The 71,369-nt window shown below is 45.6% G+C and overlaps 2 protein-coding genes across 5 annotated transcripts in view; both read left to right on the top strand.

Annotated features, from left to right (window-relative positions):
• The first annotated feature begins 18,693 nt into the window (after window positions 1-18,693).
• Window positions 18,694-40,293, top strand: PPP1CC (protein phosphatase 1 catalytic subunit gamma). The gene is made up of 8 exons (XM_032239469.1): window positions 18,694-19,015; window positions 29,462-29,593; window positions 30,568-30,798; window positions 35,592-35,696; window positions 37,426-37,649; window positions 37,849-37,983; window positions 38,947-39,007; window positions 39,906-40,293. The coding sequence occupies exons 1-8, from the start codon at window positions 18,961-18,963 to the stop codon at window positions 39,974-39,976; spliced, it is 1,014 nt and encodes a 337-aa protein (XP_032095360.1). The 5' UTR covers window positions 18,694-18,960; the 3' UTR covers window positions 39,977-40,293.
• Window positions 40,294-68,545: 28,252 nt separating this feature from the next.
• The window catches only part of HVCN1 (hydrogen voltage gated channel 1), a 39,981-nt gene continuing 37,157 nt past the window's right edge, over window positions 68,546-71,369 (top strand). For all 4 annotated transcript variants that reach the window (XM_032239458.1, XM_032239437.1, XM_032239431.1 and 1 more), the window contains exons 1-2: window positions 68,546-68,616; window positions 69,016-69,099. The gene's annotated coding sequence lies outside the window, so the exon portion shown is untranslated. The remainder of the gene's footprint in view (window positions 68,617-69,015; window positions 69,100-71,369) is intronic.

The following is a 71,369-nucleotide window of genomic DNA, read 5'->3' as shown; positions in this document are numbered from 1 at the left end:
CTGGGCAAAAGCCTGAAACTCCATCTCAAAAAAAAAAAAAAAAACAACTTATTAGCATCAGTCTGGGCAAAGCAGCTCACCCCTGTAATCCCAACACTTCAAGAGGTTGAGGTGAGCAGATCACTTAAGATCAGGAGTTTGAGACCAGCCTGGCCAAAATGGTGAAACCCCGTCTCTTTTAAAAATACAAAAATTAGCTGGGTGTGGTGGCTCACGCCTGTAATCTCAGCACTCTGGGAGGCCGAGGCAGGCAGATCACAAGGTCAGGAGATCGAGATCATCCTGGATAACATGGTGAAACCTTGTCTCTACCAAAAAAACAAAAATCAGCCGGGCGTGGTGGCATGCGCCTATAGTCCCATAGTCCCAGCTACTCAGAAGGCTGAGACAGGAGAATCACCTGAACCTGGGAGGTAGAGGGTGCAGTGAGCCATGATCACATCATTGCACTCCAGCCTGGGCGACAGAGCGAGACTCTGTCTCAATAAATAAATAAATAAATAAATAAATAAATCGATTGATTGATTGTTTTAATTAAATTAAATAAAAATTCAAATAGCATAGAAGATAATAAGGGGAGCAGAGGCACCTATTCCCACCCAGCCATACTCCCCATTGTTGTCATTTTCTGTATATCCTGCCAGAAATTTTCTTTTTTAAAAAATTTGTTTTTATTGCTACAGAGACAGGGTCTTGCTATGTTGCCCAGGCTGGTTTTGAAAACCTGGGCTCAGCGGGGCGCAGTGGCTCATACCTGTAACCCCAGCACTTTGGGAGGCCGAGGTAGGCAGATCACAAGGTCAAGAAATCAAGATCATCCTGGCCAACATAGTGAAACCCTGTCTCTACTAAAAATACAAAAATTAACCAGGCATGGTGGTGCATGCCTGTAATCCCAGCTACTTGGGAGGCTGAGGCAGGAGAATCACTTGAACCCGGGAGGCAGAAATTGCGGTGAGCCGAGATTGTGCCACCGCACTCCAGCCTGGTGACAGATCGAGACTCCGTCTCAAAAAAAAGAAAGAAAGAAAAAGAAAACCTAGGCTCAAGTACTCCACCTGCCTCGGCCTCCCAAAGCGCTGGGACTGCAGGTGCTGGCCACTGTGCCCAACCCCCTGCCAGAAATTTTCACTGTCTAGACAAGGATATATAACCACCTCATACTTTTTTATTTTACACAGACAGGCTTATGACTTACATACTGCTCTGCAATGTGGCTTTTTGCACTGAACAATAAATAAATCGTTGTATATTTTCAAAGCCTGTCATACATCTTGCACCTCAAACTCCATCTCAGTGCCTGCTTCTGGAGAACTCAACTGGCAACAGGTTATTTTGAAGCCAATCCCAGACACCATGTCATTCATCCATAAATATTTGAACAGCTTTCACGAAACTATCAGGACTTTGTTTTTATCTTTCAACATAACCACAAAACAAATAAATAAACAACAAGAAAAAAATAGAATAAGAGTATGAAAGGAGAGAGATGATTATTCTTTTAATTTTTATTTCCCTCAGTGACGTTGCCATGTTGATTTTGGACTTTGGAAAATTGAATCAATAAAGAGCCCTTTGTTCTCCTCTCCCACTCCCACTGTCAAAATAATCAAGATTTTTTTTTCCAGCCCGAAATCTCCCTCAGGTGCTCTCTCTTCCTTAGTCTATAAAGCAGCAAAGCCAAAAAGAGACTGTCCCCAGCCCTGATGGCTGCAGTGATGGACACGATAGGGCCAGACAGAGGCCTGCTCTGCCCCTTGGGATGCCCCACAAATGGCCTTTCTTCCTCCCAGAAACAGGTATCAACTCCTGGTCCCCGCCAGGCCTGTGATGTGAGGTGAATAGCAAGGTTCCCATGCATACCTACCCAGAGCATAGTGCTGTGTTAAGCACTCCCCGGCATCACTTCACAGAATTCTTCCCCCAGCTATTAGCCCCATTTTACAACTATAACATTAATAGCTTCAATTTATTCATTTATTGTTTTGGGTCTTTGGGGTTGTTTTTTGGAGACGGAGTCTTGCTCTGTCACCCAGGCTGGAGTGCAATGGCACCATCTCAGCTCACTGCAACCTCTGCCTCCCAGGTTCAAGCGATTCTCCTGCCTCAGCCTCCCGAGTAGCTGGGACTACAGGAGTAAGCCACCATACTGGCTAATGTTTGTATTTTTAGTATAGACAGTGTTTCACCATGTTGGCCAGGGTCAGGGAAACCGTCTCTGCCAGGCTGGTCTCAAACTCCTGACCTCATGATCCACTTGTCTTGGCCTCCCAAAGTGCTGGGATTACAGGTGTGAGCCACCGCGCCCGACCCATTCATTTATGGTTATTCAGCTTTTTTTGTTGTTTCAGAAACAGAGTTTTACTCTTTCACCCAGATTGGAGAGCAGCGGCATGATCGTTCACTGCACGCTTAATTCTGGGTTCAAGCAGTCCGCCTGCTTCAGCTTCCTGAGTAGCTGGGACTTCAGTGCACCCACCCCACCTGGCTAATTTTAAATTTTTTGGTAGAGACAGGATCTCCATACGTTGCTAGGCTGGTCTCAAGCTCCTAGCCTGAAGCCATCCTTCCACCTTGGCCTCCCTAAGTGCTGGGATTTACAGGTATGAGCCACCATGCCTGGCCTATTCAAGAATGTATTTTTTTCTTTGAGCTGGAGTTTCGCTCTGTCACCCAGGCTGGAGTTCAGTGGCACAATCTTGGCTCACTGCAAACTCCACCTTCCGGGTTCAAGCAGTTCTCCTGCCTCAGCCTCCTGAGTAACTGAGATTATAGGCGCCTGCCACCATGCTTGGCTAATTTTTTTTGTATTTTTTGTAGAGACAGGGTTTCACCATGTTGGCCAGGCCAAAGTGCTGGGACTACGGGCATGAGCCACTGTGCCCAGACCAAACATTTTTAAATTAGCCAGGTGCAGTGTCGTGTGTCTGTAGCCCCAGCTACTCAGGAGGCCAAGGCTGCAGAATCAACTGAGCCTGGGAGACTGAGGTTACAGTGAGCCCCGATCATGCCACGGCACTCCAGCCTGGGTGACAGAACAAGACCCTGTTTAAAAAAAAAAAAAAAAAGAGAGAGAGAGAGAGAGAGAGAGAAAGTGTGATGGAAGGGTTGGGGGTGCTAGGGGGCATTTTATTCCGGTGGTCAGGGAAACCCTCTCTGCCAGGGTGACAGTTGAACAGAGATCTGAACGGAATGAAGGAATAAATAGCTGGGGAAGGACATTTCTGTGGAAGGAATGGCTCTAGGATGGGGGTTTGCCTGGGATGTTTCAGGCACAGCCAAGTCTAGTGTGGCTCAAGGCAGGAGCAAGGGGAAGGTGAAAGAGTTTGAGGCTGGAGATAAGTCAGAGGTTCTCCTGGCTCCTGGGAGCCGGATGCTGCTGCCTGAAATTGGTAAGTTCGAAACTGATTGTGAAGGGAGTATTAACACCATGAAAACTGGCAAAAGCTATAAATCAGGGCTGCTGCTGCTGCTGCTTCTCCTTCTTCTTCTTCTTCTTGAATTGCTGACTTTTGTAGGTCACAATCAGGAGTTTGGATTTTATTCCAAGTTTAACATGAAGCCATTGGAGCTTTGGAGCAGGGGGCAACATCCTATTTCTATTTCTCAGAGATCGTTCTGGACTGTGCCTGGAGAAGATACAGTCGGCAGGCAAGAGAAGAAATAGTTTAGTCCTCCCAGCAAGAGGTGACAGTGGCTTGGGCTTAAAGGGGTTGGATTTAGGCCAGGCGTGGTGTCTCACGCTTATAATTCCAGCACTTTGGGAGGCTGAGGCGGGTGGATCACCAGAGGTCAGGAGTTCAAGGCTAGCCTGACCAACATGGAGAAACTCAGTCTCTACTAAAAATACAAAATTAGCTGGGTCGTGGTTGCACATGCCTGTAATCCCAGCTACTCAGGAGGCTGAGGCAGGAGAATTACTTGAACCCGGGAGGTGGAGGTTGCAGTGAGCCAAGATCACGCCACTGCACTCCATCCTGAGCAGCAAGAGCAAAACTCTGTCTCAAAAAAAAAATTAGCCGGGCGTGGTAGTGGACGTCTATAATCCTAGCTACTCAGGAGGCTGAGGCAGGATAATTGCTTGAACCCAGGAGGTGGACATGGCAGTAAGCCAAGATTGCGCCATTGCACTCCAGCCTGGGCGACAAAGCGAGACTCTGTCTCAAAGAAAAAAAAAGGAGGAGGGTGTTGGATTTGGAATGTGTTTGGATTTACTGCTGGATGGGGAGTATGAAGCGCAAGCAAGAGAGAGGCATGGAGCGATGCACAGAGCTTTACGGTGTTCTGCTCATCTATTCTGCATAACAAAACACCTGGATGTTTAGTGGCTTAAAACCAGACCAGATTTCAAAGGGAATGCTTCCAGTTTTTGCCCATTCAGTATGATATTGGCTGTTGGTTTGTCGTAAATAGCTTTTATTATTTTGAGATACGTTCCGTCAATACCTAGCTTATTGAGGGTTTTTAGCATAAAGGGCTGTTGAATTTTGTCAAAGGCCTTCTCTGCATCGATTGAGATAATCATGTGTTTTTTGTCTTTGGTTCTATTTATGTGGTGAATTACGTTTATAGACTTGCGTATGTTGAACCAGCCTTGCATCCCCGGGATGAAGCCTACTTGATCATGCGGATAAGCTTTTTGATGTGCTGTTGCAATCGGCTTGCCGGTATTTTATTGAAGATTTTTGCATCTATGTTCATCATGGACTTCATGACCAAAACACCAAAAGCATTGGCAACAAAAGCCAAATTAGACAAATGGGACCTAATCAAACTCCACAGCTTCTGCACGGCAAAAGAAACAGTCATTAGAGTGAATTGGCAACCAACAGAATGGGAAAAAATTTTTGCAGTTTACCCATGTGACAAAGGGCTGATATCCAGAATTTACAAAGAACTAAAACAGATTTACAAGGAAAAAACAAGCCCATTCAAAAGTGGGCGAAGGATATGAACAGACACTTTACAAAAGAAGACATACATGAGGCCAACAAACATATGAAAAAATGCTCATCATCACTGGTCATCAGAGAAATGCAAATCAAAACTACATTGAGATACCATCTCACACCAGTTAGAATGGCAATCATTAAAAAATCTAGAGACAACAGATGCTGGAGAGGATGTGGAGAAATAGGAACACTTTTACACTGTTGGTGGGAGTGTAAATTAGTTCAACCACTGTGGAAGACAGTGTGGCGATTCCTCAAGGACCTAGAAATAGAAATTCCATTTGACCCAGCAATCCCATTACTGGGTATATATCCAAAGGATTATAAAACTTTCTACTATAAGGACACGTGCACACGAATGTTCATTGCAGCACTGTTTATAATAGCAAAGACGTGGAACCAACCCAAATGCCCATCGATGATAGACTGGACAGGGAAAATGTGGCACATGTACACCATGGAATATTATGCAGCCATCAAAAACGATGAGTTTGTGTCCTTTGTAGGGACATGGATGAACCTGGAAACCATCATTCTCAGCAAACTGACAGAAGAGCAGAAGATCAAACACCGCATGTTCTCACTCATAGGCAGGTGTTGAACAATGAGAACACATGGACACAGGGAGGGGAGCACTACACACTGGGGTCAGTTGGGGAGAAATAGGGGAGGAACAGTGGGGGGTGGGGAGTTGGGGAGAGAAAGCATGGGGAGAAATGCCAAATATGGGTGATGGGAAGGAAGGCAGCAAATCACGCTGCCATGTGTGTACCTATGCAACAATCTTGCATGTCCTTCACATGTACCCCAAAACCTAAAATGCAATAAAATAAATTTTTAAAAAAAGAGAAAAAAACATACCAGTTATTTATTGAGCTCACATATCTGTAATTTGAGCAGGACTCTGTGGAGAAAGCTCATCTGTCCTACTTGGCATCCCCTGGGGGGTTTGAAGGGTGCTCGAGTTATCTGAAAATTCTTCATTCGTATGTGCAACAGTGGTGGATGCTGGCTGTTAACTGGGACCTCACCTCGGGCTGTGGCCAGACACCTACGCAGACACTCTTCATGTGACCTTGGTCTTCTCCCAGCACAGCAGCAGGATTCCAGGAGCAAGTGTCCCAAGAAAACGAGAAAGCTGGATGGAAGCTATATTACCTGATTCCACATCCTAAAGCAAAATCAAAAAAAAAAAAAAAAAAAGAAGCTATAGTACCTTCTGAGACCAAGTCTCTAAAGCTACATAGTATCTCTTCCACTGTAGCCTCCACCCCGTGGTAAGGGGAGAGGCCATAGATTCAGTCTCTTGCTAGGGGAGGGGTAATGTTCTAGAAGAACACGTGGGACTGGAAATATTGTCATGGCTAATTTTAGAAAATATGGAAAATACAATCCCCATATGATGTGTCTGGTCCTAGGCGAAGCACCTCCTTACCTCATTCCAGTCCATCCCGTACTGTCTTTACAGATGACATAACGGAAGTTTGAAGGTTGCCCAAAGCTGCCCAGCCACTAAGGGAACAAAATTAGAGTTTGATTCCAATACTGATTCCATGTAACTGGCACGAACCTGGCTGAGGCAAATCAGCCAAACAAGACTTGTAAGTGACAGAGAATGGCCTTCCAAGATCAACCCAGACGGTGGGCAGCCAGACACGAGAGCTGCCTGCTCTGGGCCCACTCGCAGCCTTCCCGCCTCTCTAGTTGGCCTCAGTTTCCCAACTGGCTCTCAAGCCATGATTTTATTCTAATTTCAAGGCTGTAAGAACATGAGGCCATACCTGTAATCCCAGCAGTCTGGGAGGCTGGGGTGGGACGATCACCTGAGCTCAGGAGTTCTAGACCAGCCTGGGAAACAGAGTGAGAACCCTTCCCTACAAAAAACTTTTCACACTTACAGGGTATAGTACATGCCTGGGGTCCCAGCTATTTAGGAGGCTGAGGTGGGAGGATCACTTCAGCCTGGGAGGTTGGGGCTGCAGTGAACCAAGATCACACCACTACATTACAGCCTGGGCAATACAGAGAGACCCTGCCTTTAACAAGAAGAAGGGCTGGTGCAGTAGCTCACGCCTACAATCCCAGCACTTTGGTAGGCCAAGTTGCGGGATCATGAGGTCAAAGTCCAAGACCAGCCTGGCCAACACGATGAAGCCCCGTATCTACTAAAAATACAAAAATTAGCCGGGGGTAGTGGGAGGCGCCTATAATCCCAGCTACTTGGGAGGCTGAGTTCAGTCGCTTGAACCCGGGAGGCAGAGGTTGCAGTGAGCTGAGATCGTGCCACTGCACTCCAGCCTAGGCAACAGAGTGAAACTCTGTCCCGAAAAAAAAAAAAAAAAAAGAGAAGATAATGATGATGACAATGAGGTTTGAACATACATAAGCAGAAACGACAATTTGCCCTGAACAGGCCCTGGTAGCCTGTTCTTGGCTCTGAAGGGCCCTAAAATCTGGATGGACCTTCCTTGCAGGGTTGGGGGCAGGCCAGTGTGTGGACAGATGGAAGGGATGGTGGAAAGCACTTATTCCAGAAACCATCAATGTGGGGCTCAGATGCCCAGCAAGGGAACCCGGAAGGCTGGATGTTCCAGGCCACACAAATCTGAAATCTAAAGACAGCTTTCGAAGTTGAGCCAACAGCCCATTTATTTTGATCAATATTTCCTAGGAGAAAAGGCCGGGTCAGTGCAGAAACCTACATGGTCTCTGGGGACCACTGGTTTCCCTGCCCAGTGGCCAACCATCAGCTTCCGCTGTGAACAGCATTCAGTAGTTTTGTGCTGGCAAGGAAGCCTTGACTTGAGGACTGGACACCAGGAAAGTTGCCAGAATAATGTGGTGGGTGGGGGGTTGTAACAGGATGTATTTATTTTGTTTGTTTGTTTTTTGTGTTTTCCTTTCCCTCTGCTTTTGTGTAGTTAGGACTCTAAGTGTTTCTTTTCTTTTTGGAAGCCATCTCAAATACATATTTACTCTTTGATAAACTATCTCAGGCATTAAAATGATACATGATACAAACACCGGAAATAACCCAAATGCCTGCCAACAGGTGAATGGATGGACATACATATATATATATATTTTGAGATAGGGTCTCAGTTGCCCATGCTAGAATGCAGTGGCACGATCACAGCTCACTGCAGCCTTCACCTCCTGGGCTCAAGGCCTCCTGCCTCAGCCTCCTGAGTGGTTAGGACTACAGGTGTGGGCCACCATTTTAGCCAACTTCTTTTTTGTGTGTGTAGAGACAGGGTTTCACTATGTTGCCCAGGCTCCAAACAGGTATTTGTTTTGTTTTGTTTTGATTCTCCTGCCTCAGCCTCCTGAGCAGCTGGGATTACAGGCGCCCACCCCCACACCCGGCTAATTTTTGTCTTTTTAGTAGAGATAGGGTTTTACCATGTTGGCCAGGCTGGTCTCAAACTCCTGACCTCAAGTGATCTGCCCACCTCAGCCTCTCAAAGTGCTGGGATTACAGGCATGAGCCACCAGGCCTGGCCCATATTATTTTTATAAAAATAGAGATGGGATCTCACTATGGTGACCAGGCTGGTCTCAAACTCCTGGCCTCAAGCCATTCTCCCGTCTCGGCCTCCCAAAGTGCTGGGAATACAAGCATGAGCCACCATGCCCAGCCTAAAAAAAATTTTTTTTAAAGAGAATCTAGCTTTGTCGCCCAGGCTGGAGTGCAGTGGCTGGGATCTTGGCTCACTGCAACCTGCTCCCAGGTTCCAGAGATTCTCCTGTCTCGGCCTCCTGAGTAGCTGGGATTACAGATGTGTGCCAGCTACTTTTTTGTATGTTTAGTAGAGACAGGATTTCACCATATTGGCCAGACTGGTAACAAACTCCTGACCCTAAATGATCTGGCCTCCCAAAGTGCTGGGGTTACAGGCTTGAGCCACCGCTCCCCGCCTAAAATATCTTTCTTAAAGTACATTGCGGCCCCCAAAAGTTTGAAAAACCCTGCCCTAACTATGTGATATTGTTTTGCCATTTTAAGCTTTTATGTAGGTAGCATCACCCAGCCCAAATGCTTCCCCCAGCTGGCTTTTGCTCCGTTGATATTAGCTTCGAGATGGATCCGTGTTGATACACGCAGCTCGGTTTCTTTCCTTTTCCTCACTGCCTAAACATGCTGCAAGTTCTTTCTCCATCATCCTATGATTGGATTTTTTCCTTTTGCCAAATGGGACATTTAAAAAATAGCTATCTGTCACGATTACCACTCTTCTTACTTGGAAGGGCATTTTAATACAAATAAAGTCAGAATGTCCTGCTCTCAGAATCAAAGCTGGGCTTTTAAACGAAATAAATCTGGCTTTATGAAAATTCATTCCACCTGCCCCTGAGGGTTAAGGCTGTTGGTTTTCTTCCCTGTTGGCTGTTAGTTTGTTTATTAGATGTTGTAACCTAGTGAAAACATCATCACCTACACAACAATCTTAGGCTGCCTGGTTGCTACCGCTAGGGGAGGAAAGGGGAAATGAACCTGATGGATTAGGGATTCGAAGAGAGTCAGCCAGGCGTGGTGGCTCACGCCTGTAATCCCAGCACTTTGGGAGGCCAAGGCGGGTGGATCACTTGAGGCCAGGACTTTGAGACCAGCCTGATCAACATGGCGAAACCCTGACTCTACTAAAAATACAAAAAATAGCCGGGTGTGGTGGGTTCCTGTAATCCCAACTACTCAGGAGACTGGGGCAGGAGAATCGCTTGAACCCGGGTGGCAGAGGTTGCAGTGAGCCAAGATCGCACCAGTGCACTCCAGCCTGGGCGACAGACCAAGAGTCCGTCTCAAAAAAAAAAAAAAGAGTCTCAGCCATAATACTTCATTTCCTTTCTTACCTAAAAAAAAAAAAAAACTAAGTCAAACATGGCCAAATGTTAACATTTGGAATCTCTGGAGTGTGAACAGAGGTATCTATATGCAAGTACTTTGCTCTAAGCTTTAAATAGTTCATTACATTTTTTTCCATTACCAATCTATACTTTGCTCCGAGTTCTAAATAGTTCATTAAATTTTTTTTCTTTTTCTTTTTCTTTTTTTTTCTTTTTGAGATAGAATCTTGCTCTGTTGCCCAGGCTGGAGTATAGTGGCGCCATCTCGGCTCACTGCAACCTCTGCCTCCCGGGTTCAAGTGATTCTCCTGCCTCAGCCTTCTGAGTAGCTGGGACTACGGGTGCCTGCCACCACACCTGGCTAATTTTTTTGTATTTTTAGTGCAGATGGGGTTTCACCATGTTGGCCAGGCTGGTCTTGAACTCCTGACCCCAGGTGATCCACCCACCTCAACCTCCCAAAGTGCTGGGATTGCAGGCACCCAGCCGATACATGTTTTTTAAGGAATGGGGTCTCACTACATTGTCCAGGCTGGTCTCAAACTCCTGGGCTCAAAGCAATCCTCTCACCTTGGCCGCCCCAAGTGCTGGGATTACAGGTGTGAGCCACCACACTGGCCAGGAGACATCTTTTATTGTCATGACTGGAGAAGAGGGCATGCTACTGATACCCAGTGAGTAGAAATCAGGGTTGCTGCTAACACCATGTAGTGCACAGGACAGCCCCCGCACAGCAGAGAAGGATCTGGCCCAAAACATCAATAGTGCTCAGGTCAGCAATCCCTGCTCTAAAGCGAGCCTCCCTTCGCCAGACTTCATTCCAAATGGCAGTGTGATCCACCCTCCAGATGCTGGGGCAGCTTGTTTCTTTCCCAACCACAGAGTGAGTCATTTTGTGACGCTAAGAAACATTTAGCAAGGCGATAATCATCCTAGTTTCTCTGTTGGATAAGTCCAGATGAAAGTATATTTGGGGCCTTCCCAAAGAAAGGCACGCCCATTGACAATGAAGCCTCTGTGAAGGCCAAGGCTGATTCAAGAGGTTTTAAACAGCACACCTAAATCCCCCTCCTCCAAGAAGGCTCCTGGGAGTATCCCAAAGAGTCTGCTCCCCCTGATCCCCAAGAACACAGCTTCTATGTTTGGAGGAAGAAGTATGACGTCAGATTCCTTGGGTTCAAATCTTCACTCTGGCCCTCCTTACCTGGGTTATAAATTTATTTCCCCTGGTGAAACCTAACTCCTAAAATAGTGTGAAGATTAAAATGAGCATGCAGGCAGGTCACAGTGGCTCACACCTGTAATATCAGCATTTTGGGAGGCTGAGATTGGAGGATCACTTGAACCCAAAAATTCAGCATCAGCCTGGGCAACATAGTGGGACTCTGTCTCTACAAAAATAAAATAAATTCGGCCAGGCACAGTGGCTCACACCTATAATCCCAGCATTTTGGGAGGCCAAGGCAGGTGGATCACCTGAGGTCAGGAGTTCAAAACCAGCTTTCCCAACATGAAGAAACCCTGTCTCTGCTAAAAATACAAAAAAATTAGCCAGGCATGGTGGTGCATGCCTGTCATCCCAGCTACCCCTGCTCAGGAGGCTGAGGCAGGAGAATCGCTTAACCTGGGAGGCAGAGGGTGCAGTGAGCCGAGATCATGCCACTGCATTCCAGCCTGGGTGACTAAGTGAGACTTCATTTAAAAATAAAATAAAATAAGCATGCATGAAAGGCCATGAGCATAGAGACTGGCACACAGAAAACGCTCAATAAATGCCAGCTAGTATCATTGTCATTGCCATTACTATTCCTCTTAGCACCCTAAGTACTTTGGAAGGTACATTGTCACAACCACATTCTGAGATAGGTAATAATGTCCCCATTTTGCAGGTAAGAAAACTGAGACTCAGCAGTAAAGCCATATTTTGTTTTTGTTTTTGTTTTTGTTTTAATACACAATTTCACTCTGTCACTCAAGCTGGAGTGCAGTGGCACGATCTTGGCTCACTGCAATCTCCGTTTCCTGGGTTCAAGCGATTCTCCTGCCTCAGCCCTGGAGTAGCTGGGATTATAGGTGCCCAACACAATGCCTGGCTAATTTTTGTATTATTAGTAGAGATGAGGTTTTGCCACATTGGCCAGACTGGTCTCAACTCTTGACCTCAAGTGATCCACTCACTTCACCCTCCCAAAGTACTGGGATTACAGGCGTGAGCCACCCTGCCTAGCTACTGCCACATTTTTCAACAGCCTGCTCTCTAGTCTCATAGTTTCCTCTCCTGCCCACCTACAGTCCTTTCTCCTCACAGAAACTAAAGAGATCTTTAAAAAATGCAATCAGAGCTAAGCATGGGGGTGTGTACCTGTAGTCGCAGTTACTTGGGAGGTAGAGGCAGGAGGATCACTTGAGCCCAAGGGTTCATGTCCAGCCTGGACACCATAGTAAGACCTGATGTTGACCGGGCGCAGTGGCTTAAGCCTGTAATCCCAGCACTTTGTGAGGTCGAGGCAGGCAGATCACCTGAGGTCGGGAGTTCAAGACTAGCCTCACCAACATGGAGAAAACCCGTCTCTACTAAAAATACAAAATTAGCTGGGCATGGTGGTGCATGCCTGTAATCCCAGCTACTCAGGAGGCTGAGGCAGGAGAATTACTTGAACCCCAGAGGCGGAGGTTGCAGTGAACCAAGATCATGCCATTGCACCCTAGCCTGGGCGACAAGAGTGAAACTCCGTCTCAAAAAAAAACACACACACACACGCACACACACACACACCTGATCTCCTAAAACACACACACACACACACACACACACACACACACACAATCAGACCTTATTTAGCAGAAGATGCTCTCTTGGTAATTATGTGTGATGTGATATTTTGTGATCATTTCTTTTTTGTGGAAGGGACAGGGTCTCACTCTGTCACCCAAGCTGGAATGCAATAGTGCAATCACAGCTCACTGCAGCCTCAGCCTCCGGGGCTCAAGCAATTCTTCTGCCTCAGCCTCCCAAGTAGCTGAGACTTACAGGCACACACCACTGAGTCCGGCTAATTTTTTGTATTTTCTGAGAGACGGGGTTTTGCCATGTTGCCCAGGCTGGGCTCAAACTGGGATCAAGCGATTCACCCATCTCAGCTTCCCAAAGTGTTGGAATTACAGGCATGAGCCACCACACCCAGCCTGATCCACCATTTCTTTACGATTTAGGTGTTAGGAAATAATTACAAGCAATGCCTTGGCTGTTGATGTTAACATTTAGGGAAACCTAAAGGCATATGCGAACTCTTTGTACCGTCTTTGCTACATTTCAGTAAACCTAAAACTATTACAAAATAAAAGGCTTATTTTAAAAAAAACATGAGGCCAGTTGTGGTGGCTCACGCCTATAATCCCAGTTCTTTGGGATACAGAAGCGGGTGGATCACCTGAGACCAGGAGTTCTAGACCAGCCTGGCCAATAAGGTGAAACCCATCTCTACTAAAAATACAAAAAATTAGCTGGGTGTGGTGATGCACTCCTGTAATCCAAGCTACTAGGGAGGCTGAGGCAGGAGAATCACTTGAACCCGGGAGGCAGAGGTTGTAGTGAGCTGAGATCATGTCACTGCATTCTAGCCTGGGCAACAGAGCGAGACTCTGTCTGAAAAATTTAAAAAATATGTGAAATCAGTCTGGGCACAGTGGCTCATGCCTGTAATCCCAGCACCTTGGGAGGAGGAGATGGGCAGATCACTTCAGCCCAGGATCTCAAGACCAGCCTGGGCAACATAGCAAGACCCCTTTCTCCACAAAAAATTTAAAAATTTGCTGGGTGTGGTGGTGTGCACCTGTAGTCTCAGTTACTTGGAAGGCTGAGGTGAGAGAATAACTTGAGCCTGGGAGGTCAAGGTTGCAGTGAGCCATGATGGCACCACTGTACTCCAGCCTGGGCAATAGAGCAAGACCTTGTCTCTAAAAAAAAAAAAAAAAAAGTGAAATTAGATCATGTTAATCCTCTAACTAAAACTCTGCAGTGACTTCCCATTAAGCTTAGAATAAAATCTGAGTGTCTTCTTTTGGTGTATAAGACCCTGAGTCCACCAGGAGCAGTGGCTCATGCCTGTAATCCCAGTACTTTGGGAGGCCGAGGTGGACAGATCACCTGAGGTCAGGAGTTTGAGATTAGCCTGGCCAACATGATGAAACCCTGTCTCTACTAAAAATACAAAAATTACGCAGGGTGTGGTGGTGGGCACCAGTAATCTCAGCCTCTTGGGAGGCTGAGGCAGAAGAATAGCTTGAACTGGTGAGGCAGAGGCTGAAGTGAGCCAGGATGGTTCCATTGCACTCCAGCCCGGGCAACAAGAGCAAAACTCTGTCTCAAAAAATAAAAAGATCCTGAGTGATCTTCTCTAACACCTACCTTCTTCTTCTTCTTCTTCTTTCTTTTTTTTTTTTTTTGAGACAGAGTCTCTCTCTCTCTGTCTCTCTCGCCCAGGCTGGAATGCAGGGTGCAACCTCGGCTCACTGCAGTCTCTACCTCCTGAGTTCAAGTGATTCTTCTGCCACAGCCTCTCAAGTAGGTTGGGATTACAATTGCTTGCCATCACTCCAGACTAATTTTCTTATTTTCGGTAGACATGGGGTTTCACCGTGTTGACCAGGATAGTCTTGAACTCTTGGCCTCAATTGATCTGCCTGCCTCAGCCTCCCAAAGTGCTAGGATTACAGGCGTGAGCCACCACACCCAGCCTTCCTTCCAACCCCCACTTCTTCTTTTTTTTTTTTTTGACAGAATCTCGCTCTGTCCCAGGGTAAAGTGCAGTGGCGTGATATCAACTTATTACAACGTCTGCTTCCCAGGTTCAACCGATTCTCCTGCCTGATCCTCCCAAGTAGCTGGGACTACAGGCACGCACCACCACGCCCAGCTAATTTTTGTATTTTTAGTAGAGACAGGGTTTCACCATGTTGGCCCTGACGGTCTCGATCTCCTGACTTCTTGATCCATCTGCCTCAGCCTCCCAAAGTGCTAGGATTACAGGCGTGAGCCACCCCTGGCCTCCAACCCCCACTTGACACTCTTCCCACCCTTAATACTGCACTCCAGCCACTCTGGCCTTTTTCCCATTCCTCTAAAACTGGAAGATCGTTCCTGCCCCCGGGCCTTTGTAATTGCTGGTCCCTGTTGGGAATGTTCTTCCCCTATGCTATCCTTCCCACGACTTTCTCTTTTCCATCCTTCAGATCTTGACTCAGACGTCAAATCCTCAGAGTCCTCCTATGTGGTTACATGACCCTTTCTAATTTTCTCACAAAATCGCCACTCTTTGAAATTGTCCTCCTTAAATAATTTCTCTGTTCTCGTCTGTGTCTTTCTCTAGACTGGGAGCTCCATGAGGACAGGGACTAAGTCTAGCTGATTCACAGCTGTGTCCCCAGCTTCTCACACAGTGCCTGACACCCAGTAGCATCTTGACAAACATTTGCCCAGAAGAATACCAGTGTCTGCTGATAACACCGCAGGACACTGGGATAAAACCGTGGACACTGTCAAAGAGCATTCACCCACACTTTGTACCCATGGTTCCCTACTTTGTATAAAACCCCCAGAATATCCAGGGAGGTCTAGATTTGCAGGCAAACCTCATCATCAACACTTCTTTATTTTATTTTTATTTTTGTTTTTTTTTTAGATGGAGTCTACTCTGTTGTCCTGGCTGGAGTGCAGTGACATGATCTCGGCTCACTGCAACCTCTGCCTCCCGGGCTTGAGCAATTCTCATGCCTCAGCTGCTGGAGTAGCTGGAATTACAGGTGCTCGTCACCATGCCCAGCTAATTTTTGTATTTTTAGTAGAGATGGTGTTTCACTATACTGTCAAGGCTGGTCTCGAACTCCTGACCTCAAATGATCCACCTACCTCAGCCTCCCAAAGTGTGTAAACTTGATGACTGATCCTTCTTTCAATCATCTAACCACAATCCTAATGCTCATTAAATTGCAAGGAAGGACAGAAGAATTCATCACCAGCCTTCTAGAACAGAGTTCCAAATTGCTGGCCTAGCGCCAAATGTAACCCACAGATATGCTTTGTCTGCCTCACACTGTTTTAGAAGAATTTGAGTTCATGACCAACTTTTTAAAATTGGAACATTTCACATAAAAAGCCATATGTTCAAGTTTTACCAAAAACTCAGAAGGTCTGGCCACAAGTGGCCCCAGGGGACTGGAGCTGAGAAATGACCTCCCCCTTGGATGAAACGTGGGCTTAGTTAGCCACAGTCCCTACTCAGCACTGAATTATTTCGTATTATCAGCCTGGTCCCTTTAGGCACTAGGATCCCCCCTCAAAGCCTAAGTATCCTCAGAGACATTATTGGGTTTCTAATATTTTTGTCCACAGCCACTCTCTCCTAATCATCAGCTCCCCATTAACTTCAGCAGCCCCCTATGAAAGCTCTGTGGAGCCCAGAAAGACAATTTGAAAAGTGCACTTCAACCCACTCTCTTCATTTTACAGACAGGCAAACTTAGGCCTAGAGACAGGAAGAGACATTCCATTTATTAGGCTGTAGCCTTTCCGGCAAGATGCTTATATCAACTGATCCTTAGGAAAGTCACTGGTGCTGATAATGGCAGAAAAAGGCAAACAGGCAATCAGTTCTTTCCTCCACGCGTTTGGTGGTTCCTGGGAGCTGTTCAGGCCCACCCTGGTGAGTTATGCCATGCTCAGGCTCGGGGCCAGCTAATCGCTTAGGCATGTGCCAGCAGAGCTGAACTCTGGAGGGGAGTTGCCCAGTAGAAAACAGCCCGGGGACAGAGGCTCTCCCCATGTCCCAGCCCAGTCTGAAGTCCTCCTCCAGCCCTGATGATGTTGCAAAAGGTTAACACACCTGCCATTTTGCATGTGGAAAATTATGCCACTCCTATTGTGGGCAGGGGCACATTTCAATCATTCCACTGGGTGCCACGTTGATATGTGCCAGGGATGTGAACGCTGCTGGGGGTTAACTGCGGGGTTTTACTGAATATGAACGAGAGCTGTGGTTTCGGGCCGTCCTGAGTTCCAGCCCTGGCTCTGTAACTTCCTGGCTGTGTGACCTTCAGCAACTACCCTAGCCTCTCTGTGCCTCACTTTCTTCATGTGTAAGATGGGGGTGATAGGTATAGGACATAATTCCTAGGATTGTCTTAGGGATTCAATGAGATCATTTTTTGGCACATACTAAGAAAATGAACACAGTAGCATTTTGTTGTTGTTGATTTTTCTCCACTGCACGTATCAGAAGCTGATATTTTTATTTGCATCTTTGTTTATCATCCGTCTGACTTACTAAATGACCCTCCATAGAGAAAAGCCTTGTCTGTCTTGATTGCCCCTGCTTCCCTGGCTTAGAACAATGTCTGGCACGGAGTGGGTACTCCATAAATATTTGTCTGCTGAATGAATTGCTGTCTTTCATATTTCTACTCCAAATTCCATTCCGATGATCCACACTGCCCTGGAGTAGCCCAAGGTCTTGTGGACTCCAGCAAGAGCCACCCTGACCTCCACAGCCAGATGTTCACAGCAGCGCTGGGCACCAACTCCGAATGTCACCAACTGGGCTCAGTGCCTTGGCCTGACAAACGGCACTTATGTGATTTCTGGTGGACAGAGCTGTAGCAGGGGAAAGTGAGTTGGTTCCTGAGGAAAGTGGATCGAGAAGCTGAGCTCTGAAAACTCAAGGACCCTGCACCACCAGCCAGGGAGCCCAAGTGAGGGGACACGGAGCCCGCTCCCTGAGGACATTGCTTTGGAAGAGGATGCCTGGGTGGTGCAATTACCTAGAGGCATACGGAGTTGGGGATTCATGCATCTTGCATGCCTTGGGAAACAAAATGAATTTCTTGGAGAGGGCTTTGCAAAATGTAAAGCGCTGCTGGAAGCAACGTACAAGGAAAGGTCAGGAAAGAGAAGCGATCTGTTTGCTGAGTGTGGGCTGTACTTTCAAACCCAGCCAAAGTCGACGCGCAGCCCCTGGAGGTGGCACAGTTTGGGGGCCCCTTGGATAGGAGTGCCCTCGGGGAGGCTGGGAAGCCAGAGAGGAATGGGCTAAAGTTTCTTCGGGTGTCTGCAGAATCCAGGACCGCCCGCACAGCCTGCCTCTTTTCTTCCCGCCCCCGGCCTGCACGCGTGGAATCTGCAAATTCCCCTTTTATCTGCTGCACGCTCTCTTTCAACTTCGCCCTGGCTAGAATCAGGATAACTGTCCCGATGATTATATAACTTTCCGAGTTCAGGAAAGATAATCCAAGGGATAGAGATGATGAAATTTTCTTTGAGGACTCATTTTTTACCCCCAAAGTAAAGTTACAGAAGTGCACCAAAAAAAAAAAATGCAAATACACATATACCCACCACTCACAATGAATAACTGTTACATTTTGACTTATCTGGAAGAGGGTTTTTTTTAATTTTAGTTACCAACTAAGCCTTTCTCGTCTCCCAATCCCAGTATATCTGAATCCAAAATAAGTCAACCTTCTTTTCTTTATTATTCTCCTTTTCCACCCTCACCCCAGATTTATCTTAAAGGGTAAATTCCAGGACCCACAAGATCCCGCGGAGAGCTCCCACCCGGCCAGGTCTGCACACATCTTGCCTCGATGTACAGGATCCGGCGATGGCCGCAACCCGCGGTGTGCACAGCTGCATTTTCTTTCCCAGCCCAAACTCCCGCGTGCAACTTTGCAACTCACTCTTGGGCCGGGGTTGGGGGGGACCTATTTGCTCGATCCGTTTAGCGGAAGGATCCCTTGCACGGATGCAGTTGCGCTCAACCATCACCGCTCCGCTCCGCGCCCGGCCCCGCCCACTCCCGCGCCCGGGCCCCGCCCACTCCCGCGCGCCCTATGGCCCATAAAGAAGTCCCGGCCGGGCCGCTGCACTCCCCACGCGCATCCGTGCGCCGCCCGAGGCTGTCTAAGGAGTCGGCGGCCATTTTGTTCTTCTCGTGGTTCCAGTGGGGAGAGAAGGAGGAAGCAGGGAGCGGGGCGGTTGGGGGGGGGACCCGCCGCGGCTGCTGCCACCGCCGCCACCACCGCCTTTGCTCGTGGCGTGGGAAAGGAGGTGTGAGTCCCGGGCGCGAGCCGGCGGCGGCGCCGCTGAGGGAGGGTCGGCGGTGGGAGGGCGATGGCGGATTTAGATAAACTCAACATCGACAGCATCATCCAACGGCTGCTGGAAGGTAAGGGGGCGACGGGCGGCTGCGGGGGGAGGCGGACCCGAGGGCGGCAGGCGGCCCCGGGGGCTCGAGGGAAGGGAGTTGGGAGGCCGGTTGGGCTTGCAGCACCGCGGGGAGTGAGCCACTCGAGTTGGCCCGCTGGCCCGGGGCTGCAGCCGCAGGGAGGCCGGCCTGAGATCCCCAACTTGCCGCCAGCCATGGACCGCCCAGGTCTCCGCTCATTCATTGCAGGAGGATGCAGGCTTCCTCCCGGCCTTGGAATTTGAAAACTCCGCTCCCCACCCCCATGTTTCCCGCCCCTACCCGTTTGCCCCTGCACACTGGACGGGTCTTTGGAGCGATGGTTGGGGGCCCCAGTCCAGCCTCCTGGACGGCGTGTGCGGTACTATGCGAGATGGACTTTGCGGTGCTCATCCTTTCGGAGAGCAGTTTGAAGAGGGTATGAGTTGAACCGGGTTTGGGGGCTCTTTTCCTGCTTGCTTTTATATTTTTCGTAGTTCTAGGGTCTTGAGGGGTCCATTTCTTGTAACTTGGTAAGGAACGTTCATGTCTCGAGAGGCGTGAGAACCTGTCTTCGCCTGACCCCCAAATCCTTTTAAGTTGTTCTGATCTTGGATAGATACCGCGCTCTTTTCCTGAACGTGCATCTGAACAGGAAGCCAACGAGGCTGACGGTATCGTTATCTTTCCAATGTGCCAGGCTCTGTGTTAAGAGCCTTTGCGTCCATGAAATTATTACTGTAATATACCTGACGCTTCTAAAGCGTTTGCTGTGTATCAGGCATTCTTTGAGCACTTAACCCGGATTTCGTTTAATTGTCCCAATCACTTTGCGATATTTGCGATTTTTTGTTGTTTTACAGAAGAAACTGAGATGAAGTCACTTAACCAAGGTCACACAGTTAGTGGCAGTCGGGTTTCAAACCCAGATAGCCGGGAGCTAGAACTCGCCACAGACAACACTGTCACCTTATGTAGGAAAGAAGGAGGTGGCCAGTGGTAAAGTAAAGGTTAATAGAAAGCTTTGCATTTCGGCTCACCTAAGACTTATGAAGTGCCTGGCAATTGATTCATGTTGATGTGGGAGAGGGGCGAGGTTCAGCTTTTAAAGACGGAAGCTGAAATGAGCTGCTTTCAGATTCAAGGGCATGTTAACGGAGGCTAAGATCTTATCCAAGGCTTTGTAAGAATTCAGTCAAATCCCCTAACTTGGACGCTTTCATAATGGGAACTTGGCAGTTTTAACCGCTTTTTGCCTTCATACGGTCCTAAAATATTGTTGGACTGTAAATGCTGTGAGTGGTGGAGTCGAGGGCATGAACAGTTGGACAGCTCTGGTGTTAGAATTTGCAGATCTTTTAAAGTTAGCTATTAAAATGAAACTCCTGAAAATATCTCGTCCTGTACTTTTCTTAATCTGTGCATTCTTTCCTTTTATCCTGTCTTTAAAAAAAAAACACTGAATGTCATTAAGGACCCTTGAAATGCTCTTGAAATGTTATTGCAGGGTTTTGTAGGTGAAAACCTTGTTATTCCTTTAATGCCAGGTATTTATATAAGAACCATACTTTTTCATACTAGTTAATATAGGTCTTTAATATTTTTTGAGGCAGCAGTTGGTCAGAAGCTGATTAAAATAGTTTGCAGTAAGAAAGGAACTTTTTATTAAAAGTTATTTTCTTTCTAAATTTTAAAATTCTGCTTATCTCTGCAGGGATATGTGTGGCTAGAGTGGGCTTTATTTCTCTGAGGAAACAGGAAAAGTTGGAATTTGCATGGATTAAAAACATTAAAAATTTTAAGATCATCTAAGGCTTGCTAACCTATATTCTGATTTGCCCATAATTGCCTCTGTATTCATAAACAGCTTTTTTCATTTTAATCTTTAAAATTCTAATAAGTAGTTTGGTAAGTAATGATACATCTAAAATCATTGTTTCTTAATAGTTCCTCTTGTTATGTGGCACTTGAAAACCAGGTTTTCTTATATATATATATATATTTTTTTTTTTTTTTTTTGCTGAAATTGATAAAGCAGTGCGTTGTAATGCCTCGGGAATAGGCTAGCTGCAAAATATACTTAAATTTGTTTCTCGTGGGTGTTAAATTGGCAGAGAAGCAGTTGAAGATGATCCATTCAGGGTATGTAGATGTCTAAGTTAAATGATATTGGTAATAAATCATGTGCTTTACAATTTTTTATTTAAAAAATTAAATTTAATGATTTAAAATAGAAATGAGAGTCTCACTGTGTTGCCCAGGCTGTTCTTAGACTACTGGTTTCAAGCGATCCTCCCACCTTGGCCTCCCCAAGTGCTGGGGTTATAGGTATGAGCCAACGTGCCAGGCCTGAATTTTGTGCTTTTTGTAATGCCTCCAAAACCTTTTTTTTTTTTTTTCCTAAATACTTTAAGATGTAAATATATCGGAAAGTAGAGGGAATATGACTTTTGTGACCTTGGTAGACTTTTTTGCATGTTCAGCATTGATCTTTTAAGCTTGAGAGCAGCATAAGCTGGTTGAGAAGTAGCTCAGTAATAGTACTGAAAAGCTAACTAAAAAGTGAAGTCTTAAGAGAAACAGCATGTTGGTTTAAATCTTAGTCTATAACCTTTGCAGTTCTTTTCTTTGAACTTTGAGTAGTTTTTCTGTAAGGAGGCATCACTTCTGCAACCCACCATGGATGCTTTTATCCAAGCTCTGCCTTGCTGATGAGAAAATCCTAAGGTTGTTGACTCCTTAGTATAACTGATGTTAGTTATTTAAATAACTACACAGTAAAACAGGGCATTTTGAGAGAAAATAAGCCAGCTGTTGATTTGGTCTGATGTATTGAAGAAAAGTGAGATTTGGGGCAGTTTTACTTTGTAAATGACCTCCTTCAAGGAGCCGTGGTGGCTAGCATTTTTCTTGCATAGCAGGTGGTTGTAACTTTACTTCACATCTTGGTTTGCAAGAAGCGTCTTTGTTTTGAAGGCCATTGTCAAACTTCGAGACCATGTCAGGTTCTGCAGAATTGCCTGACTTGCTTTAGTGATTTAAATATGACCTCTGCTCTGGCTCACAGAAAATGTTTACAGATTTAATCCTCTGATAGATAAGGGCTGTTCTGAAGGTAGTGAGTGTTCAGATATTCTGAAAAGATTGTTTAAATAACCGATGTGTTCAACTTTTTTGGTGCAGTATAAAACGTTCATATTCTGATGTTTAAAAAAGGCAGCCGTCGCTGGTCCTAAAGATAATAAAGGACAAACATAATGGTTTAAAAAGGGGGAGATTTCTTAACATACTAACCAAAAAAAAACAGAAGTCATCCTTCCTAATGAATATCTGTAATTAAGTCTCGCTCTGTCACCCAGGCTGGAGTGCAGTGGCACTATATCGTCTCACTGCAACCTCCGCCTCCTGGGTTCAAGTGATTTTCCTGCCTCAGCCTCCCGAGTAGCTGGGACTACAGGCACGTGCCACCACACTCAACTAAGTTTCTGTATTTTTAGTAGAGAGGAAGTTTCACCATGTTGGTCTGGCTGGTCTTGAACTCCTGACCTCAAATGATCCGCCTGCCTCCGCCTCCCAAAGTGCTGAGATTACAGGCATGAGCCACCATGCCCAGCCTGTAACTATTTTTTTTTTTTTTTTTTTTTTTTTCACAGAGCAGGTAACTTTTACACTCAAATCCAAGTTGTCAGCTTCCAATTCCCTCATTGATAAGAACTGTAATGTGAGCCCTTGCCCTTCCTTTCCCATCAGCGTGTCGGTTGAATGCCCCTTTCCTCTCCACCTAGGCAAGGCAGGAAAGCTCTGTTGGAGACATGATCTGCAGCTTACAGGGGTCCTTTTTTTAAACCACAGCATTGAAAAAGGATTACTCTCCTTGTGCCCACAGTGCCCTCTTGCCTGTCAGTAGCAGGAGGTAGCAGTGAAATCCGACAGAATTGTGTGTGATGTTGTGCTTGGGGGGGCGGGGGGGGGGCGCGGAAATGTGACACGCAGGAGTAGAGCCCTGGACGCTCCTCCTCAGAACCGGGCAAATGGACATGCAATTGTAGCCTAGCAGTGGTCAGCTGTAGAAACTAGGGAGGTGATTTAATGTCTTTGAAAGCACAGTCCTGTTATAACCTATAACCTGTTGTGCAGAATCGAGGTGCCAGTCAGCCCACTTGACTAGGTAAGTATTCCTGATCACGAAACAGGGGAATGATTGATATTATGTGGACTTAACGGTTTAATTTAATTTACAATTGAGGCCATTAGTTGACCTTAGAGATTGGAATATGAAGGAGATAATATTCTGGGTGTCAGTCGCTTTGTAGATAAAGAAACTGAAGAGTCGTTCAAGACTAGGAAGGAAAGATTTCATTTCTATGGAGCTTATGGAATTCTAGGACAGAGTTTGACCTCTGTACCCAGAGCGTCAAGAACAGTGATATATTCGTGGATCTTGGTGATTTGCCTGAAATCTCTAGCTTCTCCACTTCATGGGGATTTACTGCCATCATTGTCACCAACATTAAAGCTTATAAAAAATGAAAACTTAAAATATAGGTTCAGATGTAGTGTCTGCTCAGTGGTATTTTACCAAAATGTGTTCTTAGACCGTGGAAAATGAAAGTTTTCAACGGATTGGCTTTACTCTAGGTGTAGAAAACTCAAGATGCTTTATTGAGAACAGTTGACAGTGTTTTGCAGCTACATCCTATCTGCCTTGAAAAAAAATGGTGTCACTTTTATTAATTTTTTGACTAGAGACTGGGTCTCACTTTGTCACCCAGGCTGGAGACCTAAACTCCTGGGTTCAAGCGATCCTTCCTCCTCATCTTCCTGACTAGCTGAATCTACAGGCACACACCACCATACCTGGCTAATTGTTTTTCTTTTTCTTAGAGAGACAGGGGTCTCACTATGTTGCCCAGGCTGGTCTTGAACTCCTGGCCACAAGCAGTCCTCCCACCTCATCCTTACAAAGTGCCAGGATTACAGGTGTGAGCCATAGCGCCCTGCTTTGGTGCCACTTTTAAATGGCTGAGGTATAACCCCATCCATTAGGAAAGTCAGGATGGGAGACGGCAGGGTGTAGAAACAATTGTGTTGATCAGATGTGGAAGTCTTCCTGCTAGTGACTTTGCAGAGAAACCAAAGGATTTTTTTTTTTTTTTTTTTTTTCTGTCTTGCTCTGTTGCCCAGGCTGGAGTACAGTGGCAGGATCTCAGCTCACTGCAGCCCTGCCTCCCAGGTTCAAGCAATTCTCCTGCCTCAGCCTCAGTTGTTGAGTAGCTGGGACTACAGGCATGGGCCACCATGCCCTGCTAATTTTTGTTTTTTACCAGAGATGAGGTTTTGCCATGTTGGCCAGACTGGCCTCGAACTCCTGACCTCAGGTGATATGCCCACCTCGGCCTCCCAAAGTGCTGGGATTACAGAGGTGAGCTACCGTGCCCGACCCAAAGGATTCTTGGTAATATTTGGATGGTTTATATTTTTTGCAGAAAAGAACTCAGTTGTTTATGGGAATGCTTAATGTTGGAAATATTTACTGTTTTTTGTTTTGGTTTGAGTCTTATTTTCCTAAATCTGTCAAATATCATGAGGCTATTAATTCACTGAATGAATATGATGTGGCATGTTGTTAAAATTATCACCTACTTTAACAGGATTATTTTAAAACAGCAAAATCTTTGTTGGCTTATTTTTATACCACTTGTGCCTTTCTTAGGTTCTGAAACTTCATTAGAATTCAGCTAGGGCTTTTTTAGTGTATGCTATTTCTTCAATATGATTTTCTTTAAACAATTAAGGGACCTTGATGTGGCAAGGAGAATAGTTTTTTATTTATCATAAATAATCTCAAACTTGTCTTAAATTTCTTTCCATACTTTCCATCTTTGCTTTGCTTTTTGCCAGTAACTAACTTCAAAAAAAGTTAGTGTTGCTTATGGGAAAGAGGTGGTATTGTAAATAATTACCAATGTTATTTTATTTATTTGTTTTTTTGAGACAGGGTCTCACTCTTTCACCCATGCTGGAGTGAAGTGGCACAATCTAGGCTTAATGCAGCCTCTACCTCCCAGGCTGAAGTGATCCTTCTACCTTAGCCTACTCAGCAGCTGGGACTACAGACACATACCACCATGTCCAGCTAATTTTTGTAATTTTGGTAGAGACTGGATTTCACCATGTTGCCGAGGCTGATCTCCCACTCCTGAGCTTAACTCCTGATCCCCCATCTGGGCCTCCCAAAGTGCTGGGATTATAGGCCTGAGCCACCACACCTGGCTGTTATTTTTTTATGATTCAAATTTTTACCAATTTGTTTTCAATACAAATGTGTGGAAGTTTTTATGATATGCTCATGTCAGTGATTTCCCAGATACATAGATCAGATACATTTCTGCAGAGCAACCTTCACTCTTAATAGTAATAAGACATTCTCTTGAATCTCCCTTTCTAGCCAGATAAAGAAATGTTAATACTTATACTGAAAAGTCACAACCTTAGGTCTGAGTTTGTGTGTTTTTGTGTGTGGTTTTTGTTTTTGCTTTTGTTTTCTTTTTTGAGACGGAGTTTCTCTCTTGTTGCCCAGGCTGTAGTGCAGTGGCACAATCTCAGCTCAGTGCAACCTCCACCTCCCTGGTTGAAGTAATTGTCGTGCCTCAACCTCCTGAGTAGCCGGGATTACAGGCGCATGCTACTATGCCTGGCTAGTTTTTGTATTTTTAGTAGAGATGGGGTTTCACCCGGTTTATATGGCAGCTTTTAAGAACTCTCCAGTGTTCACTTGGACTGCCAAACCTCATTTTGAAATCTCTGTTAGACAATTCAACATGAAATTTAAGAGTAATTCCAGATTTTCATACTTTGAAAAATACTCCAGTAAAGCCTGGTAAGCAAGTGGCACTATTTATTGTTTTGTAATTTTATAGCGCAGAAACAGGCTTTTTGCCAATCAGAAGTATATAGTCTGGAATGTATGCTTAATTCTAATGCTACCAGTCAACAGTACTTAAAGATTTATCCAGACTTCGGTCATGTGACAGATTTTGAGCACCTGCCGCGTGCTGGCCATGGCTCGTGTATGCTGCAGAGCAGGACTACTGCTGTGGGTTTACATTCTACCCATGGGTCCAGATGAGTGGGCAGAAGCCAACTGGCAAGTAGAATACAAATAAAATCATGAGGTGTGGTCGGTAGTGACCCGATGTTGAGAGAGCCTTCCAAAAAGCATGCAGCAGGCTTGTGAGGGGAAAGGAGATGAATGAAGCATTTTCTCCAGGGTGAAGTGTGGTGTCTGAGCCCAGGCCTGAAGGCTGAGCAGCTGTATGATAACTGATGGAAGAGGGTTTTGGTAGTTTCTATATTCATGTATATTTTTCCTTCTGCTGATTGTAGGGAACTTAAGCTTTCAGACCATGTTTGTTGATGTTTCTCATAAGCACTGTTCTTTAAATATAAATCTTGGCCAGGTACAGTGGCTCACGCCTATAATCCCAACACTTTGGGAGGCCGAGGTGGGCAGATCACCTGAGGTCGGGAGTTTGAGACCAGTCCGACCAACATGGAGAAACCCCGTCTCTACTAAAAATACAAAATTAGCGGGGCATGGTGGCACATGCCTGTAATCCCAGCTACTTGGGAGGCTGAGGCAGTAGAATCACTTGAACTCGGGAGGCAGAGGTTACAGTGAACCGAGATCATGCCATTGTACTCCAGCTTGGGCAACAAGAGTGAAACTCTGTCTCAAAATAATCTTCATTTTTTCTGGAAAAGCTGCATCTAATCTTAACATTAAGAGTAATTTTTAAGGCCAGGTGTGGTGGCTCATGCCTGTAATCCCAGCACTTTGGGAGGCCAAAGCAGGAGGATCACTTGAGCCTTGGAGTTTGAGACTGCAGTGAGCTATGATTATGCCACTGCACTCCAGCCTAGGCACCAGTGTGAGCCCCTCTCTCAAAAAAGAAGAATTTTTAAATTGTTGGTAGTCTTGCTTTTGCTTTTCACTAATCTCTGAATGCTCCCACCCAAAGGACAAACAGAGAAACAGGATAAAGGAGTTAAATATAAACTATGTCTATTAGAGAGGTGGTAGTGGGGAGCTTCCAAACCCAAAAACATGTTAGCAACATTGATTTCATCTGATGGCATTGACTAAATACAATAGCATTCATAAACAAAACCTGCTATCATATATTATGAGCCAAAATTATCACAGAAATATTCTCCTGGAAGACTTAGAGTCAGCTATTCATTCATAAGTGTGGGACTGTGCTGAAAAAAATTCACTTGAAACCGGAAGCTTCTAGGATTTCCTTCCTAGCCAAAAATAAAGCTTCCTGATGGGCAGTCTGCCCAAGTTTATGGTTAACTTGTGGTTAAATCACTAATGATTGGCATTTTCTAGCCAATGAAGCAGGAATCCCATCTTTCATCAGGAGTAATTTCTTGAATTCTAACTCTGCATGGGTGTCTAGACAGAAAAAGAAAATCACTTATGGAAAAAACATTTTTTGTTGCTCAGTAACTGTTGTATTAAATATGTGTCTGTTCGATATCTCTCCTCGAAAACTATCAGTAATGCTTTTGTGGGTTCTTTTTTTTTTGAGACAGAGTTTCACTCTTGTTGCCCAGGGTGGAGTAGTGCAATGGCACAATCTCTGCTCTGCTCACCGCGACCTCCGCCTCCCAGGTTTAAGTGATCCTCCTGCCTCAGCCTCTCAAGCAGCTGGGATTACTGGCGACCGCCACCACGCCCAGCTAATTTTGTATTTTTATAGACACAGGGTTTCTCTGTGTCGATCAGGCTGGTCTCAGACTCCCCCGACCTCAAGTGATCTGCCCATCCCAGCCTCCCAAAGTGCTGGGATTACAGGCGTGATTCACCATGCCTGGCATTACACTGCTTTTATTGCTTCTTGTATAACATTCTTATCAGAATGAGACTTTGTCAGTTACGTATTTTGGGTCCGAAAGTGAAGTGATTTTCCCAAAGCAATAGAACCAATCCAGAAATGTGGGGCTCCTGGCTTGCTCCCAGTCCACCTTGAATCTAATGTTTACTTCATTGTGCGCTTGAAAAATTTTTGTTCTTTCTCTCTTACTATCATTTCTTGCAACTTTCCATTGAAAAAATAATACTCCTCCACTATGTTCCATATCTGCTCAAAAATTAATTCAGGCTGAAGATGATTTTATCTAAGGCAATATTTTGGAAACTTGGCATAACCCTTTTAATGGAAAATGATTCTCCACAATTCTCAACAAATGTGTCAGGTTTTTCACTTGAGTAATATTTACTACTCTCTAATATAGTTACTTAGATATTTACAGAACAAAGCTAGAGACAAACCAGTTAAGCTTGTTGCTGTTATTCACCTATTAAGTTAAATGAGTTTATGGTTTTAATATAAAGCCTCCAAAACCAAGAAATTTAAATTAGCAACATGGATTTAATCTCATGGATTCTCTGGTTTTCTAAAACTGAATCACTTGATCCTGGATTTAATGATGGAAAGATGAAGGCTTAAGTTCTGTATTTAGTCTGATCCTATGTTTTCACTTCCATTTTATTCACAGAATGCCTGATTGTATAAATCTTTTGTACAAAACAAGTACCAAAACTTGGATTCCAGTTGAGGATAATCAGGCCCCATACTTACCTAGACTCTGCCAGCAAATCATTTTGCTAGATCGTTTCACGAAGGGGCCACTTTATAACTGTAAAATTAGGGTACATTTAGAAGTTCAGTGCTACTTAATCTGTGTCTAGTTACAACTGGAATCAAAACATAAAATTTCTTCTTTCCCACAGCTACCTACCTGCTGACAAGTGAGCTCTGTTGCAGTTTTTACTTTGATAGAACCCTAAGTGCACTGGTGATGTGGATGCCCCATGCTATGCAATGATTTCTTTCTCCCATTATTATCTGTTGAAATTATTAGGAAATGTGCTTTTTTTTTACAGGATAGCACATAACTGACATCCTTTGCTCTATTACAGACATGAGTATAAAAACAAATGTAAGCCTAGAAATCGCATGGCAAATAAGTACAACGAGTTAACATTTTCTTAATGAAATGAAAACAACACTAACATTTTTTTCACAGGTAAATTAAATCAGAGATCCTCAGGAGGAGATACCCATGGTCCTCTGAAAAACACTGATTGGGGAGCATTCTAAGTATATTTCCAGTCCTGTTTCTAACAGCACTTGCATGGACAGGATGGCCCCCTTTTTGAAATACTATAAAAGAAGTCTTACTTGATATTGATGATGCAATTAAATCTTGTCTAAGATTTTAAGATTCTAATTAGGCATTAAAACCATGGTTATTATAAGTGTCCTGAAAATGAAGCCACTCAGAAAGCTAGTTAAACCATGTTTTTGCCCCTTTATCTAAATGTTATATTTTGTATTTTGGCTTAATTGGACTAATTTGGGTTTTCCTCCTCTGCAGTGAGAGGGTCCAAGCCTGGTAAGAATGTCCAGCTTCAGGAGAATGAAATCAGAGGACTGTGCTTAAAGTCTCGTGAGATCTTTCTCAGTCAGCCTATCCTACTAGAACTTGAAGCACCACTCAAAATATGTGGTAAGTTTGGGGCACACAAGTTATCTTTGGTTACATGATTGATTGAATCAGAGATATGTTGATGACCTTGTATTAGCTAGCAGAATCATTTTCCTGTTTGTGAATAGCCTGGAACTACTTAAAATTGAGTTGAATAGTAGCTTTAGAATAAATACTTCTAATGGTGTTATTTTTAAAAAAAAAACATTTCACTGAAGGAATGACCATTGCAGAAGAAAAAAAGGAAACTAAGAATGGAGAGCTAAGGAAAAGTCTGAACTACATGGATGTATAGGAATATGTTTAAGCTTAAAGCAACGCTGGTTATAGCTAAAAATAGAACTTCTTTGATGCTGATTTTGGGGTTCTGTTTTCTATATAATAGCAGATAATCTGTGTCTTAATGTAAAAACTAAACTTTATTCATTTGAGTAATATATTCTTATAGTATATTTGACTGCATCGATAAAACTTTGTGTGCATGTTTTAAAGTAAAATGTTCTTTGGCATTGTCTTGCGGGGAGAAATTGAAAGCTAAATGCGATGGTGGGTGGGAGGTAGGGGTAGTGTGTATGTATGTATGTGCTTTTGTTCAATTGGGGCCAAGGCTCACTAGAAGTATAGCAGTTCTGCTGACACAGTACCCAGAGACTGAGCTGTCAGAGATCTGATATTGATCAGTCAGCCCGAAAGGAAAACCATGTTACTTGGCAAGAAGGCATGCCTAGACATTATAATCCTAATAAATTCTTAATTAGTTGAATTTTGTGTGAGGTTCTGGACATACACGTATACTCAAAAATTTTATTAAGCTTGGTTGAACTAAATGTGATGCAAGATTGGAAATTACTTAGTGTTGGCTGTCAAATTAAACTCTCATTACTAGAGGTCAATGCCACTGCACAATTAATATTTAAAGAATATCTTTCCAAAGCTTTGTTAGTGGATTGAGCTGTAAGTATGGGAACACTGTGTAACAAAGTTCTTGCTTCTAGGTGACATCCATGGGCAATACTATGATTTGCTGCGACTTTTTGAGTACGGTGGTTTCCCACCAGAAAGCAACTACCTGTTTCTTGGGGACTATGTGGACAGGGGAAAGCAGTCATTGGAGACAATCTGCCTCTTACTGGCCTACAAAATCAAATATCCTGAGAATTTTTTTCTTCTCAGAGGGAACCATGAATGTGCCAGCATCAACAGAATTTATGGATTTTATGATGAATGTAAGTACTTTTCTATATTTAAGGAAGAGTTGTTGAAATTAAGATACTTTATCATAAACAGTTATCACGTACTTCTGTTAGGAATTGTGAGAGTTTAAATGCGGTGGTGTCATCTCTCATGTTTTCTGTTTCCTTAACTTGTTATTAGCTTAGCTTTTTTTGGGAGGGACGGGGAAAACAGAGTCTCTGTTGCCCAGGGTGGAGTGCAGTAGTACCATACCTCACTACAACCTCTGCTTCCTGGGCTCAAGTGATCCTCCTGCCTTAGCCTCCAAGTAGCTAGGACTACAGACATGCACCACCACACCCGGCTAATTTTTGTATTTTTTTGTAGAGACGGTTTCACCTTGTTGCCTAAGCTGATCTCCAGCTCCTGGACTCAAGGAATCCGCCTGCCTAGGCCACCCACTGGGATTACTGGTGTGAGCTTCGGCGCCCAGCCAGTTTTTTCTCTCTTGGGTAGAAAAGTAACACTGCTGCTATAATAAATAATGTCTTGGATTCTTTTATGATGTGATGATCAGATTAGGAAGTAATGCTTTATGGTAGTGGTTTCTTTAAGATAATTATTGTATTCACAGATAACTTAATTCTGAGGAGAAATCTGAGAACCATTCCAAATGGTTATGTCCGAAAAGGTTTGGAATCTTCACCTCCACCTCCTTTTGTGCTCATCATTTCTGCCAGGAGGGTTTCAGGTTTGGAGTGAAAGAGTAGTTAAGGAGCTTCAGATACTTGGCATTTGCTAATATTATTATAGGGAGATCAGCAAAGGGTTGTCCCTGTGGTCCTCCCCTAGACCACATTGTGACTTACAGTCTCGAGATGTGGTGTTTTTCCATCTCAATTTCACATAGATGAGTTGAGCTAGCACATTTGTTAAAAGTGCATCCCAGAAATATACTCACAGACTGAGCCCTTCTGCTACCATAACGCTTTCCCACAATTGGATGTTTGCTTGGTCTGTGACCTTGTGATCCAGCTGGTAAGATGGGGTGGGTGGAATCATCAGGGACAAAGATTCTGTGGGTTGTGGACTGACTGAAACCATTGAACTTGTACGGGAAAGATATTTGAAATTAACAGTGATTCTGTATCAAAGAAGCACCGGTAAGCCAGTTACTGCTCCTTAGGTAGTGAAATAAGAGACGGGTGTGGTGGGGTTTTTTGGTTGGTTGTTTTTGAGACAGAGCCTTAGACTGGAGTGCAGAGGTAGGATCATAGTTTACTGCGACCTGTAATTTCTGGGCTCAAGTAGTCCTTCTTCCTTAGCCATGAGCCACCACACCCAACCAGCATGTTTTGGATACTTCTTCCAAGTGTTACTCTTGAGTTAAGAAAGGGTTCCTTTTACATAGCTGTTAGCCCAGCAAATACTTTACATGTTTACCGTGATGAAGTTCACATCCAGATGACCTCATTTTTGTGATGTATATCCTAATGTAATGACACTGACTGCATCAGTTTCAGTTTCTCCTTAATGCAGAGGCCTTTAAAAATGACGTAGAAGATCAGTGTTGGACCAGTTTCAACTCCTGTTTGGTCATCAACACCATTTATAGACCTTGTTTACCTGTGGGCATAAAAGTGCCCTTGACATAGGTGGCTTTTGGTTGAAGGCTTGCAGACATTTAATATATGTATAATATATATTTTATTAAAATGAAAAGTTTTATTCAAATGTTGATTTACATGGGACAATTTTAGAAAAAACACTGCCTGTTCTTTACCATTTCTTTTTTTTTTTTTTTTTTTTTTTAAGTTTGCAAATGTGACAGAAAAGCTGAGGTATATGTTGTTGGGTAAAACGTGGGTGTTTGTTGATCTGTTTCTGTTACCAGAGCTGTCCGATGTACAATAATGGGAAACCACATTATAAGTTCTGGCTCAGAATCCTAGGATTTGGAAACTAGGCGATTACCTAGGCTAAACCTTTCAGGAGCCAGATGTTCCTAGAGGTCTGAGGTCGCCTTAGTCAGGAAATGAAGAGAGAAGAGAAAGAGGCAGCCCTGTGCTTAAAATGCTGAGAGGTGTTTTACAGGAGGAAACAAACTGATTGTTGATGGAGAGGCCAGCAGGACTTGGCAAGGGAAGCTTGTGCATGTGGCATAACTAAAGAATCAAAGGCCAGGCGTGGTAGCTCATGCCTATAATCTCAGCGTTTTTGGGAGGCCTGGGTGGGTGGATCCCTTGAGGTCAGGAGTTCAAGACCAGCCTGGCCAACATGGTGAAAACCCATCTCTACTAAAAATACAGTAATTAAGTGTGGTAGTACATGCCTATAGTCCCAGCTACTCAGGAGATTAAGGCTGGAGAATCCCAGGAACCCAGGAGACAAAGGTTGCAGTGAGGCAAGATTGCACTGCTTCACTCCACCTACTGGGGTGATGAGTGAGACCCTGCCTCAAAAAAAAAAATCAAGAAGTGAAGCTGACCTTGGGGAAAACGGAAGTCACTATCACTGAGGGACAGTGCAGCCCTGTTTTTATAATACAGGTTAAGTATTCCTTGCCTAGAATGCTTGGGACTAGAAGTGTTTCAGGTTTCAGATTTTTTTTTTTAATATTTGTGTTATAATTTGTTTGTTTTTGGTTTTGTTTTTTTTTTGTTTGTTTGTTTTGAGACGGAGTTTCACTCATGTTACCCAGGCTGGAGTGCAATGGCGCGATCTCGACTCACCGCAACCTCCGCCTCCTGGGCTCAGGCAATTCTCCTGCCTTAGCCTCCTGAGCAGCTGGGATTACAGGCACACGCCACCATGCCCAGCTGATTTTTTGTATTTTTAGTAGAGACGGGGTTTCACCATGTTGACCAGGATGGTCTCGATCTCTTGACCTCGTGATCCAGCTGCCTCGGCCTCCCAAAGTGCTGGGATTACAGGCTTGAGCCACCGCACCCGGCTGATATTTGTGTTATAATTACTGATTAAACATCCCTAATCCAAAAATTGGAAATCCAGAATGCTCCAATGAGCATTTCCTTTGAATATCATGTGAGTGCTCAGAAAGTTTCAGATTTTGGAGCATCTTGGATTAAGTAGTAGTATTGCTATTGGAAATTGGAGGTGGTGATTTTGCAGATGGCCCTTCAGCCTTTTGTAGGGAGGAGTTTGTTAAGCTTTCAGAACCGCCCCGTCCTCCCCCGCCCCAATTGAAGGAATTAGTAGCCTCTAAAGAAATGCACAATAGGGTGAACCATGGTCAGAGTTAGACCTAGTTATTGAGAAACCAGAAATCATCAGGAGAAAAGATAAACAGTCTTCTCTGCAGAGGGAGAAGGCAAACATTTGTTGAATTTGCATTACATTTCAAGCCCTGTGCTAAACTCCCTATGCTGATTGATTTGCATTACAAGGTGAGGTGTGATTCAGGAGGTCAGTTGCTTTGGCTGGCTCTAACTCTCAAAGGAGAGATACAGGTTTAACCTTTAGATATCCCTGTAGTCCCCAGGATAGCACAGGAAAAGAGACTAAGGACAAACACTTGTTTTTTTGTTTCTGTTTTTGAGATGGAGTTTGGCTTTTGTTGCCCAGGCTGAAGTGCAGTGGCGCAATCTTGGCTCACCGCACCCTCTGCCTCCCAGGCAGGTTCAAGTGTTTCTCTTGCCTCAGCCTCCCAAGTAGCTGGGACTATAGGCACGCACCACGACACTCAGCTAATTTTTGTGTTTTTAGTAGAGACGGGGTTTCTCCATATTGGTCAGGCTGGTCTCGAACTCCTGACCTCAGGTAATTCACCTGCTTCGGCCTCCCCAAGTTCTGGGATTACAGACGTGAGTTCTGGGATTACAGACGTGAGCCACCATGCCCAACCAAACTCTTGATTTTTAAAGATGGTGCTTCGTGTAGTAAGGTACAGGAGACAGAGACATCTGGACAATTGGACAATCCTCAACCAATCCAGGGAAATTTGTTCTTGTAAGGTATGTGAGTAGATTTTAAACTCAGAACATAGGTTTCCTGTCGAAACGGTACATAGAGGCATGTTTCTATCAGAGCCACTCTGACTCCAGAATGTATGGATACCTGTGCTGGTGAGGGAACATGATCAGCCTGTGACATCAGGCCTGTGGGAGCATGTGGAGTCTGTATGGTGTTGGAAACAGATGTCCTGTAGTGCCTGTGAGAAGCATCCGCTGCCCTGTGATCATTGTGCCTCCTGCTAGAGCACTGAGGCGGGTACATAGAGGGTGGGTGTTAACTCAGAGGTTTCCTCAGAAGGAGGGTGGTAATGCCACATGTGTAAGTTCCTGATTGCCTTCAGAAGTAGGGAACTACCTGTGGTGAGATTGGACAAAGCAGATTGGATTTCACACAGAATTTATGCCACCAGATAATTCTTGGGATTTGATGGTAATCCTTAATCATTATCAAATCCAGAATTCTGGTTTCTGTGAAATTTTAAAAGATTTCATGTGAAAATGTAAGTCATTGCTTTTAGATCAAATGTTTCTCTCATAAACATCTTCCCTCCAGGAGAGTCTTTATTTTTATTATTATTATTTTTTTTCTTTTTACTTTAAACTGATGGGGTCTCGGTATGTTGCCCAAGCTGGTTTTGAACTCCTGGGCTCAAGCAATCCTCCTACCTCAGCCTCCCACAGTGCTGGGATTACAGGCATGAGCCACCACGCCCAGCTCTTATTTTAAAAGAGTCTTAAAATAAGACTTTTATTAAGATTCTTAATAAAAACATAGTTTTGTTTGCTTAAAAGGTACCCAGAATCTTGCTTTGAGGGAAATTATCCTGAGAGAATGAGCCTACAGAACAGTAAAACTCTCTTTTTAATCACAGGTAAAAGAAGATACAACATTAAACTATGGAAAACTTTCACAGACTGTTTTAACTGTTTACCGATAGCAGCCATCGTGGATGAGAAGATATTCTGCTGTCATGGAGGTAGGTGGGCCGATTTTTGTTCCAAATAGGTTTTGATCCCTTCCAAAGGGTGAACATTTTGACGTTTGTGAGTTATCATTGGGATGACTTCCTCTGACAGAACTCTCTTTTGTTGATATGTTGCATTGCAGTTTCACTCTGACACAGCCAAGTTCATTTGGATAAAAATCTTAAGTAACCAATTGATTATAGGGAGTTCCAGACTCTGTAAATTAGGTTTGAAAATAGAGCAGAAAGTTTTTATTTTTATTTTATTTTTTTAGAGATGAGGTCTCACCATGTTGCTCAGGCTGCTCACAAACTCCTGGGCTCAAGCATTCCTCCTGCCTCGGCCTCCCAAAATGCCGGGATTATAGGCCTGAGCCACCATGCCCAGCTTAGAAAAGTGCTTTTGAGACGGAGTCTTGCTCTGTTGCCAGGCCGGAGTGCAGTGGCACAATCTCGGCTTCCTGCAACCCTCTGCCTCCCAAGTTCAAGTGATTCTCCTGCCTCAGCCTCCCGAGTAGCTAGGATTACAGGCGCACACCACCACGCCTGGCTGATTTTTGTATTTTTAGTAGAGATGGAGTTTCACTGTATTGGCCAAAATGGTCTCGATCTCTTGACCTCATGATCTGCTTGCCTCGGCCTCCCAAAGTGCTGGGATTGCAGGCGTGAGCCACCACGCCCAGCCAAGAAAAGTATTTTTAACTCTAAAATGAACAACATGTAACTTGCCAATGCCAGAGATCCTCTAGAACACTGAAGATGTGAATAGATTTTCCCTTGATCTGTTTTTTATCCTCTCAGAACTTTTTCTGACTTGGATTTTAAAGCTATTTTGGTCAGGCATGGTGGCTCACACCTGTAATCCCAGCACTTTGAGATGCCAGGGTGGGAGGATTGCTTGATGCCATGAATATGAATATGAGAACAGCCTGTAACATATCGAGACCCCCGTGTCTAGAAAAAGTTTTAAAAATTAGCCAGGTGTAATGGTGCACACCTGTAGTTGTAGCTGTTTGGGAGGCTGAGGCGGGAGGATCACTTGAGCCCTGGGGTTTAAGGCTGCAGTGAGTCATGATCATACTGCTGCACTGCCGCCTAGGTAACAGAGCAAGATTCTATCTCTAAAAATATATACATGTATGTTTTATAAGCCATTTTGTTTTGCTCACTGGTTGTGCTTTCTTTAATGTGATTAAAGTAGTAATTCTAAAGAGATCTCTGTGCTCTATACTCACACAGGTTTTGGTAGAGTTGGATACATGGTTTTTATCTCACATGATATGCATCCCATATTGTAACTCGAGACAATGTGTTCCTGTAGATTTAATGGTCTGTGAACTGTGCAGGTTGCCTAGAGAACTACCTCACACCCGAGCATCCTTCTCAGCTCAGTCATTACAAGCTATCAGTCATAACATCGCTCATTATTGTCATCAACTGGGGAAGCACACAGAGGAGTTCTTTAAGTCACTGGATTTTACAGTGCTCTGTCTATTGGGGTAACTCTCCATGTACTGTTTAAACCTACTACGCCCCATGCGTTAGTGCATATAATTCCAGTGTGTATCCAGTTGTCCTTTTTCTGTGTGTTTTTTTTTTCTTTTAACCAAAACTAAAACATCATAGATTTCAGTTTTTGTGTCAGGATTGTTGAATTTCTCCTTAGACAAATAGAACTTTTGAGGGGTAATACCCATTTAAAAGTTCTGCTTGCTTCATTTTTCTTGTTTTCATTGAATAGGTTTATCACCAGATCTTCAATCTATGGAGCAGATTCGGCGAATTATGCGACCAACTGATGTACCAGATCAAGGTCTTCTTTGTGATCTTTTGTGGTCTGACCCCGATAAAGATGTCTTAGGCTGGGGTGAAAATGACAGAGGAGTGTCCTTCACATTTGGTGCAGAAGTGGTTGCAAAATTTCTCCATAAGCATGATTTGGATCTTATATGTAGAGCCCATCAGGTATTGATTTTGAATTTTACATGTACACTTAAGAGCATGTGTGTGAGCACAGATTCTCCTTGTTGATTTTGGTGGGTAGGTATTGCTTATTTATACAAAGTGTCTCTGGAACACAAGACAGGCTCAATGGGAAACTGAAACATGGTTTTACTCACCTAATATTTGCACCTGTTTATACTGAAAAAATTTTCTCTTCAAGGTGGTTGAAGATGGTTATGAATTTTTTGCAAAGAGGCAGTTGGTCACTCTGTTTTCTGCACCCAATTATTGTGGAGAGTTTGACAATGCAGGTGCCATGATGAGTGTGGACGAAACACTAATGTGTTCTTTTCAGGTAGAGCATACTTTCAACATTATTTCCTTTTAATATGTTTGAATTTTGCTGATTGAAAAACATAATTACATTTTTGCCTAATGTTCATTTATGCTGAGTAGGCTGAATTTTTATTTTCCCTTAACCAGTCTGTGTCCTAGTTGAATAATGTGTGGATCCCTTGTAAAAGAAAAAATTTATTGTGACGTCTTTTCCCCAGTGTTGAATTATAATTTTTTGCATTGCATATTGGCTCCTTATGCTTATAGCTCTTTTACTGTAAATCTAAAGCCATAATGGCGATGTAATGTTCAGCTAAAATTAAATCACCACTTGCATGTGAAAAGTACTAAATGCCTCATGCTATGTGTTTACCTAGTTCTGCCCCCTCTAGTCTAACTTCCGCAAAACTTCTGTGGATGCACCATGACATCATTTAGCCTCCACTTGACACAAAAGCATTATTTAGAATCTGCTTCAGTCTTTTTCTCATTTGCTTATTATGGTAAACTTGTACAACTTCATACTGGCCTAATCATAAACATGACTACAGCCACCAAATGCTGTGGCAGTCATCAGTTAAATGAATTAAAACAGTTTTTACCAATTATCAGAGAGAACTTGCAGCTTCCAAAATTCCAGAGGTTGTGCAAAGACTCCTACAGGTTGGAGAAACACTTTTTGTAAAGGCCTTTCTCTCCTATATCAGGAGTGGCTAAAGATACTACCAGGTGTAGACTTCAGAAAATTGTTTTAGTCAGACAAAATAATTTGTCCGTATCATAGATTTTATCTGTTCATCATAGCATTGATTACTAAATGTTTACATGTCACCTTAGCTTGTGTTAATATGCTGGGAGGGCTTTCACAGTTGTTGGGCAATTGTAAACACCATCTGAACAAAAGATTTGAATGAGATTTAAGGACTCTTAAGATTTGGAGTTGAGTATATTTCCTAAAATGAGCTCTTTTGAATCTCTCCAGATTTTAAAGCCTGCAGAGAAAAAGAAGCCAAATGCCACGAGACCTGTAACACCTCCAAGGGGTATGATCACAAAACAAGCAAAGAAATAGATGTCATTTTGACACTGCCTAGTTGGGACTTGTAACATAGAGTATATAACCGTCATTTTTAAGACTGTAATGTGTACTGGTCAGCTTGCTCAGATAGATCTGTGTTTGTGGGGGCCCTTCCTTCCGTTTTTGATTTAGTGAATGGCATTTGCTGGTTATAACAGCAAATGAAAGACTTCACTCCAAAAAGTGTTTTGTTTTTTAATTCTCTATTCCTTTTGCAAACAATTTTAATGATGGTGTTAAAGCTGTACACCCCAGGACAGTTTATCCTTTCTAAGGGGTAAGTGTACAATTGATCTTTTTTTAATTCAGTACAACCCATAATCATGTAAATGGTCATTTTCTTTAGGACATAAAGAGAGCCCTAGGGTGCTCTGAATCTGTACATGTTCTTGTCATAAAATGCATACTGTTGATACGAACCACTGTGAACATTTTTTATTTTAGAATTTTGTTTCAAAGGGACTGCTTTTTCCTCTCATTGTCTTGTTGTGTACAAACTAGTTTTTATAGCTATCAACATTAGGAGTAACTTTCAACCTTGCCAGCATCACTGGTATAATGTATATTTAATTAAAGCACACATTTCCCCTACCGTATACTTAAAATGACGATTAAAGCCATTCTTTTAAATATTTGTGACTCTTTCCTAAAGCCAAAGTTTCCGTTGAATTACGTACTGACACACCCCTAAGTACAAGGTGGTATGGTTGTGTACACATGCTACCTTCTTAGGGATTCAAAAACACGTTTTTGATTTTGAATAGCAATTAGTGATATAGTGCTGTTTAAGCTACTAATGATTAAAGGTAATAACATTTTGTACAATTTCCATATAGTCTATTCATTAAGTAATCTTTTTACAGTTACATCAGGCCTGAACCCGTCCATTCAGAAAGCTTCAAATTATAGAAACAATACTGTTCTATACGAGTGACCGATTATGCTTTCTTTGGCCTACATTCTTTATTCTGCGGTGAAGTTGAGGCTTATAAGTTAAAACAAAGGATCTAACCAGTTTATACAGAACTCACAGTATCTATCTATGACTTTTTTAAACCAAGATCTGTTAAAAAAGAAATCTGTTTGAACAGATGACCGTGTACAATGCCATGTGGTGAAATGAATTCAGACTTATTAAATGATGAACTTGTTAAATCCTCTCAGTGTCTGTTTATCAGCACAATGCACACAGGAGAACTGTTGATGGCATATTGAATAGATTTTCCCAAATAAATTGCTCTGGAAACCACACAGTTGCATTTTGGTTTTGTCTTCCTTCAAATAGTCTGTTTTCCAAAGATGGATTATAATACAAATACTAATACTCTTTGAGTTTGTAACCTGGAGATACCTATTTGTGTAATAGAGTGATGAGGTGGAATGATCCTCTACTATTTGGGGAGATGAGGCTTAATCTGTATCCATAGTTTTCTCATTGGGTTCACTTGAACTTAGTAGTGAATTTAGATGCAGCTGGCTTTATTATTCTGAGTCAGCCACCTACATTTTCATGCAGAGTTCTTTGATCTCTTTCCGCTTCCCTGATTTATATGGAACAGATTATCATGTCATATTTTGTCACAAGTATATCAGCTGTATCTTAATTTCTCAAAGGTACGCTAAAAATGAGTGAAGAGCATGTCATTTGAAAAGTGTTCTTTTTCTTTTCTTTTCTTTTTGAGACAGAGTTTCACGCTTGTTGTCCAGTCAGGAGGGCAATGGCATGACCTCAGCTCACTGCAACCTCCGCCTCCTGGTTTCAAGCGATTCTCCTGTCTCAGCCTCCCAAGTAGCTGGGATTACAGGAGCCTGCCACCATGCCCGGCTAATTTTTGTATTTTTAGTAGAGATGGGGTTTCATCACATTGATCAGGCTGGTCTCAAACTCCTGACCTCAGATGAGCCACCGCACCTGGCCAAAACGTGTTTTTTTGTTTTTTTCTGTTACAAAGTGGTCTCCCTGAGGACGTTGGCAAAGGACCTTCTAGAGAAGAACTGTTTGAAGGACACAAGAGCACAGGGCGCAGACTCCCCTCTACTAACAAGCTTCATTCCTGAGGCATCTGACCCGTGCCCTGCTCCCATCAAAGAGGGAAGGGGGACCTCATGACCTTCCTGCTCCACATTGACAATATCCATACTTGTGCTGTTTCACTTTTACATAATATTCTCTCAGACTCCTTTGATTATAGGAAGAAAGAAGTGTGCAATAATTGTGTCAAAGGCAAGTTCTGCACATCTTTATGTCCTGAACGTTAATGAATTCACACTTCTAGGATTTCAAAATGCTATAAAATTATAAAATTGTGCTGATTTTACTTGGATTATATCATTATTGGAGTGTGGTATCTGGCTCAAAATTTTCTTAAGGAGCATAGGTCATGTAGAAGACAAGATTAGTCTTTGGTTTTAGGACATGCGGTCTTTAGGAGAGACTCAATTTGAAATTAACATATGACAGCAGAACTTGAGGTGTGTGCCTGGATAACCTGGTGGCCATACTCCGCCCATTTCCTCGCCCCTCCCACCTGATTTGAGTGAGTGACCTGAATGCTGAAGCCACTGTGTTCCAAGCTATGAAACATCCATAGCAGTAGCTGCTTCACATTATGAAACTTGAGTGAAGTGATGTGGTGTCCTTAGAATGCTCAGCTCAGTGGTATTTGCTAAATGTTTGCTTTTTGTTGCCTCATCGATCCCTGTTGTGTCGTGTCTTTGCAAATCTCGGTTGGCTGAGTTTGAAGTGTCAGTGAGTATTTGCCAAGTATAATGAGTACTTGCCTTTGGTTTGTAGCCCTCTTACGACCTAATACTAAGCCATGGATAACTAAGTATGTCTGAGCATTTACTGTATAAGGGAACACCATCATAGATACTATCACCATATACAAAAGAAATAACTAGGAAACAGGAAATTGTTATAATTATTAGTGATACCCTACTAATTTTTTTTTTTTTTTTTGTAAACTTGGTCACAAGATGACAGCACCATTACAAAACCATACAGAAAGGCAGGTGATAGGCATCCTTAGTCGCTCAATCATCCATGTAATACCCACCCATTGAAATTGCTGATCTGGTACACATCTAGCTGCAGTGGACAGCACAGATGCTCACGTATAAGCCTCGTTCTTAAAGTACCTTGATTTAAGGCCAGAGTTCTCAAGTAACATACACATAAATGGGATATGCAACACAGGGCCTGGGAGCACTCAAATTGCTGAGTGCTGAGCCATGAAGAAGGCACAGGATTGAAACTGCTGGAAAGGAAGATCAATTACCACATTTCTCAATGCGAGACCGTGATGAGAGTTTAAAAGGGAATTCAGTTTGCTGGGAGGTGAAGATACAAGCTACCAAGTTAAGGCATCATGATACCAAGAAACACAAACTATTGCAAGGAAGTGCTGCATGAAAAACCTTAACGTTTATTTTGGCAGTTTGCAGACTCACCATGTGAATTGAGACACTCATGGAGACAAGGGCCTCAATCCAAGTATTGCGTGAAATTAGCAGTAAAGGGTACAAAGCTGAGGATCTGCATAAGAAAAGGAATGTCTTCCTCATGTTTGGGTCTATAGAAGACATTAAAAAGAACTTCCAGAAAGTTCGTATAGGTTTGAAGTGCTGTGTCTCCATTTTCCCATCTTGAGGAAAAGACACAAAACAACCTCATGTATCAGCTGGCTTGAATCTGCTGGGGTGGTTTTGATGAATAAGAACTTTTTCAGTCCTGCAAGTCAGATGTATACAGCAGCCTAGACTAGAAGAACATGGCACCCTCTGCCCCAGGCTTTGGTTTCCTTTTCACCCACAGAATAGGGATTATGTGGATTAGCCAACCAAAATGACCTACAGCTTTCCTTACTCATAAGCATTCAGGAAACATTAGCCCTAGTATAAGACCAATGAGCAGTCCTAAGATTTAAACCAATGTCAACATAAAGGAACTTATTAGAAAAACTTGGTCCAGGCACAGGCAGAAGTCACTTTTCATTCATCCTCGCTGACGTGTGAGCTTCATAAGAGTGGAAATGGGTTAAGCACAGTGGCTCAAGCCTGTAATCCCAGCATTTTGGGAGGCAAAGGTGGGTGGATCACAAGGTCAGGGGTTCAAGACCAGCCTGGCCAACATGGTGAAACCCCATCTCTACTAAAAAACACAAAAAACAATTAGCTGGGCATGGTGGCATGTGCCTGTAGTCCCAGCTACCCAGGAGGCTGAGGCAGGAGAATTGCTTGAACCCGGGAGGCGGAGGTTGCAGTGAGCTGAGGTTGCGCCACTGCACTCCAGCCTGGCGCCTGGCAACAGAGCAAGACTCTGTCTCAAAAAAAAGAAAAAAAAAATTAGCTGGGTGTGGTGGTGGGCGCCTGTAATCTCAGCTACTAGGGAGGCTGAGGCAGGAGAATCACTTGAACCTGGGAGGCAGAGGTTGCAGTGAACTGAGATTGTGCCATTGCACTCCAGCCTGGGCAACAGTGCAACGCTCCATCGCAAAGAAAAAAAAAAAAAAAGTGGAAATGACAGACTATCAACACCTTCAGCCTAAGTCTCAAATAGAATAAGTACTTGCATGAGTGGATCCCTGAATTAGTGCGTGGTTCATAGCCGTGTGATCACAGAAATGACTACCATCCCATCTGATCAGCACAGCAGCTTCTGTAGCTCCAATGGGCTTGTCAGCTGTATTACAAGTATTCCAATAATTTCAAACACAGGTAAGTATTTGAGTTGCGAGAATTACATAGACATTTTGTTAGTTATTTGAAAGATAAATATGTTAGAGTATTAAAGCACTTCAGTTAATTATGTAAACAATTTTGTAATCAAAAAGTTAAAACTAGGCCGGACATGGTGGCTCATGCCTGTAATCTCAGCATGATTGGGAGGCCGAGGTGGGTGGATCACTTGAGGTCACAAGTTTGAGACCAGCCTGGCCAACATTTAGAAACCCCGTCTCTACTGAAAATACAAAAACTAGCCAGATGTGGTGGTGCATGCCTGTAATCCCAGCTACTCAGGAGGCTGAGTCAGGAGAATCACTTGAACCCAGGAGGTGGAGGTTTCAGTGAGCCAAGATTGCGCCACTGCACTTCAGACTGAGCAACAAAGCGAGACTCTATCTCAAAAAAAAAAAAAAAAAAAAAAAAAAAAAAAAAAAGTTAAAACTAAGAAAGTTTAAAGTAATAAAATAGGGAAATAGAATGTTGGCTACTTAAGTTCAAGAACTTTATACTCTTGAATAAAAGCTTGTAAGAATTTTAAAATATAAGGCATGCAAAATACTGGGAATCAGTATGGCAAGCCTTTTAAGTGCATCTGAAAATATTCAGGAAACATCCTGAGGCACTGCCCAAAGCTTGAGATTGAGAGGTTGTATGAAGTCACAGGCCTCAACCAGATTTTTTAAAGTCTAGAAATTGAGGAAGACATAAGTCCTTACCTTGCTATTGGGATGGAACATTCAATCTGGTGGTAGGGCCAGCCAGAAAGCAAGTTGCTCTTCCACCAACCTCAGATAAAAGTGAGCATTTATTTAGTATTGCAAACTAGGATAGCACAGGAGCAATAAAGCAACTGGTAGTGCTAAGAAGGTGGCATACCAGCCCAGCATCAAACGGGAGAAGTCTGATGATTGAAATAATTAAATGGCATCAATTAAGATTCTTTCCAGTCTGGGCAACATAGTGACATCCTGTCTCTATTAAAAATATAATAACACAAAAAATTAACTGGCCATGGTGGCCACACCTATGGTCCCAGCTACTTGGGAGGCTAAGGTGGGAGGATCGCTTGAGCCTGGGATTGTAATGACCCGAGATCATGCCACTGCACTCCATCCTGGGTGACAGAGTGAGACCTTGTCTCAATAATTTTTGATAGAATTTCAAATTCTTGTGTTCCAAACAATCAGTTCCCTCATAGCAATATTTAGCTATGACCACCAAATACTGATTATAATACTCATTCAGCCAAAATGCATATTTGGTGAAACTTGAAACAATTCTAAATTGCCAATTAAAAATGTGTATTCCTTTTTTCTTCTAGCCACCCAATTAGCACAGTATCAAATACCATGTCTCCCAGAAAGGACCAGCCTACACACCAGTTGTTCAGGGCTGGGAACAAGAGAACAGTAAACTAGTCATTATATTCTTGGACAGACTGGCTGCGTGGCCTTTCCCTGGCAAGTTAGGTAGGTGTGGCCGAGGGAGCAGGTGGGATAAAGGGCGTTCTTGCTGAGTTTGGCCGAAGTGTTTACCATCTGATGGGGCTTTGCTCATTCACCAACTCCATGAGCCTCTCAAGGAGCCCAGTTCCATACCTCTTAAGTTACCATAATGACATGACTTCCCAAGTTTTGTTTTTGTTTTTGTTTTGAGACAGAGTCTCGCTCTGTCACCCAGGCTGGAGTACAGTAGCACAATCTCGGCTCACTGCAACCTTCTCCTCCCAGGCTCAAGCAATTCTCCCACCTCAGCCTCCCAAGTAGGTGGAATTACAGGTGCATGCCACACACACAGCTAATTTTTGTATTTTTAACAGAGATGAGGTTTCACTATGTTGGCCAGGCTGGTCTCAAACTTCTGACCTCAAGTGATTCACCCACCTCAGTCTCCCAAAGTGCTGGGATTACAGGGCTTCCCAAGTTTTGATTACTGACCCACAAACACCCCATATCTTCTCTAGTGCTTGCCCTTCGGTTTGAGAGGTGGAATTAGCCGATCATAACTCACACATTCTGCCACTCAGGAGGCTGTCCAGCATAGAATGAAGGACACACAGATCCAGCATGGATCAGAGGGTTAACTGGATTTTACCACCAGCTTGGCTTAGATTGGTTTCAGATCTGCCCATGTTCCTCTCACTGTTCTAGGGCCATTGGGTATTACTTAGGACGGTGGACTCCAAAGAGGAGAGCAAGCAGGCGATCTAAGATCTGCAGCAGTGCAAAGTACTCATTGTGTGCACAATTTGGTTACCATGAATGCCATGTTTTTATACATTTATTTTTAGAAGCCATAATCTTGCTGAGGTCAATATAATCTTGCCACAATGAAAGTTTTTTTTGTTTTTTGTTTGTTTCTTTTTGAGTTGGAGTCTTGCTCTGTTGCCCAGGCTGGCGTGCAGTGGCACAATCTCGGCTCACTGCAACCACCACCACCCAAGTTCAAGTGATTCTCCTGCCTTGGCCTCCTGAGTAGCTGTGACTATCGGTCACATCGATAGTGCCCACCACCCACCACCATGCCCATCTAATTTTTGTATTTTTAGAAGAGACAGGATTTCACCATGTTGGCCAGGCTGGTCTTGAACTCCTGGACTTCAGGTGATCCACCTGCCTTGGCCTCCAAAACTGTGAGCCACTGCACATGGTACTAAAATAAAAGTTTTGAGAAAATGATCTGCATTCTCAATTCCGGAAAACTAGAATTCCTCTAAAGCAATGCTGTTCAAACTTTTTTGACAGGTAGAACCCGTCAAACAAAATCATATCAGAGGCCTCATGGAAAATGATTAAAATCAGAATAGCTCTGTTAAAAGCAGGGTTGGGGGCTGCCTGTCCCCGGATAGCTTCCACCTCCAAGGATTGAAAATACGCTCTAAGAGAAATACTGGCTGCTAGATACAAGCCTGTGTCTGTAGACTAGCATGGTGAGATGTAGTACAACCTGCTAGGTGGCGCCTTCCCCGACTTTGTGATGCCTTGTCTAAAAATTCAAATAGCTAAGAAGTTCAATCCAAGTGCTCTCCAAGTAAAATGTCAGTGCATGGCCAGGCGCGTGGCTTATGCCTGTCCTCCCAGCACTTTGGGAGGCTGAGATGGTCGAAGCGCCTGAGTTCAGGAATTCGAAACCAGCCTGGGCAACACAGTGAAACTCCATCTCTACTAAAATGTAAAAAAATTAGCCAGGCATGGCTGTGTGCGCCTATAGTCCCAGCTACTCAGGAGACTAAGCAGGAGAATTGCTTGAACCCAGGAGGCGGAGGTTGCGGTGAGCTGAGATCACACCACTGCACTCAAGCCTGGGAGACAGAGTGAGACTCCATATTCAAAAAAAAAAAAAAAAAGTCAACATGTAACCACCATTTTCTCAGTTATTTAGCTGGTTTCATTTCTTAGCACAACACAGGAGATCAGAAAAGCATTTTGCAGATTCAAACAAAGCATCCTTTAGCAGACCAGGGTTTTTCATGAAGGGGATTTCAGTGCCACTTTTGTTTCTTGCTGTGTCTGTTTTTCTTTTCTCTTTCTTTTTTTTTTTTTTTTTTTTTTTTTTGAGATGGAGTCTCGCTCTGTCGCCCAGGCTGGAGTGCAGTAACACTAACTTGGGTCACTACAACCTCTGCCTCCCAGATTCAAGCGATTCTCCTGACTTAGCCTCCCAAGTAGCTGGGATTACAGGCACTCCCCACCATGCATGGCTGATTTTTGTATTTTTAGTTGAGACAGGGTTTCACCATGTTGGCCAGGCTGGTCTTGAACTCCTGACCTCAAGCCGTCCAGCTACCTTGGCCTCCCAAAGTGCTGGGATTATAGGTGTGAGCCACCGTGCCTGGCCTGTGTGTCTGTTTTTCAATGTGTGTGTGTGTATTTATAAGGCATACTGTCGTTTTATGTGTTATTTTATATAATATATACAGTCCTGTGTCACTTAATGATGGGAATACATTCTGAGAAGTGTGTCATTAGGCAATTTCATCACTGTGTAAAACATCATAGAGTGTCCCTATGCAAATCTAGATGATATAAGCTATATGGTACAGCCTGTTGCTCCTAGGCTACAAACCTGCACTGGACCCTGTAGGCAATTATAACACAATGGTATTTCTGTATCTAAACATATATAAATATATAGAAAAGATACAGTAAAATTTTGGTATTATAGTCTTACAGGACCATCATCACATATGCAGTCCATCATTGACTGAAACCTCATTAGGCAACATTTCATATGACTGTATTTTTTTTTTTTTTTTTTTTGAAACAGAGTCTTGCTCTGTTGGCCAAGCTGGAGTGCAGTGGTGTGATCTGGGCTCACTGCAACCTCCACCTCCCGGGTTCAAGCAATTCTCCTGCCTCAGCCTCCTGAGTGGCAGGGGTTACAGGTGTGTTCTACCACGCCCAGTTAATTTTTGTATTTTTGGTAGAGATGGGGTTTCATCATGTTGATCAGGCTGGCTCGAACTCCTCACCTCGTGATTCACCGGCCTCGGCCTACCAAAGTTCGGGGATTACAGGCGCAAGCCACAGTGTCCAGCCTGTGACTATATTTTTAGTGTATGTTTTAAATGAAATGTCTTAATATAAAAGAATACATAAAACACCCACATACCCATCACCTGGGTTAGTAAGTAGAATATTACCAGTAGCATAGGAGCCCGTCTGTGTACCTCCCCAGCTACATACTTACTCCCTCCCTCCAAAGTTAATCATGATCTTGAATTTGAAAGTAATCACTTCCTTACTTTTCTTCATTGTGTGTGTATACCCCTAAGCAATAGACTGTTAATTTTTGCCAGTTTATTTATAGAAACAGCATCTTGCTATATTGCTCAGGCTAGTCTGGAACTCCTGGCCTCAAGAGAGCTTCCTGCCTCGGCCTCCCAGGTAAATGGGATTATAGGTGCGAACCACAGAGCCTAGCAATTTTTCAGCTTCATAGAAAGAGAAATATATGTATTTCTGTGAATGGCTTCCTTCAGCATTTAAAATTTCTATTTATTTATCTGGAGATGGAGTCTCACTCTGTCACTCAGGCTAGAATGCAGTGGCAACCTCCACCTCCTGGGTTCAAGCAATTCTCCTACCTCAGCCTCCTGAGCAGCTGGGATCACAAGCACATGCCACCACGCCTGGCTAATTTTTGTATTTTTAGTAGAGGCAGGGTTTCATCATGTTGGCCAGCCTGGCCTCAAATGATCCATCTGCCCCAGCCTCCTAAAGTGCTGGGATTATAGGTGTGAGCCACTGTGCCGGCCTAAAATAATTTATTTATTTATTTTTTAGAGAGACAGAGTCTTGCCTTGTTGCCCAGGCTGGTCTTGAATTCTTGAGCTCAAGTGATTTGCCCACCTTAGCCTCTCGAGAGTGCTGGGATTACAGGCATGAGCCACCACGCCCAGCATGCATTTTTTTTTTTTTTAAAGAAATTTATCTGTATTATCTTGCTAAATTCCTATTTTATGGCTTTTGCAGGTAAGAGACGGGGTCCACCCTCCTTTCTTGCTCATATTTTGCTCACTGCAGTCTCGAATTCCTGGGCTGCAGTGAGGCTGAGTGAGCAATCTGCCTACCTCAGCTCCCCGAGTAGCTGGGACTACAGGTGTGCACCACCACACCCAGCTAATTTTTGTATTATTATTTTTCTTTTTTCTTTTTTGAGACAGAGTTTCGCTCTTTCACCAGGCTGTAGTTCAGTGGCACTATCTCGGCTCACTGCAACCTCCACCTCCCCAGGTTTAAGCAATTGTCCTGCCTCAGCTTCCCAAGTAGCTGGGACTACAGGTGCACACCACCATGCCCAGCTAATTTTTGTATGTTTAGTAAAGACCAGGTTTCACCATGTTGGCCAGGATGGCCTTGATCTCTTGACCTCATGATCTGCCTGCCTCAGCCTCCCAAAGTGCTGGGATTACAGGTGTGTGCCACCATGCCCAGCTATTCTTTTTCTATTTCTATTTCGATCTATTTGTTTATTGAGGCAGAGTCTTGCTCTGTCATCCAGGCTGGAATGCAGTGGCATGATCTCGGCTCAGTGCTACCTCCACCTCCCAGGTTCAAGTGATTCTCCTGCCTCAGTCTCCCAAGTAGCTGGGATTACAGGTACGTAACACCACACCCAGCTAATTCTTGTATTTTTAGTAGAGACAGGGTTTTACCAGTTGGCTAGGCTGGTCTCGAACTCCAGAGCTCAGGTGACCTGCCCACTTCGGCCTCCCAAAGTGCTGGGATTACACCCTGAGTCACCACATCTGACCTTAATTTGCATTATTAATTTTGGAAGTTTTCTTTACTCGTCTTCCTATTCTCTTTGGGAAATATAACGAGATATGTGTTAGACCTCATCCTGCCTTTCCCTTCACTTTAACATTTTGTTTTTTTCTATCTCTTTCCCTGTGGTTTGCATTCTTGTTAATGTCCTCAGCTCTATCTTCTAGTATACCAATGTTTTCTTCAGCTGTGCTTAATCTAAGCTATCTGCTGTATTTTTTAATTTTAATTATTATATTTTTATCTCAAGTTCTATTGGGTTTTTTGTTTTTCACAATCTGCTTGGTCATTCTTCATTGTCTATTATTTCTTGCTAATCTTTTTAAAACTTTTAAAATTTATGTTTTATTTCTCTAAATATAATAAACATGGTTATTTTATGTTCTATCTGATTATTTCAATTCGGAAGTCTTTGTGGGTTTGTGTCTATGGTTTGTGGGTTTTTGTGGGGGGTTTGCCATTCTTCTGAATGTTTCTATCATCTGTTGTTCCTACTGCTTCTCATAGTTGTTTCTCTGTGTGTGTTGTAATTTTTTGACAGAGTTGCCCATTTTCCTCAGATCTTTATCCATGGGATGCTCTGTGGCCTGAATTGAAGTTGAGCTCCTCCAGAGAAGATTAGAGTTTGCCTCTGCTGGTAGGCTGGGGCAGTACCAACCTAGACTCTTTAAATCCTCACTTGACATTTTTCAGATCATACAAGTGTCATGAAATTAGGCCACAAACCTGCAGGTCCTGGTTGTGTATTCTCAGGATAAAGTTTTTTTGCCGAGAGTAATTTACCCATTGGTAAAACCGTAATATTTTCGTTGTACATGTGTTCGTTTTGATGAATAAACATTGGAGTCATATATATCTTCCAGCCATGAGAGAACTTTCTGAGTTGCTAATAGTTTCTAAACAATATAGACAGATGGGTGAGAGTCCATTTAAGCTTTCTATTCCTTTAAGAGCCAGTTGTTATAAAGAAGTAGGACACTAACTCAAAACTATAATAAGCTTTTTTGCAAACGATGCAGGTCAACCTAGCTCTTACAGAAGCAGGGTACTCCTTTCTGTATTGAGTTGGTGGATTCATGTAGCTAGTTACACTGGCACCCTAGTCTACAGAAGCCCACGTGGGCACCTTCTAGAAGCTGTTGCTTCTCCTGAGAGGCCATGTTGGGCAGTGGTTAAAGCCTAGGCTTTGCAGCCAGTGGCCCGGGTAGGAATCCTGACTTGCATTCCAGTTGTATGTGGCCTTGGGCAAATCCCTTAATCTCCCTGTGCCTCACTGCTTCCCTTGGTTAAAACAGGGATAGTAGCATCTATATCAATGGCCGCTGTGAGATGAAAGAAGTTAGTACATGGCAAGAACCCAGACACGTAATAGGTAGCAAATATTAGGTATTATTTTTATTGTTTGACTATTCCCTGCCACCAAATCCAGGTAGCATTGATGAAAGGTGTGAAACACAGTAACAAGAAAACAAAACAAGAACTCCACCCCCTACCATCATGTAATTGATAGTTTGCTAAAAGCACTGTTAGGAAATTCTGTTCCACAGAGATCCACAAGCTTTCCACAAGTAACACAGAGCCAACCAGGAAACTGAAGGAAAAGTAATTTCATACAGTCAACAAAATCAATTACTGGTTCATTTCAAAATGGGGTCTCACTTTGTCTCCCAGGCTGGAGTGCAGTCACAGCTCAGGGCAGTCTTGACATCAAGTGATCCTCCCACCCTCCCACCTCAGCCTCCCACGTTCTTTTCTTTTAGCATATTTTAACATTTTTAATTCATTTTTAAATAGATGTAATAGCATGCAAATCATTTTTTAAAGATCCAAATATTCCTATGCATGGAGTGGGGGCAAAGGGTATACGGCAAATCTCTGTACCTTCCTCCCAATTTTGCCATGAACATAAAGCCACTCCAAAAAATTATTTTTTGAGACAGTGTCTTGCTGTGTTGCACAGGCTGGAGTGCAATGGTGCAATCACGACTCACTGCAGCCTCGACCTCCCAGACTCAAGCAATCCCCCAACCTCAGCCTCCTGAGCCTGAGGTGAGGGTCTCTCCATGTTGCCCAGGCTGGAAAGTAGCCTTTTAAAACAAAAATGCAGACATTTTAAAATGTGAAAGTAAATTGCCCCTTTGCCCCAATCCCTCCCCAGATGAAACCGTCCCTGTTTGATTTTTGTGCCAGCATGTGTAAGTACCTATCTTCCTAACAAACGACACTGAACCACTGTTTCCATTACTTACTGTGTCTTGTAGACTTCCCATATTAGTATATTGTAGAGCTCTATTTCATTCTATTCTTTCAGCTCAGCCCCTGATTCTAATTTTTCAAAAAGCTTATTGAAATAAGGTTCTACTTTGTTGAAAATAGAGAAGTGAAAAAAAAAATAAAAAATAAAAAAAATAAAAATAAAAATAAAAAAAAGAAAATAGAGAAGTGTGAAGCCAAAAGTACAATAGGAAAAAAGCATGTGGGGGGAAAAAATCCATATGATCAGACATGGGGACTTGTTTTATGCCAGCACAGCTGATAGTGTTTGCCCGGAAACGTTCATTCTTTGTAACAAGCCTCGTTCCCAGCCTGCCTCCTGGAGGTGAACATGTGGAGGTGGAGGAGTCTCCACTGCCTCGGGGCCAAAAGAGGGAATGAGCTCAGTGGGCCCCAGGCTAGCCCTAGGAGCGTGCCAGAAGGAATGGCAGGGCCCCATTGCTGAAACCCAGCCCAGGGGGTTCCTGCGGGCCTGTGTTCACCGGGTATGACTGTTCACTCATAGTGCCAGTGCTTTAGCTACTACCTCTGAATTCGTTTACATAGGTAGGTGTGTTCTGGTTTTTTTGTTGTTGTTTTTCATTCTTGTTTTTGTTTTTTTGTCAGGAGGCCTAAGTCAAGTCAGCACAGAAAGGACATTTTTTTTTAACTTTATTCTTTTTAGAGGCAGGGTCTCACTCTGTTGCCCAGGCTAGAGTGCAGTGGCACAATCATAGCTCACAGCAGCCTTGAAATCCTGGGCTTAAGTGATCCTCCCACCTTAGCCTCTCAAGTAACTGGGACCACAGGCACCCACCATCACACCTGGTTAATTATTATTATTATTATTATTATTATTATTACAGGTAGAGAAAGGGTCTTGCTATGTTGCTCCAGGCTGGTCTCAAACTCCTGGGCTCAAGCAGTCTGCCCGCATCAGCCTCCCAAAATGTTGTGATTATAGGCATGAGTCTCCAATGCCTGGCACACACTTACACATTTTTATTTAAGTAAGTCTGTGAACCTATACTAAATAATAAATCTTGGGGAGCATTCTGTATGATGTGTACATATTGCTACCTTAGTCTTCTTTAAGAACCACACGCTATTCTTTTGTATGGTTTTATTTATTTAACCACTCCACTATGGATGGACTTTTAGGTTGTTTGCCCTTGTTTGCAGCTATAAATCATGCCAGAATGAATATCCTGGCCCATACTTAGATATACACATGTTCAGCTTAGGTGCTCTGTGTTGGATAAATTTCATGGAGGCAAATTGTTAATCAAACTGGGGAGGTCCCCCAAAAAAAATTAATTAGAGAAACAATACATCTTTTTTTTTTTTTTTTTTTTTTGAGACAGAGTCTTGCTCTGTCACCCAGGATGGGGTATGGTGGTGCGATCTCGGCTCACTGCAACCTCCACCTCCCAGGTTCAAGCAGTTCTCCTGCCTCAGCCTCCCAAGTAGCTGGAATTACAGGCGTTCACACCATGCCCAGCTAATTGTTTTATATTTTTAGTAGAGACAGGGTTTCACCAAGTTGGCCAGGCTGGTTTTGAGCTCCTGACCTCAAGTGATCCACCTGTCTCGGCCTCCTAAAGTGCTGGGATTACAGGCGTGAGCCACGGTGCCCAGCCGAGAAACAATACATTTTTAAAAAGAGAAAAATAGGCCCAGTGCGATGGCTCACTTTAGGAGGCTAAAGTGGGCAGATCACATGAGGCCAGGAGTTCGAGATAAGCCTGGCCAACGTGGTGAAACCCTGTCTCTACTAAAAATATAAAAATTAGCCAGTCATGGTGGTGCACACCTGTAGTCCCAGCCACTCAGGAGGCTGAAATACAAGAAGTACTCGAACCTGGGATGCAGAGGTTGCAGTGAGCCAAGATCACACCGCTACACTCCAGCCTGGGCATCAGAGCAAGGCTGCCTCAAAAAAAAAAAAAAAAGAAAGAAAGAAAGAGAGAGAGAGAAAGAAATAAAGTGGGGGGTCCTTTTTATTTTTTTCACTCTGAACAAAATTCAAATATATACACAAGTAGAAGAGTACTGAAGCCCCATGTACCTATCATTCAGCCTCAACGGGCATCAAGTTGGAGCCAAATTTGTGCCATCTCCACTGCACTCCCCCAGTATGGTTATTTTGAAGCAAGTCTTAGATATCATTTTATGTATAAATATTTCTGCTTGGATTGCCACAAGATGATTTTTTTTTCTTTTTTTCTTTTTCTTTTTTTTTTTTTTTAGAGTCAGGATCTCACTCTGTCTTCTAAGCTGGAGTGCAGTGGTGGGATCACAGCTCACTGCAGCATCGACCCCCAGAGCTCAGACAATCCTCCCACCTCAGCCTCTCAAGTAGCTGGGACTACAGGCATGCACCACCATATCCAGCTAATTTTAATTTTTTTTTTTTTTTTTTGTAGAGACATGATCTAACTATGTTGCCCAGTCTGGTCTCAAACTCCTGGGCTCAGATGATTATCTCTCACTCTGGCCTCCCAAAGCTCTGGGAGCCACTGCACCTAGCCTTGAATTTTTTTTTTTGAGACAGTCTCGCCCTATCGCCAGGTGCCAGACTGGAGTACAGTGGCACGATCTCGGCTCACTGCAACCTCCACCTCCCGGGTTCAAGCAATTCTCCTGCCTCAGCCTCCCGAGTAGCTGGGACTACAGGCGCATGCCACCACACCCAGCTAATTTTTGTATTTTTAGTGGACACGGGGTTTCACCATGTTGGCCAGGATGGTCTCGATCTCTTGACCTGGTGATCCGCCCGCCTCGGCCTCCCAAAGTGCTGGGATTACGGGCTTGAGCCACCGCGCCCGGCGCCTTGAATTTTTAAAAATAGTTTACTGGGCCGGGCACGGTGGCTCATGCTTGTAATCCCAGCACTTTGGGAGGCCAAGGCGGATGGATCACAAGGTCAAGAGATCAAGACTATCCTGGCCAACGTGGTGAAACCCCGTCTCTACTAAAAATACAAAAATTAGCTGGGTGTGGTGGCACGCACCTGTAGTCTCAGCTACCCGGGAGGCTGAGGCAGAAGAATTGCTTGAACCCAGGAGGGGTTGGAGATGGAGGTTGCAGTGAGCTAAGATCGCACCACTGCACTCCAGCCTGGCGCCTGGCAATGGAGCGAGACCCTTGTCTGAAAAAAAAAAATAGTTTACTGGGCCTGACACAGTGGCTCACTCCCGTAATCCCAGCACTTTGGGAGGCCGAGGCAGGAAGACCACTTGAGGTCAGGAGTTTGAGACCAGCCTGGCCAACATGGTGAAACTCTGACTCTGTGACTCTACTCAAAATACGACAATTAGCTGGGTATGGTGGCGGGCACCTTTAATCCCAGCTACTCGGGAGGCTGAGGCAGGAGAATTGCCTGAACCCAGGATGCAGCACTTGGAGTGAGCCGAGATCATGCCACTGCACTCCAGCCTGAGCAACAGAGCAAGACTCTGTTTCAAAAAAATCGTAATAAAAATAAAGTAGTTTATTGTATTGTGTTGCCCTCCTGTTTTCCAAAGAGAACGCTGCCTGTCTCACACCAATAGCTTTTTTCTTTTTTTTTTTTTTTTTTTGAAAAAGAGTTTCACTCTTTTTCCCCATGCTGGAGTGCAATGGCATGATCTTGGCTCGCTGCAATCTCAACCTCCCAGTTCAAGCTATTCTCCTGCCTCACCTTCCCCAGTAGCTGGGACTACAGGCATGTGCCACCATGCCCAGCTACTTTTTGTATTTTTAGTAGAGATGGGGTTTCACTGTGTTGACCAGGCTGGTCTTGAACTCTTGACCTCAGGTGATCTGCCTACCTTGGCCTCTCAAATTGCTGGGATTACAGTCGTGAGCCACCGCGCCCAGCCCAGGGACCTGTTTTAACATCCAAGTTAATGGCAGGCTCTCAACTGGATCGGATCCCAGGTCACATAGTTCAGCCACTGGTTCTCAAATTGGGTGCCCGTGGGGTGATAGACAAAATGCAGAGTCCTGGGCCTCACTGACAGAGATTCTGATTTGGAAGTTGAGGCCCAGGAATGTGCATTTTCATCAAGTTTAGTATCAGGGTGATACTGGTATTGGCTTTTCGTGGCCTGTACTTGCAGAAACACTGCTCTAGGCCCTAGTACTTTTATAAAACACTGAGGTGTTCCCCAGCTCCCCCCAGACGGTGAAAAACAGGCCTGAGCGTTCTGTCTCCATTTGTCAGTACTCTTCAGGTAAAAGTGACAGAAACAAACTGGCTGTGGCGAGGAGGGAATCTGTTGGCTTGTACAACTATGTCCAGGGTGGCTCTGGGCACAGCTGGATGCAAGGTCTCAGTGAGACCAGATACAGCTTCTGTTTCTCCATTCTGTGGCCCTGCTGTCTGCCCTGTGTTGGCCTAACTCCGAGGCAGGCCTTCCCCATGTGATGCCCCACCGGGCTGGGCCCACCTATCATTGCAAATAGCAGACCCAGCTGAGACTTCTCCACTAAGCGTTCCCGCTGGAGTTTCACCCTCAAGCCCCACTAGCCTGGTTGGGTCAGCCTCTCAAACCACCTGGACTGAAATTCGGGGACAGTGTTTCCAGAAGAAGGGAAACAGATGCCAAGCAGGGAAAAACAGAAGACAGCAGCCACGCTCTCTAAGGGAAAACTCCAATTAGAAATCTCTTCAAGTAGGCTAGGTGTGTGGCTCACGCCTGTAATCCCAGAGGCAGGAGGATCACTTGAGCCTGGGAGGTCAAGGCTGCAGTGAGCCATGATCACATCACTGCATTCCAGCCTGAGCAACAGAGTGAGACCCTGTCAAACAAAAAGAAAGAGGGAAATATTGAAATATTCCCAGGTACAATGAGTTTCTTTACAGGAAATGAGCTCCCCATTGCTAGAGATAGTCAAGAAATGGCCTAGAAATGCTACCCCAAGAAAAGCAGTTTTCTTCAAAAGATACTCTTCTAGAAGTTGGCTGTTACAATGTCCTTTCCCCCTTTTTCCTAGCCCAGGAGACCTACCTTAAACACCACTGCTCCAAAGGCCTCCTCCAGCTCCCCGTGATTTTGCTGTCCTCTGTGTGAGTTGGAGTTGAAGTCCCACTGGCGTTTAAGCCCTGCCCTGCTGCTTCATGGCTGGGCGACAAGGACAAACAGCTTCACTTCTCTGAGCCTTGCTTTTCTCATCTGTACCATAACCAGCAGATCCCTTCACTTCTTCAACAATCACAGACTTTTTAGCTTAGCACGTGGTGCCCTAAATAAAGGCCACGTTTCCTGTTTCCCTGGTTCATGGGACTCAGTGCTGCACACGGGATGGGAGCAGCAGCGTCATGTGGCATTCTGGGCAATTCCTCGGAGAGGCAGGCGGCCGGCGTGTACCTATGGCCCCATTCTTGCTCACCCTCTCCTGGGTCCTCCTGCCTGAAATGCAGATGCCACCCTCTTAGACCGTGAGAAAGAAGGCCCTTAGGCCTGGCAGAGCAGGGGGTCCCTGACACCCTGTGCAACAGAGGTAGCTTACAGCCCTGGACTTCACACCGGCAGCCTCTGGCATGAGAAATAACGCCAGCTTGTTTCAGCCACTGATATTTTGGACTTTCTACTGCTCAGAACCTAATCCTAACTCATCGGCGGGCCTACCTCAAGGCCATTGTGAAGACTAGGAAAAGTGTGTCATGTGCCTGGCACAGTGCCTGGCACACGGCCAGGAGAGGAGGGGGTGGTGGCACTGTTATTGCCTCCCCTCCATCACCTTTACCGGCCATTTCACTCTTCGGCCTCACATTACAGCTGGCTCTGCTCAGCTTGCCTCCTGCACTTCAAGCGTGTCCCTTACCAGCTAGGACCTCTGTCCCTCCCTCAGCTCCTGGCCTGGGCTCCTAGGCTGCTAACGACAGAAATCAGCTGACCAGAGCAAACGAGATGGCTGGAAGGCAGTGGGGTCCCCATGAGATGAGGGAGGCTGGGAAACCCAGGCTTGGCTGGGGATCCAGGAGCTTCTCTGCTGCAGGAGCCCACCCCAATGGGAGTACATGTGACCATTCGCCCTGGTTCTCTCTCCCATCGGCTCCTGTCCCAGGCCCACCCCTCAGCAGGAAGAGGGGGATCCTGGATAAACAGTTACCCCAGGACCCAGCGAGTGTGCCGAGAACATGAAATGGGCCCTGGGCAGCAGCTGAGACCCAGCAAAGGTCAAGTGTGACCAGGGGCTCTGAGTGGTTTTCTTTTTTTTTTTCTCTTTTTTTTTGAGACCAAGTCTCACTCTGTTGCCCAGGCTGGAGTGCAGTGGTGCAATCTTGGCTCACTGCAACCTCTGCTTCCTGGGATCAAGTGATTCTCTTGCCTCAGCCTCCTGAGTAGCTGGGATTACAGGTCCCTGCCACCACGACTGGCTAATCTTTCTATTTTTAGTAGAGATGGGGTTTCGCCATGTTGGCCAGGTTGGTCTCCTGGCCTCAGGTGATATTCCTGCCTCGGCCTCCCAAAGTGCTGGGATGACAGGCATGAGCCACCACGCTGGGCTAGCTGTGTGCTCTTAACAGTAAGCACCAGACATCCTGACCCAACAGCAAGGAAACAGGCCCGCTCCTCTCAAAAAGGGAAGGAGGGAAGCGGGGCTGCCCAGGGCCAGTGGACGGAGTGACTCAGCACCCTCGGCAGGACCCAGGTACTTTCCATTCTTAGCTCCTTCTGGGGCAGGTGTAGGCCAGGCCTTGTCCAGAGAAAGAGAGGCAAGTGGAGGAAACTCCTGGAAGTTCACCCACACAGTGCTCGGGTCCCCCTGGCCAGAGCAGTTGACGATCACATGCCCTCTGTTGCAACAGATAACAACGGCAAGGGGTGTGAGGGGCGGGATGGAATCGCTGATTCAATGTAGAGTCCTGTGGTGGAGACAGACGGAGTCCTCCCAGGTCTGCTCTGCTCCCGTGCTGCCGCGGCTGCGGCTGCAAGAGCCTCTAGCTGGCCAAGAGGGCGGAACCACGGCATAGGGAGCACTTTCCACCAGCAACCAGCAGGTGGAACAAGGGGATGCTGCTAAACCATTGAGTGTGAGGTTCTGCTCACTAAGTTAGAACATATTTACAGTGTCTTCTGCCCCCATCTTCCCAATGTTAAGTCTCACCCACTTCAACAGACAGGAAAGGCTGGGCACAGAGGCTCACACCTGTAATCCCAGCACTTTAGGAGGCCAAGGCAGGAGGATCGCTTGAGGCTAGGGGTTCAAGACCAGCCTGGGCAACATAGTGAGACCCTGTCTCTATAAAAAAAAAACAAAAAACCAATAATAAAAAGCAGACAAGAAAGATCCTAGAGGACTGGAGAACTTGACTCACGAACAGTAGCAGCACCCACTGTCTGTCTGCAGGAGGGAAGGAGCCCACTGAGAATCCTGTACTGGGAGCCAGATTCATGTTCTAGCTCTGCCTCTTACTAGCTGTGTGGCCTTGTGAATAATTCTCTGAGTCTCAGCCTTAGCTGTGAAATGGAAACAAGATGCTTAACGGCTGGGTGCGGTGACTCATGCCTATAATCCCAGCACTTTGGGAGGCCAAGGTGGGTAGATCACGAGGTCAGGAGTTTGAGACCAGTCTGGCCAACATGATGAAACCCCATCTCTACTAAAAATACAAAAATTACCCAGGCATGATGGTGCGTACCTGTAATCCCAGCTACTCAGGAGGCTGAGGCAGGAGAATCATTTGAACCTGGGAGGCAGAGATTGCAGTGAGCTGAGATCATGCCGCTGTACCCCAGCCTGGGCGCCGGAGCAATATTCCGTCTCAAAAAAAAAAAAAAAAAAATGTTTAGCATGGTGTCTGGCGTATAGTAAGAGCTGAATCAATGGGTGTTTTTGCATTCCAGGCGCTGTGCTAGGCTTGCAGGGACTCCACTGTGGTCCCCACTGGCCCCTCCCACGGTGCTCCCATTTCTCTGCTCCCTTGAAGTGCTTTCATATCTCTTCTCCACTCCCTGCCTTCACTCTTCACACTATCAGTTTCTATCTGACATCATTTACTCCTTCCTCTTCCACAAAACACCCCCTCTTGGTTTCCAGGACCCCGCACGCCCTTGGTTTTTCCTTTACCTCCTGGCTACTCTTTCTGTCTGCTTTGCAGCCTCTTCCTCACCTGCGAAAGCTGTAGCTTGGTCCCGAGCGCCTTTGTCAACACGCTGGAATGGGGTCCCAGCCCAGGCTGTGTTGTCAATATCAGCTGTGCACTGATGACGCCCAAGCCTCTCTGCCAAACTTCACACTCAGGTCCTACTGCCCAGGCAACACCTCCACTTTGACAATTCAAACAAAACGTTATCAAAAACAGGGACATCCTCCACCTGGCCCCTCCCAGGCTTCTCTGCTCTGCGGAGGGCACCCCGGTGCTCTGCCCCTTCCTCTCCCCTCCACGTCCAGGCCACCCACAGTTTCCACCTGTCCGTTCTCTCTCCCACATGGATCTGGAATCCTGCCCCTTTTTCCTTCCCTATACCCAACAGACTTGTCAAGCCATCCTTATCTCTCATCTACACTCACATTTTTGTCTTCCCTATAATCCAGTCCCCACCCAACAACCAGAGTTATCTTTCTTCCTCAAACCAGATCAGTGGACGAAAGGATCAGCAACACGCAGTACACCCATAGAGTGGAATGTCCTTTGGCCGTGAAAGGAATGAAGGACCATGCTACAACATGGATGACCCTTCAAAACATTGTGCTAAATGAATGGTGCCAGACACAGAAGACCATATATGATGACATTCCGTTTAGAGAAGGCAAATCCATAGAGGTAGAAAGTAGACTAGTGGGTTCTTAGGGTTGGAGGGAGACGGGAATGGGAGTAACTGCTTCTTGGATACAGGGTTTCTGTTTTTGCTTTTGTTTTTGTTTTTTTTTTTTAGAGACGGGGTCTCGCTGTGTTTCCCGGGCTGGTCTTGACCTCCTGGGCTCAAGCAATCCTCCTGCCTCAGCCTCCAAAGTGACTGGAATTCCAGGTGCATGCCACCATGCATGGCTTCAGTGTTTCCTTTTGAGAAGTGAAAAGGTTCTGGAAGTAGATAATAGTGCAGGTTGCACAACATTGTGAATGTACTAAACACCACCAACTGTATACTTGATGACGGTTAAAATGGTAACATTTATGTTATGTATATTTTACCACAATTAAAAAGAAAATCAAAAGGTCCCGGCCGGGCTCAGCGACTCAACACCTGTAATCCCAGCACTTTGGGAGGCCAAGGTGGGTGGATCACCTGAGGTCAGGAGTTTGAGACCAGCCTGGCCAACATGGTGAAACTCCATCTCTACTAAGAATACAAAAATTAGCTGAGTGTGGTGGCAGGTACCTGTAATCCCAGCTACTTGGGAGGCTGAGACAGGAGAATCGCTTGAACCCAGGAGGCAGAGGTTGCAGTGAGCCAAGATTGTGCCATTGTACTCCAACCTGGGTGACAAGAGCAAAACTCCATCTCAAAAATAAAATAACATAAAATTAAAAATGAAATAGTCCCCCCCTCCCGCTTAGAACTCCCCGGGCTTCCTGTGCTCTGCATGGACGCCAGCCCCTTCTGCAGGCCTCCAGCCTCCTCCCCAGCCAGCCTCCTCCCCAGCCAGCCTCCTCCCCAGCCGTACTTCTCATGACTCTCTTCCCCTCCTCTATGTGTCTGCAATCCTGACCTCTTTTTGGCCTCATCAGGCCAAGCTCTTCCCATCTCAGGCCCTTTGCACATCCTGTTCCCTCTTCTGAAAAGGTTTTCTCTCTCTCTTCTAGCTGCTTCTAGTTCAGCTCTCAGTGTCTGTTTAAATATCAACTCAGAGAGCCCTTCCCTGCCATCCTGCCTCAGTGGGTCCTCATCTCGGTTTCCACCTCTGTTACCTCCACCACAACCCCAGCTCATTCCTTTTCAATACTTAATTTTTTTCAAGACAGTGTCTTGCTCTGTCGCCCAGGCTGGAGTGCAGTGGTGTGATCACATCTCACTGCAGCCTCAACCTCCCAGACTCAAGCAGTCCTCTGGCCTCAGCCTCCTGAGTAGCTGGGACTACAGGCATGCACCACTACACATGGCTAGGTTTTGTGTGTGTGTGTGTGTGTGTGTGTGTGTGTGTGTATAAACATATATCCATATATACACACACACAGACATATAAAATATATATGTAATTATACAATTATGATTATAAAAATACTTATATATTTTTTTGGGGGTTAGAGACTAGGTCTCGCTATGTTGCCCAGGTTGGTTTTGAACTCCTGGCCTCAAGTGATCTGCCCTGCCCGCTTCATCCTCCCAAAGTGCTGGGATTGCAGGCATGCGCCCTGCACCCAGCCCCTTTTCAATACTTATTATTTTGTAATTTGTCTTTTGGTGTTTGTGTGCCTTCCTATACAGACTAAGTTTGATGAGGGCGGGCGGGACCAGCCTGTCTTACTCAACCCTGTGTTCTCTGCATAGCACATAGTTGACACTCAGAAATTATTTGCTGAATTGATAGATCACCCAGCGAGCAAGGGAAAGGTGGAGGCATAATTTACACTCAAGTCTCTTGGCTGCAGCTCCTGTATTCTTCCTACTCTTCCATGTGACCCTGAACTGTGAGGCAGAAGGCTGAGCCGAGTGTCAGAGAAGAGAGTCAGAGGTGACCGTGCCCTTTTCACGTAGCTACGTCATCGGGCATCGGTGCCCAGGTCTTGTGCAGATCGCGTCGTGTGGCTGTCGCTGCTGTAGATAAATCACATCTGCTGGGAAAGGCACCTCTGGGCCTAGACAGCAGATGTCACTCTGAGAAATGCCAACAGAGCCCCTACCCTGTCCCTGGCTGAGAACTCGTCTACTTTTCTCTCTTTCTGTCCTTTTTCTCACATTCTACCAGAGCCAGGACCAGGCTTTTGCCCTAGGAAGGGAAGTGGTCAACTGCAGCCCTTGAAAACTGCCCTGGAAGAATCAAAACCAGCAGAGGCAGCTGTCTCTCTTCCCTCTGGGCAAAGCCAGAGCTGGCCACTGTCCTGGCCCAGCCCCAGCTGTCCTGGAGCCCAGGCATGGCCCAGTCCCCCAGGGCTGTACTCAGATCTTCCTCTAAATGCTCCTTGTGGCCAGGCACAGTGGCTCATGCCTAGATTCCCAGCACTTTGAGAGGCTGAGGCAGGAGGATCCCTTGAACCTAGGAGCTTGCGACTAGCCTAAGCAACATAGCGAGACCCTGTCTCCACAAAAAAAATAAAAATTAGCCAGGTGTGTTGATGCATGCCTGTGGTCCCAGCTACTCAGGAGGCTGAGATGAGAGGACAGCTTGAGTCCAGGTGGTCAGGGCTGCAGGGGGCAGTGACTGCACCACTACACTCCAGCCTGGGCAAAGCGAAGCCCTATCCCTAAACAAGTAGGTACATGCTCCATGAACATCAACTCAAGCAAGCTGGGCTCCTTGCTTGGTACGAAATGCAGAGGACCAGGGGTGGGGCTGGAGTTTAAGAGAACTGCTTTGGCATTGCCCAAACAAGAACAAGTTCTTCCTCTAACTCAGTTCCTCATCTTTTTTTTTTTGAGACGGAGTTTCACTCTTGTTACCCAGGCTGGAGTGCAATGACGCGATCTCGGCTCACCGCAACCTCTGCCTCCCGGGTTCAGGCAATTCTCCTGCCTCAGCCTCCTGAGTAGCTGGGATTACAGGCACATGCCACCATGCCCAGCTGAATTTTTGTATTTTTAGTAGAGACGGGGTTTCACCATGTTGACCAGGATGGTCTCGATCTCTTGACTTCGTGATCCACCCGCCTCGGCCTCCCAAAGTGCTGAGATTACAGGCTTGAGCCACCGCGCCCGGCAGTTCCTCATCTTTTTGTAATCTGGAGCGTTTGACAACTGGGGAAGATTTTGGACCTCTTCTGAGAGCAATGTTTTTCAATGTATAAAACAGAATGAATGCATTGTATTACAAATGACGCCAGCTATCTTGCATTGCAGTTTTAATTTTTTTTTTACTTGTAATAAATAGATGAAATTCTTATAGTACACATTAAACTATAGGAACTAACAGCCGTTTCAGTAACTACTGTAATTTTGAAGTAATGATACATGTAAGTTATATTTATCTCCAATAGCTGTATTGTGTTTTAAAAACATCTGTGATTTCAACTGATGACAAAGTTAGTGATTTTTTTTTTTTTTTTTTAGATGGAGTTTCACTCTTATTGTCCAGGCTGGAGTGCAGTGGCATGATCTCAGCTCACTGCAACCTCCACCTCCCAGGTTCAAGCGATTCTCCTGCCTCAGCCTCCCGAGTAGCTGGGATTATAGGAATGTGCCACCACACCCAGCTAATTTTGTGTTTTTTAGTGGAGCAGGGTTTCACCATGTTGGCCAGGCTGGTCTGGAACTCCTGACCTCAGGTGATCCACCCACCTTGGCCTCCCAAAGTGCTGGGATTACAGGTGTGAGCCACCACACCTGGCCAGTTAGTGATATTTTTAATGCAACTAGAGTTGCATTTTTTACGTATATTCATAATTGAAGGAAATATTAAATTTCAGTTAAAGACCAGGTACAGTGGCTCATGCCCATAATCCCAATTTTTAAAAAAATTTTCAGGAGGCTAAGGCAGGAGGATTGCTTGAGGCCAGGAGTTTGAGACCAGCCTGGGAGACAAAACAAGACCTTGTCTCTACAAAAAATAAAAGTAAATAAAAAATAAATTAGCTGGGTACAGTGGCATATGCCTGCTGTGTCAGCTACTTGGGAGGCTGAGGCAGGAGTATCACTTGAACCTGGAATTTGAGGCTGCAGTGAGCTGTGCTCATGCTGCGACTGCATTCCAGCCTGAGCAACAAAGTGGGACCCTGTCTCTAAACAGAGTGCTAATACATTTCAGTTATAGGTTAATGAAAATAAAGACTTAATTTTTTCCCCACCCAAGTTCATGGACCCCCTGGATTCTTTTTGTGGACCTCAGGTTACTCTTCCCTATGGGTTTTTTTTTTTTTTTTAGAGACAGCCTCTCGTTCTGTTGCCCAGGCTGGAATGCTGTGGTGCAATCGTAGCTCACTGCAGCCTCAAACTCCTGGGCTCAACAGATTCTCCCACCTCAGCCTCCTGAGTAGCTGGGACTACGGGTGCATGCCACCATGCCCAGCTAATATTTTAAAACTTTTTTTGTAGAGATGGGGTCTTGTCTGTCCCCAGGGCTGGTCTTGAACTCATGGGCTCAAGCAGTCCTCCCACCTCAGCCTCCCAAAGTGCTCAGACTGCAGGGGTGAACCACCGTGCCTAGCCCTCTCCCCTCATATTGTTGGCCTCACTTCCCCAACTAAAATGGGAGCTCACGAAGAACAAAGCCTGTTCCTTCATCTTATACTTAGTACCTTGAAAGGGCCTACCACACAGTAGGTGGTCACCTGTTAAACTGTTAGGTCTTTTGGATTTTCTAGGTAGACAATCACACAGGTTGCAAATGACAGTCTTTCTCTTTTCAATCTTCGTATTTCTGTTTTCTTGTCTTACTGCACTGACTGAGATCATCAATGCAATATCGAATGGTGGCAATGATGGAGGGCACCCCAGTCTTATTATGCTCACTACTCATTAATTTAAGCAATAGGAATGTAAAGTACCTACCATGGGTCAAACCCTGTGCCTGGGCATAACGACGTAACACATTTGAGATCTTTCGTCTCCACCGAAATGCCTGAGCAGTCAGAGGGTTTCAGTGAACACAGCAATGCTGTGAACATCACCAAATTTTCTAGAGTTGCTGAGCTGCTCCTTTGAGATCCTGGTTCCCAAAAAGTATGGACATAGGTTCCTGCTGGTGGCCCCAGGTCCCAGGGCATCAGTAAGGTTGGGAGCTGCAGACTTTCCCAGGGCCACTGCAATGTGGAGCAGAGGCAAGTACACTGGAGAAGACAGAGCGATGCCTCTGTAGGGGAAGGAGTGGGGGAAGGCAGCCAGAGGGTCCAGCCAGGCCGGGGTTTGAGCCTTGCAGGGCCTGTTGAGGCCACCACCTGTCTGCACTAAGCATGTAACTACAGGCAGGATCAGACGTTAAGACAGAGGACTGCAACTTCAAGATGTGCAGCTAGGGGATGGGATACTTGTTCCCTTCCCCCTTTCTCAGCCAGAGGGGAGTGAACACCAAGCAGGAGCTGTCAGGAGCAGTCCCCATATCCTCTCCACTATGTCTAGTTGGTCCTGGGGGAGGAGGAGAGTTTTTAATAAAATATAAGGAAGTTGATGTTTAAAATGGACCAGACTATGCCTTAGGAATTGGCATGGAACTGTGGTAATAATACATGACTGAGAAGTCAGGAGATCGGACCAAAATGTTTTTAAGAAAGCCTGCAGCAGGCTGGGCATGGTGACTCACACCTGTAATCCCAGCACTGGAGGCCGAGGTGAGCGGATCATTTGAGGTCAGAAGTTCAAGACCAGCCTGACCAACATGGTGAAACCCCATCTCTACTAAAAATACAACAGTTAGCCAAGTGTGGTGGCGGGCACCTGTAATCCCAGCTACTTGGGAGGCAGGAGAATTGCTTAAACCTGGGAGGCAGAGGTTGTAGAGAGCCAAGATCGTGTCATTGTACTCCAGCCTGGGCAACAAAGTGAGACTGTTGCCGGACGCAGTGGCTCACGCCTATAATCCCAGCACTTTGGGAGGCCAAGGCAGGCAGATTACTTGAGGTCAGGAGTTCAAGACCAGCCTGACTTTTTGGACAGAGACTGGTGAAACCCCGTCTCTACTAAAAATACAAAAATCAGCCAGGCATGGTGATGCTGGCCTGTAATCACAGCTACTCAGGAGGCTGAGGCAGGAGAATTGCTTGAACCTTGGACGCAGGGTTGCAGTGAGCCGAGATCGCACCACTGCACTCCAGTATGGCGACACAGTGAGATTCGGCCTCAAAAAAAAAAAAAAAAAAGGAAGGAATCCAGCTGCCCAGCAGGATTGGGGAAAGCCGAGTCGGTTGAAGCCATGGAAACAGTACCCCCATGGGAGGCAGAAGAATGCACCCTCCTACCAAGATATCCACATCCTAACCCCCTGAACCTGTATGTTGCCTTAAGTGGCAAAGGGAACTTTGCACACGTGAAGGATCCTGAGCTGGAGAGATTAGCCTGGATTATCCAGGTGAATCCCACATAATCACAGGGCTCATTAGAAGAGAAAGGGGGAAGGCGCTGTGACCACGGAGGCAGACGGCAGAGAGTGGCAGTCAAGGATCGCAGGCATCATCTCAAAGCCTGGAAAGGCAAGGAACACACTAACCTGGAGCCAGCCTCCAAAGGCACAGCCCCACCCACGCCTTGATTCTGGCCCCGTAGGACCCACCTGAGACATCTGGCCTCCAGGGCTGTAAGGTAACACATTTGTGTGAAGCCACTGGGTTTGTGGTGATCTGTTACAGCGGCCTGAGGAAACTAATACAACCCCTAGGAGGTGAGCCTCTCCCCACAGCCCCGACCCAACCAGAAGGGAGAGGTGTGCAGAAGACGGTTCTGCAGGATGTTTGGGACAAATGGTCTCTGAGGGAAGACAGAAGCTAGCAGAACTGATTCCACTGGCTAAACAGGCTGCTGGGAGGGCCCACAGGGAAGGGACTTCAGAGGTGGGCCTGCGGGGCAGTACAAGTTGGCCAGGAGCAAGGTAGCCCAGGCCAGGCAGGGGCTGCAGGCGGGAAGGCTCCCTTTACCAATACCATCCCCTGAGCAGCCTCAGGCCCCCAACCAAGGGAAGTCCTGAGGGCTGCGAGGTTTGCTCACTCCTTAGAACATGCTGCCCACCCTCCACCCCTGCGTGGCAGAAACTGTCCAGCGGACGAACCCAAGGAATCAGGAGACCCAGAGGCAGGGGTGGCCCGAAGACGGCGGGATGAAGCAGAAGCCCCCCTACAGGGGTTGGGGGGTGGATTCACCCGCTCCAGCCGGCGGAGGAAGGAAGTGGTTCCCTCCGCCCACCCTTCCCGTAGGCTGGCCCGGGGCAGGATTCTCATGATCCGCGATTCGCTCCCCACGGGCGGGACCTTTGTCAGTCTGCAGAACTGCGGGAGGCCCAGGCCCAGCCTGCGGTGCGGAAGGCCGCCGTAGGGGACGAACCGGTGGACTGACCACAGGCAGGGAAAAGGGGACTGAGACCCGGGCGAGGGCCGAGGCCTAGACGCCCGCGGAGCGTTGGAGGGCTGCGGGCAGTAGGGGACTGTAGGGGGCAGCGGGGGCGGGGGCGGGGCCTTGTACGGGGCGGGGCTTGGTGCGGGGGCGGGGCCTGTCATGGGACGGGGCGGGGCGGGACGGGGCGGGGCGGGGCGGGGCGGGCGGGCATTGAGGTTCCCAGTCGCTGCTGTGGCCGCGGGCAGGTGGGGCTACGGGTAAGTTCTCGGGCCGGCGGAGGGGCGTACCCCTGTTGGCGTGCAGCCCCTTCTCCAAGACCCCCTGTCCCAATCCCTCCGAGAAGAGGGGACCCCCTTGGATCTCCGCTGTCCAGGCCTCGCAGCGGATCGCGGCCAGGACCCCAGTCCTCTGCTCTGGAGTGTGCCTGCGCGGGCGGCGCGGGCGGGCAGTGCTTCCCCTCCGCGGGGACTGGAGTCCGGGAAGGGGGAGGCGAGAGACACCGGCCCCAGTGACACCCCCACAACCTTGAAAGTTCGTGTTGCGCGCCGCCCAGGGCCAGGTGCCTTCAGGTCTTCACTCTCCCCGGGCCAGGTGCCTTCAGTTCTTCACCATCCGCGCAGCAACCACAGGTGACCATCGTCGTCTTCCTCTTACAGGTGAAGAAACCAAGACGCAGAGAGACCAAGCCCCTTCCCTTGGGTCACACAACCACAGGAGGCAGAGCCAGAACTCACAACCAGGTCTGTGTCCCCCTAAGTCCTCGGTTGCATCGTCCCTTCCCCGCCGCCCTCCCGGGAGACTGTGGGAGAGAAGTAGGGACAGAGGCAGTGCTGGGTGTCCCGGGAGAAGGCTGCAGTGAGCGGGCCGGCCCTCCCTTAAGGAGGAGCCCCAGGGCAGCAAAGTTTTCCCTGGAAACACTTTAAAAACACCGACCTCTTGGAGACAGAGATACTGAGGAACAAGAGTGTTGAGGCCAGGGTGAGCCAAGACAGGGGAGAGCAGTTCCTCATTGGAACCCCCTCTAGGAACGTTCTCCCCACCACCTTTACCAGTGCTGGGTGTGGGGGCTCTTGCAGGCTCAGCTAGTGACTTGGCCTGTCTATGCCTCAGTTTCTGCATCTGTCCTCTGGGGTTAAGCATGTGCCTACCTCACAGGATTGCTGAGAAGATGACATGAGATGCTTGGTGTACCCCTGGCACCAGGTTACTACCAAAAGTTCATGGTTCCCGTACTGCACCCTCCCTCCCGCCCCTCCGAGAGTACTTCTCTGTCCGGGGCACCTTTAACTTCAGGTTGTTCAGCACTGTCTGAGATCTGCAGGATTTCCGGACAGCCCCACCAGCAACTAGGAGGTGGTTGAGTAAGACCGAGGTGGGGGGGGGCAGGCAACTTCTCTGGCTCTGACTCCCCAGAGGGAAAGGCTGATAAGGTCAGGGTTTTGAAAATCTCTGGGCTGAGGCTTGCTTGCACAAGGTCCAGAGCTGCTCCGTGGCCCTCTGTCCTCCCTGCTCCTGGCTTAGCAAGAAGGAGGGAGCCAGAGCGTTCTTGTCCCAGACTTGATCATTTCCTAGTCACTGGGCCCCGGGAGCTGTCATCCACCACCCCCTCTCTGCTTCCCTTGCCCACAGTCTAGGCCAGCAGCAAGTTCTAACCCAAAGCATATCCTGAATCCGGCCACTCCTCTACCCCCTACTTCCACCCCGAGTCCACGCCCCAGCGTCTCTTGCCTCATCATCCTTGACCCCTCACTCCCACCCAAATCTCCAGCATCACCTGCCAAGCCCTCTCTGTGATCAGGCCCTATGCGATTATTCTTGATTCTTCCCTCTGGCCACTGTCCTGTCCACTCCTATCCCTAGCCACCTCCTCCTAAGTTCTCTGCTCTCTCAGGGGCTGTGTATGCTGCATGTGCTCTTCCTGTTCACGGGAATGCTCTTCTCTGCAACCTGTGACATACTCCCTTATAATTCAGGAGACACTATGAATGTTGTGTGGTCCCCAATCACGCCCTCTCCTTTTCCCTTTCCCACAGTCTAGGCCAGCAGCAAGTTCTAACTTAAGGAGACCCCGCCTGCTCCCTGGCCCCTTACTCTGGCTGGCTAGCTCGCTTCCCAGTGCTTAGCTGGGGGTGTGGTCTGTCTGGTATGTTTCCTTTCTTCCTTGTCTCCCCAGGTGACATGTCAGCCTACCGGGATTCCTGACCTTGCCTTTGCCTCTTCACCTTGGATTTCCCAGAACCTGAGAATCAGATGGATCACTTGAGGCACCTAGAAAAGACTCAGATATTTTTGTATAGTTGCAGGCAGTGTGTCAGCCATCAGTCTATTTTTCTTCTCAATGCTTGACAGCATTTTTTCCGCCCATTTCTGTAGAGACCTCAGAATTTTTCCTCCCAAGAGCCCACTGCCTTCCTCAGCTTTTCCCTAAAGTAGGGCTTGAGGACCACTTCCAGGTTTTAGCCATAATATTCAACTTAGCTATAAATGTGGTTATCCATATTGTGCTTGTTTTTGGCTATCAAATGACTTCTGGGAGATACAGTTTCCTAACTGATGTATGCAAGTCAAGAGTGGGATCATTTTGAAGGCACTTACCTCTTGTGACCAGGTGGCTATTTAGAAAAATCATCCCCAGGAATGTGTGCACATTTCCCTGCAGCTCTGCAAGCATTGGGTTTTATCCTTTTTATGTTTTGGCTAGTTTAATGGAGAAGGGTATGGTAGTTTTAAATTTTCTGTTGCTTGACTTGCTGAAGCTGAGTGTTTCTCTGCGTATGTGCTGGTTCTAGTTCCTATCTTACAAAGGAAGGAAATCTCCAGGGCACCTTAATTCTTCCTTTCACCTCCTCTTGTGCTGGTGGTTCCACTTGAGCCCCTCCCGTGAGAGCAGGTTGAAGGTCCCAGGGGGCTGGTATGGGACCACACACTTTCAGTGCAAAGCTGAACTCTGCTGGCTGCAGAAGCTGCTCTGCCAGTCAACCAGCGAGAAACTCCGAGAGTCCCTTGCACC

Source organism: Sapajus apella, unplaced genomic scaffold (assembly GCF_009761245.1).
Source record: "Sapajus apella isolate SASKATOON/1434 unplaced genomic scaffold, GSC_monkey_1.0 scaffold2, whole genome shotgun sequence".
Classification (NCBI taxonomy): domain Eukaryota; kingdom Metazoa; phylum Chordata; class Mammalia; order Primates; family Cebidae; genus Sapajus; species Sapajus apella.
The sequence above is the reverse complement of the archived record's forward strand: the minus strand, read 5'-3'. Positions and strand labels throughout refer to the sequence as shown.

Bases quoted from the DNA above. Each gene is read 5' to 3' on its own strand.
- PPP1CC (XM_032239469.1), top strand. From the start codon at position 18,961: ATGGCGGATTTAGATAAACTCAACATCGACAGCATCATCCAACGGCTG. The intron at 30,799-35,591 runs GTAAGTACTTTT...TTTTAATCACAG, and splicing joins TTATGGATTTTATGATGAAT to GTAAAAGAAGATACAACATT. The intron at 37,650-37,848 runs GTATTGATTTTG...TTTCTCTTCAAG, and splicing joins TTATATGTAGAGCCCATCAG to GTGGTTGAAGATGGTTATGA.